The sequence below is a fragment of the Pinus tabuliformis genome, chromosome 5_1, assembly GCF_031772625.1.
Source record: "Pinus tabuliformis cultivar Carrire ecotype Pingquan chromosome 5_1, CPIR1, whole genome shotgun sequence".
NCBI lineage: Eukaryota > Viridiplantae > Streptophyta > Pinopsida > Pinales > Pinaceae > Pinus > Pinus tabuliformis.
Window position 1 is genome coordinate 89,490,525 of NC_142305.1, and position 72,089 is coordinate 89,562,613.

Sequence of the window (72,089 nt, forward strand, 5' to 3'; positions counted from 1 at the left end):
TCATGCAAGAATAAAGAATAACAAGAAGCAGGGGGACGACATGCCATCACCTCTTGCACCAAATTGAACATCTGCTCCTTATCAGTTTTCAGTTCTGCCACTTGCTTTTCCAGCTGCTCCATCCTGAGTTGCTGCTTTGCATGCCTTAATCTCATGATATCTATGCGCTCCACATATTCAAAGATGGTTGTGGAGGCTCTTTCCTGAGTTCTCCTGACCTCATTTTTATATTGGGTCACAGTAGATTTCCAAGTCTGCACTTCAGCCGTTAAGGCATACTCACGGTCTTCAAACAATCATTCGACTGGGTCTGTTTGAGTGGCAGCAGAGGTTGTGACTATCTGGTCCACCTGAGTTTCTGCTTCGACCCCTACGGCCTTGGGATTTTTAGCTTGCCGCTTGTATTTATTTATCCATTTCTACATTTTGTGCACTTGCTTCCTTAATTTCCTGACCTCCATCTTAAGCCGCATTGTCTCTTTAAACTGCAGCTGATATTTTTGTTTGAATGGAAGTCTTCACTGTTCACACAGCTCTACCCACTCTTTCTTAACCAGAACTTCCTCTATTTCGGAAGCTGGGGGTAAATCCCCTAGGACAGCTTCTGTTGTGCCGACTGTCGAGTTTTCCTCTACTGGCAATTCTTCTTCGATCATTTCATGCTTCACGACCTTCTCACTTGGTTGTTCCATTGGCTCATTCGTCAGGACTGCTTCGCTTGGTCCCTCCTCTTCACCAATGGCTATTTCTTCTTCATGCGCACTCACCGCGACCAGTGATGCCCTTGTGAGATGCTCTCCTGCTAATGGGCCTGTTGGAATCTTTTCCGGTTCCCCAGCCTCAGGGGCCTCTGTCTCTTCTCTCCTTTCAGGCTCCGAAGTGCCTGTTGCCTGAGTAGCATCCACCCCACACAGTTGTGGCCTCTGTGATAAATTCAAAGCTATAGGAATGGCACGATATTCTTCTTCTTTTTGGCAAGGGGAACGAGTTACCCTTGCTCCTCTTGGAATAGAGGAGAAGAAGGAGAACTGGAACGAGTCTTCAACGTTTGGTCCCAAAGTCGACGCTGGTTCTTGTGGGTCAGCACCGACCTCACGCCCTAGTTCTCCCAGCGCTTCCTCCACAGGTCCCATGGTTTCCTCAGCTCCAGGCCCTTCTTGTCCTTGTTCCTCCTCCTCCATGGGTTTTATGGTCAAAGTGGTTACAGCCTCTTCTTCAATCGGATTATCCTCCTCCATCAGCTTCATGGTGGTAGGAGATCCCTGTGGGGTATCGTGGGTCGCAATATCGACCAATTTACCCACTCTTGCCTATTGTGGGTCTGCCTCTGTGGTTACCATACTATCAACTTGCTCTAGTAGTCCCATGGGCAAGGCTGGTTCTTGTGGGACAACCTCGGCCATCGTACTAGTGGGCCTTTTTGTGTCAACCCCCGTATCTTCAATTGACTCCACAGTTTCGGCTTGCTCTTGGGGAGACGCCTCTTCTTCAAGTTCTTCAGTTCTCATCTCCATCTCTTCCAGCTCCTCCTGGTCAACATAATCATTGTCTTCTACATCTTCCTCCATAGCTTCAGGTTCATCTGCCCTGGCGGCCATAGTGGCTGCTATTTCTTCCTCTATGGAATCCTAAAACAGTTCCCACAAGATCGGGATTCATTTAATTACATTCATTACTAATAGTTGAACCAACCCATGGTGAGTGATGACTGCCAATACCTTTCATGACCCCTGCCAAATGTGCCATTAAATGAAGGCTTCTCAATAGGAAATAGGGGCCATTCATTGAAAAAGCTTCTGTCTTTGGAAATCGCAGGTGAGCTAGTATGCAGAGATGGTATTTGGTGGAGTATCTTCCTTCGCAAGTCATGTATTTTATGATGAACTCTGCTACTCCTCCCCATGAATGTGGTAGTGAGTTTCAGTCATATCCCCAATCCTTTTGCGTGATACTTTGTCCCGCCTGTAAAAATGCCTCGGGAAATTCTGGAAGGGCAGTCCTTCTCAAAAACCATCGCTGTCCGTGTTGAGGGAACCCACTAACTTCCGCGATGGTTTCCTTTGTCACAAGGATTTCAATTCCACGGACCCGAGAGCCTCCTTCTCCCAAGTTTAATGCAAATTCCACCATAATTTCTTCATTCAACCCTCTCAACCTGTCGAAATAAACATTCTAGCCTGCGTTCTCAAAAACCTGCCACACCTCCTGATTGCTCCAAACTCTTCTTGTATCCTCAGGTTCATGTCGCATAGATCGGCCACCCATTGCTGTAGAGGCAGAATCAGCGTGATGACTGTAGTTGGTTGGAAGGGGAGAGTGACAGGGCTCCAAACCATTGGAAACTGAAATAACGTCATGGCCGCTTTTGGGGACAATGGATGAAACAATACTGGTACATTTGAAAATGATGATAGATTATGGTGGTACTGTTAGATATTTCAGGAATTTTAATGCAGCATGTTAGGAGGGTGACTGATATGACTCTGCGCATACGAATACGCATTCCAACACATCAAAGGTATGATTATAGAGTACCAAAATCATTAGATTCTGTTAGGTGAGGATCGTGTGTCATGAATGTTTTTTCGAGGTACGCTGTCATTTATTATGAAAATTCCCCCCAACTTTAATGATGGTCGTCCACGACACATTTTAATGTCCTTTTTGGAATATTTAATTAAATCCATAAAATAAATGGAGACATACCTATGGACCTACCTTATGGTGGAGTGGTAGCAAAAATGTCTGACGAAGTAACAACAATAGCGAGTAACAGCACAGGGAGTAACAGCAATAGTGAGTAACAGCGACAACGAGTAACAGCACAACGAGTAACAACACAGGGAGTAACAACAACAATGAATAACGGCAACAACGAGTAATGACATCAGCGGAGTAACGGAAACAACAGAGTAACAACAGTTACAGAGTAATGACATTGGCGGAGTAACGACAATGGCAGAGTAACGGCATCGGCGGAGTAACGGAAATGTCAGAGTAACGACACTGGTGGAGTAACGGCACTGGCGGAGTAACGAAAACGTCGGAGTAACGAAATCGGCGGAGTAACAGTAGTTGCGGAGTAACGGCATCGGTGGAGTAACAGCACCGGTGGAGTAATAGCAGTTGCGGAGTAACAACATCGGTAGTGTAACGGCAGTTGCAGAGTAACAATAGCTACGAAGTAATAGTAGTTACGGAGTAATGGCAGTTATGGAGTAATGGTGGTTATGGAGTAACAACACTTAGTGGATTAACAACATTGGCAGTGTAACGGTAGATGCAGAGTAACAACAGTTACGGAGTAACAACAATTACAGAGTAACGACAGTTACAGAGTAACACCACTTAGTGACACGCACCAGTGAAATAACAACAACATCTTAATGTCAGCACTAGTGGAGTAACAACACCGAGTGTTACATTTCTCCTGGCCATATTTCTTTTTTATTCCTGCAAAATACAAACAAGTAAGTAATAACCATATATATATATATATATATTATCATTATGATTATTATTATTATTATTATTATTATTATTATTATTATTATTATTATTATTATTATTATTAAGGAATTTAGACTTCTGTGATCCATAATATTGTTAGATAATCTTCGGCATAATCACATAACCAATCTTTTGTCGACGCGTTTCGAACCAACCAGTGTGGTTCATCGTCAGGACAAGTTGAAGAACCAATCCGGCTTAGCGTGATTAAATAGCGTGTGCAGAGACTCCAACGGCTATAATGCTAACGGCTAATTTTGACCGAATGATCTTGGTCAAACCACTAAATTAATTAATAATTCACGAAAAGACTAACAAAGGTCAATAAAGGAATTCATATGGTAATTTAAATAAATAGTTATAATTGGATAATAACAATAATATAACTATTTATTTAAATTACCATATGAATTCCTTTATTGACCTTTGTTAGTCTTTTCGTGAATTATTAATTAATTTAGTGGTTTGACCAAGATCATTCGGTCAAAATTAGCCGTTAGCATTATAGCCGTTGGAGTCTCTGCACACACTATTTAATCACGCTAAGCCAGATTGGTTCTTCAACTTGTCCTGACGATGAACCACACTGGTTGGTTCGAAACGCGTCGACAAAAGATTGGTTATGTGATTATGCCGAAGATTATCTAACAATAATTATTATTATTATTATTATTATTATTATTTGAGCAGAGTGAGAGTGTCCTCTCTTCCAATAACCATTAGATCGGATAAATCAGAAAGGTGTTTGACAAAGCCATCTTTAGAGGCTCGACGGTGGTATAGTTTTAGACGGTGCCCATTTACTAAGAATGAGGTATGATTCTCATCTATTGTAATTAGTCTGATCGTTCCATTGTTGAACACTGCGTCTACTTGATATGGTCCCATCCTGTTTTCGGGAAAACTAGTATCTTTTCGATCCGCTAGTCCCATTAGGATTGGTAGCTATCCTAGAAACAAACAATCAAAGAAATTTGTGATTTCCTTTATGTATGATAGATAAGAGAGGAGCAAAGGGACCAACCTGGATCTTTCGCTTGACTCCTTGCTTGATTCCTCTCTCCCTTGATAGAGCTTGCACCTCTTCTCCTACTTATCCCGCTCAATGAATACTTGTAGAGACAAAGTAACAAAACAACATCAAAGCATCTTGATCTATTATATCATAAACAATGTAGAATCAGAAATACATTGATCATACAATGGCATTCACAAATACACGATTGTATGGAGGAAAACTCAAAGAACTTTATTAATAGTAGAAGGGAGAATTACAACCTAGCTATCTGATCCAGCATCATCCTCCCAGCATCAAAGCCCTCTTCACCTCATGAAAAGCAAGCTCACCCAACAATACAATGCTCTTTCTCAAAGACAAACTATCAACACTTCCTTACAAATTACAAAATTCCAGCCTCTAGATCTCTCAAATGAGGGATCAATTTATATATGTCTACAAGGGTGTGAGTCATCTCTGGGTTTCTCATTAGTGTCATTCCACTTGTTGTTCTTGGTTCCACTTGGAGATTTCTTGGATCTCTTACTTATCCTTGGGCAAATTCAGAGAGGCAAGTATCATAGGAGAAGTTTCTGGAAGATTCCATGAGCATCCACTTAGCAAACTGTCTCATACATTTGTCCATCCTCGCTCATCATACCCTATAGAAGGCCTCTTCAGTATGCATCGCACCTGGCTAGTGTAGAAGTCAGTATGCATCGCACCCTGACAGTGGATCAGTCAATATGGTCCAGTTTTGGCCAGTTCTGAGTGGTTTTTCAGGTGGAACTTTTGAGGAATGATGTAATCAGTTGACCATGATCCTTTAGGGTATGAAACAACACTTTTAGGGGTTAAAGAGACCTTGGTTTATCGAAATATAAGATTGGGGTTGCAGTGCCCAAATATGTCTATAACAGTTGCCCCCTAAAGCATGAAGTCATAAATCTTTTGATGTCGGGTGAAATGCTTTATCATGAGGATCTGAGGTATTCAAACTGGAAGGTGACCTGTATAATATACAATACAATACATCATCATCATATTATTTTCATGATATAGTTGAGGCGGGCATTCCCATGCTCAGCTTTATAAATTCATTTTCATGTACATAGGATAGACAATTGTCTGCAGTTGCAGACTAGTGATTCTTCATATGAAGGGTCATCTTCTCTGGCTTAGATGACTATGTGTGTAGCTTTTGTGTACATTTGATGTCTTTATATTCCTGAATATATCGTAGCCCAGATGGATGAAACTAGATCTGGGATCTTCAAAACTCGTCCAATCTTCGCCCGATGTGCAAGTCGATCCATGTGAAAAGATGTTTTGAAGTCGAACATGGAAAGACGTCGCCTGATTACCAACCAATAATGTAAGTTGTTAACAGGCACGAGAGGAATAACCGATAATGATAATGACCCTCAAGGTACTATAGTACAATTCACATGGTGTGAATATATGATCCGATGTCGAACACCATGCAAAATATTTCGGTCGAAGGCCATTGATGTAAACCTGTCGCCGGAAGTGAGAGACTTGCCATTGAGGCATGCAAGCTTCAAAGTAAAGAAAGGGTTGTTTCTAAGTCAAATTCTTGGATAATGAGCTGATGTCGACAAGAAGTGACCCGTCGTAGGAGGGACTTAATGTATCCCACATTTATGACATGAAACGAAGCAAATTATTTTCTGGAGGTGAAAACGTTCTGATGATACAAGGTTCAGGAATGGTGGTCATGAAAAATGGAGGGTGAAGGTATTGTAGTGGATGAGGCATCAACTGGATGGTGAATTCTCTGAATGACCTCTCTTGAACATATCGGCGACACTGAGATGGATTGGTGGTGTTAACCCCAAAAAGATGGATGGTATGGAGGACCAATGGCGATATGATCAGTGAATGGAATGAGCCAACCCGACTCAATCATGGTGATGGAGTGAAAGTGTCATGTTCAAGAGTGACCTGCTACCAATAAAATTCTTTAAGTTTTCTTCCCTTTTTCCCCAATCATTGCTGACCAATACCTCTTTATTTTTGTCAAGCTTGAGGAGGATAACATATGCTTGTTCTATAAATTTCTCTTCGGGAAAACCTGTCACTATGTTTTAGCGAGTTTAGCGATAGTGAAACTCGTTCTTGTTTGGGTGGACAAGTTTGTCGCTATTGTTTTAATGAGTTTAACGACAAAGACAACTCGGTCCTTTTCATGTTTAGAGAGTTTGAAAAGGGATGAAAAGAGAACTCCAGTAGTTATTTTTCGTAGCATAATCCCTTAAGTCTGAAAAATATTAAAATAATACAAAATGGATGACTTTTCGATCACTTTAGCCAGCCGAAAAAGACAAGCGCTCGAACTTTTATGAGATAATCCCTCAGGTTTGAAAAGTTTAAAATACACAGGAGGGATGGCGCTTCCAATCACTTTAGCGAGCTGGAGAGGCCAATTTCTCGACAACCTTTTCATATTTAGTGAGTTTGAAAAGGGTTTAAAGTGGACTCTTTTTTGTTAGGAACGAGTGGTATCTAGGGTAGCAACTGGTTTCGGGTAGTCTTGGAACTTCTCAAAACATGGTGATGTGAAGAGGGTGGCTAACAAGACCACTCATCGCAGCTGTTCCTAAAACTGGTAAACAATCAGGTGGAAGCGTATGATCGGCCAAACGGATGGAGGTGATGGAGGGAACACAACCAAGGTTCAAAAGGTTGATATAATTTGCGATCATAAGGGTTATTTATCGAAGGTGGGTTCATTGTTTTGATGAGCTTGAACTCTAGGGGAACATATGCTCATTGGTAGGTTTATTTTTTAACGAGTTTGAACCATATGATAACATTTCTCATGAGAGTGCGGGTTCATTTTTTCGCGACGAGCTTGAACCTTACGGAAAGTATGCTTGGGAGTGTGGGTTCATTTTTTAGCGACGAGCTCGAACCTTGTGGAAAGTATGCTCGGTTTCCTTTTTACGTAGGCTAGAAACGACCAAACTACAAAGCTAAAAAAACTATTAAAGCTAAGGAGCTACTGAGGTTAGGTAGGATGGTTTCATCAACTTGTTTAGACAAAACTCTTCCTTTGCTTCACCCACAGAATAGGTGAAGGTGAATGGTGTGTCAGACCAATCACTTGACCTCAGGAGTTAAAACTAAACAGCTAAAAAGCTAAAAAATGAAATTGGTTTTTTTTCGCTTGCATAAAATGGTTTGCATGGCCCTAGGCGTTGAGAAAAGGAGAGTCTCCAGTAACCATATGGGAACCACTGTAGTTAAGCAGGATTGTTTTTGTAAACGGTTAGACAAAAACACTTCCTTGGCTTTGTCCACCAATTAGACAAAGGTGAGTGATGTGTTAGACCAATCACTTAACTAACAAGTAAATTCATATGGTAGGATGGCTTCGTCCACAAAATAGACAAAACACTTCCTTGGCTTTGTCCGTAATTTAGACAAAAGTGAATGGTGTTTCGGACCAATCACATAACTTACATGGAAACTTATTTTTTTCAGCTGGGTTCGTTCGCCAAATGGACAAGGGTGCATGCCCCCTAAGCTTCGTTACATTCACCGGACTACTTGCGGTAATTAGGTGGATGGAATGAAGGTTGAAGAGACACTCTTGACTCAAAAAGACCATTTAGGGATGATGATTGACTTGGCACTGTGTTTGAACCAGGAAATGAAAGCTGGTCAATAAGCTGGACAATTTTTCCTTCATGTGGGAAACACATCACTCGAAAGAGTGTGGAAAAAATAGCTTCCATGCTATAAACATAGTCACGTCCAAGGAGTAGATTGTAATCTAACGGCCCTTGGACCACCATCACATTCAAGTGAATGGTTTTCCTTCTCAAAGTTATCGGCAACTTAGGAAGGATCCCTAACGGTCGACTGGTTCCTTTGTTAAAGCCTGATAAATTTTGTTTACCAGGCATAAGCGATGGCGAACCAAGTGCTTTCCAAGAAGTTGAGGAAAGGATACTCACTGAAGCCCCTTCATCTATGATAGTGCCAGACATTATCATTTTGTAAACTTGTACTATGATTCGGAATGGTACATTATAAGGAAGGCGGATCTTGCTAGTCGATTCCAATCAAAGGAAGCAATTAGACTGCTTGGAGGGGGTACCGAATAAATGGGTGAAATAACCCCTTGAGTAGCGGGAACTGGGGGATTCTCTTACTATTGTGAAGGAACGGGTGGATTTCCCCCAAGTTCATTGGACTTTGAATTGACAAAAAGAGTTTGAACAGTATCGTTCTCACTCTTTTTGGGAATGATATCATCTGAAAGTGGATCTTCTGAAAGCAAGACTGGGTCGACTGCCATCTCGACCTATTGAATTTTTTCTGGTGTGGACTTAGAAGATTCACTTTCAGAGATAGCTGCTTCGACCAACGGTTCAGTTAAGTCAGTCGGATTTTCAACTAGTAAAGGACTAGGGGAGAGTTTCTTGTATCCAGGTGGAAGTTGCTGCAGTGAAGCAGGACGGTTATGCAAGACTCTTTTGGCCTCACCCAAAAAAGGTAAATGGGGAAGACGATGGTCCCCTTCACCTATTCCACATGGAGTTTTGACCTTCCCTTTCTGTCTAGGAATTTCATTTTCACTAGTTGATGGTGTGCTGTCAACATGATGACCAGAGGTTGATGACACTGGACGGTGTGAATGGGAAGGCCATTCTCTCAAGATCTATGGAATGCAAGGACAATCTCGATGAAAATGGTTTCCTTCGCAAATTAGACAAGGATATTTGGAGATTTAGTGTGCGGATTTTCACCAGATGATTAATGGTTGCCCCCTTGCTTAACTGACTTCTTTTTCTTCTCCTTTCCTTTCTTCTTCTTCCCAAGCACTTGGTTACTAGCATCACTATTTTCACCAAGCGAAGATGAATAAGGGGAGGGAGAAACAAATGAAGAGGAAGGTGAAGGGTCAACTTCAATATCAACTAGATGCTGATTCGATTGCTGAGGAATCATATTATTTTGAACCACAGAGGTTGAGAATAGCCACACCGGTAGGCCAATAGTCAGACCTGGCAAAGACAATGTGGCCATATGAGGTGCACCAATGTTTCCCCAAGATGTAAAAGGGATAGGAATCACCTCAAGAGGGATTCCATGATTGGTAGACTCCATTAACTCAACCTAAGATCAACGAAGGAATAGGGATTTTATTCCGGATTTAAATAAATTTTAATGACGCTTTGACACAACTTTGCTTTTTCAATTTTTAAGAGTCAAGAAAAAGCTAAAGATGACTCTAGTCCCCTTCGATTTTTAATGAGCCTGAAGTGACAAGTGCTCAGATGGACCTTTTCTTTTAAGGAGTCAAAAAGGAATGAAAGTGACTACTCTGGAGATCTAGACAGAGGGATTACCAAACCAATCGCAAAACTGCAAAATACACCTTGGTGATAAATTAAAGAGAAATTACCAAGGACTTATGTACGGTAGTCAATCTTCCCGAATGCTGTGTTCAGTGCATTGCGATTGATAGGGAAGCAGACACGGCTTCCTATGGATAAAGGATATAAGCCTATTGTGGTTTCACAATATATACTCGATGGTACGGGGAGCACAAGTGCGTGCTATCACTTGTTGTATCAAAGAGGAGGAATCACCCAACCTTTGATGAAAATGATAATTACTAGATTTTACAACGCTAGAACACGTCTCTAGCCTAGACCTCTATATGTGTTGTGTTAGGTTCCAAAGCATTCTTAAGTTCATTGAAATTTATTTTAGAGTTGATCTTGCTTAGAAGTTTTCCTTTCAAGGTTCACTGTGTGATGTATATGTAAAATTCGTAAATATGCAATCTAAAATGATAAACAATCATTTTTTATTTTTTAGCAATGAAAATCCTAGCTACTAAGGCAAGAAAGTTACGATTCTTTCAAACAGAGAGCAAAGAGCACACACTAAATGCACTTTTCCTAAATCAATTTTCGCACACAGTCTAAATGCAAATGAAAATGCATGTATTTGTTTTTCATTCCCTTTAATGTGAAAAATGCCAAAAAAGGAAAACTAAGTATAGATCTGAAATATTTTCTTCAAAGCGACACTTCGACAATTTCTCTTCAAAATGAAAGGAAGACTGAACAACACTTTTTGATTTCGAATAGAGAATGATTTTGACACTTCAAATATCAACAAATCAAATCAAATACATGACAAAAAGTCCAATCAACTATCCAAGGAAGGAAGATTCAATGACACTTCTGTTTTTGATACAAAACGACAGTTACAACACTCTTTTGCATCAAAACGACAGTTCGATTTTATCAACTTTTCGACAACTGATTGCAAATGATGGAAAAATACATAAAAACACTTGCTAATCCTAATCAATGGAGGCTGAACTATGTAAAGTAAGGAGGCTTCAACAATGAGGTACTGTTCATAAGCAGCAAAACAATTGAATAGAGCTGAAAACAAGAACAAAAAACCCAATTTTCAATGAGAGGAATAGGACTACTCAGTCATCGCACATGTGCTTCACAGAAATAGAGATGCATCTCACCTGCTACACTCAGGAAGTGCGATGCAGACTGGCTTCCAGTGACAGACAATGTGATGGGCTAGGGAGCACAACTAAGGTGGGTTTTGGCTCAAATTTGCAGCTGAATTTAGTGAGCTAAGCTGAGCTATTATGAAAAGTAAAGAAAAAAGTACAAGGGTATGATCTTGGAGGGTTATTGAGCTACCAACAGGGCATCTAGAATGCTTGTAAGTCAGATGTTCAAATCATAAACTGAACCGGAGATTGACTGAAGCAACATTCATCTACTTTGCAATTGCAGAGAAAAAGCAGTTCGAAGGCTATATGGCTAACTTTAGGCTCTGTCTATAGTTTATTAAACAAACAATCAACAACAAACAAACAAACTATTTTATCCCCAGTGGAGTCGCTATTTTGTTTATGGGAAAACTAGTGTCTTTTTTATTTGCTAGCCCCACTAGGATTGGCAGCTATCCTAGAAACAAACAATCAAAGCAATTTGTGATTTCCTTTATGTATGGTAGATAAGAGAGGAGAAAAGGGACCAACCTGGATCTTCCGCTTGACTCCTTGCTTGATTCCTCTCTCCCTTGATAGAGCTTGCACCTCTTCTCCTACTTATCCCGCTCAATGAATACCTGTAGAGAAAAAGTAACAAAACACCATCAAAGCATCTCAATCTATTATATCATAAACAATGCAGAATCAAAAATACGTTGATCATACAATGGCATTCACACACAACAACATTCACAAATACACAATTGTATGGAGGAAAACTCAAAGAACTTTATTAATAGTAGAAGGGAGAATTACAACCCAGTTGTCTAATCCAACATCAAAGCCCTCTTCACCTCATGAAAAGCAAGATCACCCAATAATACAATGCTCTTTCTCAAAGACAAACTATCAACACTTCCTTACAAATTACAAAATTCCAGCCTCTGGATCTCTCAGATGAGGGATCCATTTATAGATGTCTGCAAGGGTGTGAGTCATCTCTAGTTTTTTTATTAGTGTCATTCCACTTGTTTTTCTTGGTTCCACTTGGATATTTCTTGGATCTCTTACTCATCCCTGGGCGAATTCAAAGAGGCAAGTGTCATAGGAGAAGTTTCTGAAAGATTCCATGAGCATCCACTTAGTAAACTATCTCGGACATTTTTCCATCCTCGCTCATCGCACCCTACAGAAGGCCTCTTCAGTATGCATCGCACCTGGCTAGTGTAGAAGTCAGTATGCATCGCACCCTGACAGTGGAGCAGTCAGTATGGTCCAGTTTTGGCCAATTCTTAGTGGTTTTTTAGGTGAAACTTTTGGGGAATTATGTAATCAGTTGACCATGATCCTTTAGGGTATGAAACAACATTTTTAGGGGTTAAAGAGCCCTTGGTTTATCGACATATAAGATTGGGGTTGCAGTGCCCAAATATGTCTATAACACATCCAATGAGTGTGAAGCTTGCCTTTGAAATCCTTAAATCGGGAGTCATACAGTAATACCCAATCCCCCACATGAAACACCTTGGTTTTGATAAATTTATCATGCCATTTCATTCTCTGCTGTTGAACAATAGTAGTCTTCTGGACAGCTACTAATCGAATCTCGTCTAACTCATTCAGCTGTCCCAGTCGATGTTTTTGTGCTTCTGATAGATCTAGGCCTACTTCTAGAGCTTTTTTGAGTGTATTGATCTAAAATTCCATCGGAAACAAGGGGGATTTCCCATAGAATAATTTGAATGGAGAAAACCCAGTTGTGTTCTGCCATGTCGTTCTGTATGCCCATAAAGCTTCTGGAAGTTTATGTGCCTAGTCCCGATGATGACTTGCTACTTTCTTTGTCAAGATATTTTCCAATACCTTGTTTGTGCTTTCTACTTGCCCATTCGCCTGGGGGTGATAGGGGGTTGTCACTCTATGTTTGACCCATATTTCTGCATCAACTTTCCTATCCTATGAGATGTGAACTATGATCCTCCATCTGATACACTTGGAGTACCGTATCGAGCAAAGATTTCTTCAAAAATAAAGTCTGCCACTACTTTCTATGTTTCTCTCGTGACGCTCTGGCTTCCACCCATTTAGTTACATAATCAGTGCAGACTAGGATGTAATCTTTCTGATGAGAAGGTGGGTTGAAGGGTCCAACAAAATCGATGGCCCATTTTTCATACGGTTCAAGGACTATCTGGGGCTGAAGAGGCAATTCATCTACTTTCCCAGGTTGTCCCATCTGTTGACAGCTATCACACCTTCGAACATAATCCTGAGCATCACTAAAGATGGAGGGCCAGTAATATCCCATTTGCAGCACTTTGTGACCTGTTCTTTTATCTGCAAAATGTCCTCCACAGGGTCCATCATGTGCAACCTTTAATATATCATAAATATCATCTTGTTCCACACAATGCCAAATCTGTTGGTCAACCCCTGTATGGACGAGATATCCTGCCATCCATGAATATCGGGTACTCTGGTGAATGATCTTCCTTTGCTCCTCATATGACAGATGATGAGGCACATTTCCTGTAGCAATATAATTAGCAATATTTGCATACCACGTTGTGTTAGCAGAAACTGCAAAAAGATGCTCATTTGGAAAATTATCTTCAATTGGTGTATTCTTACCATCATGTTCTATCCTAGATAAGAAATCTGAAACCACATTGTCCTTCCCTGGTTCGTCTACTATAGTAATATCAAATTCCTGTAGTAGCAATAGCCACCTTGTAATGTGACCAGGGGTAACAAGTTTATTCATTAAATACCTGATAGCTTCATGATTAGTATGCACAAAAGTAGGATACTCAGTAATGTAGTGCTGGAAATTTTTGATGGCATAAATGAGAGCGAGGAACTTTTTCTCAATCACTGTGTAGTTTAATTCCACAGGAGCCAAATTCTTACTAACATAGTAGACTGCATAAGGTACTTTATCCTCTTGCTGTCCCAGCTGCACCAATTACCGTTTGAAAAGCATCCATATGAATATGGAAAGGTAATGCCTAGTCTGGTCCTCTAAGGATCGAAGCACTGCAAACCAATTCTTTAATTCTTGTAAAGGCTGCATCACAGTCACCTGACCACACAAATTCTGAATCTTTTGTTAGTAATTGAAACAGTGGGTGTGCTACTTTCGCAAAATTTTCTATGAAACACCTGTAATAACCAGCACAACCAATAAAATTGCGTACCTGTGTGGGCGTTTTGGGTGTTGGGAAGTGCAGAATTACCTTTATTTTCATTGGGTCCATCCTGATTCCTTAAGTTGAGAGCAAATTTCCCAGAACGATTCCCTCTTCCATCATCATATGGCATTTTACTGTGCTCAGAGAAACATGTGCTTGTATACACCTTTCAAGAACTTTTTCTAAAATTTTCAGCCCTTCTAAAAATGAGTCCCCATATGGAGTAAAGTCATCCATATAAATTTCAACACTGTCATCTACCAAATCAGAGGAGATCCCTAGAATTAACCTCTGGAATGTTGCAGGAGCATTACACAGGCCAAAAGGAAGGACCCGGTATGCAAATGTTCCCCAGGGGAATGTGAAAGTGGTTTTGTCCTGATCCTCAAGAGCTATCTGGATCTGGCTATATCCACTAAACCCGTCTAGAAAAGAGAAAAACTTCTTGCTAGCCAATACGTCCAAAACTTGATCAATAAATGGCAAAGGAAAATGATCTTTTTGCGTTGCCTTATTTAACTCTCGGTAATCCACGCAGATCCGCCATTTACCATTTTTCTTGGGGACCATTACTAATGGTGAGACCCATTGGCTATCTAAGATAGGGTAGATAAAACCTACGTCCAGTAATTTCTGAAGCTCTTCTTTCACAACATTTTTCAACGCAGGGTTCATTCTTCTCTAAGGTTGTCTTACAGGATGACAATCTTCCTTAATATATATGTGATGGGTACATAAGTTGGCAGGAATCCCCTTCATATCTGAATAATCCTAGGCAAAGGCTTCTTTATGTTTTCGAAGGACGTCTACAAGTTGCTTCTTCTAGGATTCTGACAGGTTTGGATTAATATTCAAGGTTTTTCCTGGTTCTAATTCCACTTGAACACTTTCATGAGGTGCATCAACAGGTGGCTCCTCTAATCCTTCTATTGTTTCAATAGTTTCCTGAGTCTCACAGCTTAGGATAGATTCTAGGATTTGCTGGTTTGGCTCTAAAACGGAGCAAGGATCATCCATAAAGGAAGTGATTACATCATCTTCCGATTCCATTTTCAATTGAAGAGCTTTTCCAATAGTGAGAATTGGTCTCGATCCTCATTTTCCGTTCGGGCTCTTCCCTGGATAAAGTTTTCTTGCCACCTGCTGGTTTTATAGATGGATTTGGTTCTGCAGGTGGATATAACACTAAATTATTAGTGTTATGCCCATTAGAAATAACCATGTTCCCTGAATGACACCCAATGTAAGCATCTACAGTAGCCAGCCATGGTCTACCCAAAATCAAAGGATGGCCACCCACTGAAGATTGCGTATGTAATACTAGGAAATCTATGGGATAGTGCCATGAATCCACTGAAATTGTTACATCTTCCAACTTCCCTACAGGTTTGACTGTAGATCAGTCTGCCAATTCCAATACTATAGGTGTATGTTTCAAATTGTGAAGACCTAACGCATGCATGGTTTCAGTGGTGATGACGTTGATGGTAGCACCCAGGTCTACCAACACATTTGGAATCTCTACCCCATTAATCTGTACTGTCAAAATTGGGTTCCTTGGATCTCCATATTTTACCAGCATTGATTTTCCCATCATGAAGTCTGATAATTTTCCCATAACATGAATAGTGAGGGGGTCTTTGGATTTCTTTGTAGGTTTCTTTGAACAATATTCCCTAAGAGTCTTTGCATATATTGGCACATCCTTCATAGCTTGTAACAAGGGAATTTTAACAAATAAGTTCTACAATTCTCCTAACAAATCAAATTTAGCTTGAGGGCTTGGTTTACTCATAATTAGTCTCTTTGGGTAAGGTGGTTTAGATTGATGTTGTTTTACAGGAGGCGCCTGGTTTCTATCAGTTTTCTTTGGCTCTTTATTAATTGGTTTTGGTTCCTTACCTTCACTCTCAAGTTGTTCAATGATAACTGGAGGAGGTTGAACGTTGACTGTTCGCTCTAATTGCAAATTCATTTCATACAACTCTGTAGTGGAGATGCTATATGAACGTAGGTTAGGAACATCAACTTGATGAGCTCACTTATTATTAGGATTAGGGTTAGGTTGCATTGGAAGCTGAGGACGAGCAGGTTGATTACCAAGAGGCACATTAGAGGGCAGTTGGAGTTGCTGTTGTGGCATCTGCTGAGGAAACTGCCCAGGAGAGGATCCTCGCCAAGTTGGAGCCCATGGAGAGCTCGTACTGGCTTGAGGGTTCCACTATTGCCACGGTGGAAACTGGTATTGTGGCCACATGGGAGGATAAGGCATGGTCTAAGGATTCATATTAAAATTATTGAAATAATGAGATGGATCTGGGTACATACCTTGATTTTCCATCGGTGGTCGAGGCTGCCATGGCTTCCTAAACCCCATGAGGTATAGTTGCTCCGTGTCTTCCCCCATCCCTTGAAATACTACCTTCAAGCCTGGCAAGCAGGGGCATGAGATTGTTGTATGGTTTAGCTCGCAGATTACAAATTCCTTTATGGAGTTTAGTGGACATTCCCTTTCCAGGTGCTTCTTTCTACACTTCGGGAAAAATATCACCATGGTCTTGTCCAATTCTAGCTGCTTTTGTTTTACTTGCAGAGTATCCATCTGTGCCGACAGAGTGCTGAGGATATCTGTCCTCAAGTTGTCTAGCAGGTTTCCAATTTCTGCCTTTGTAACACCCCCACCAGACCCCTTTGCTGAGCGAATCCCTTGTCTGTTTCTTGCAAGCCCCCTCGAGCACTGAATGCATAGTTTGCAAATAGCTTTGAAGCTTTCCTTAGAGATGTCTCCCTTTCCTACAATGTTTAATAGTTCCATCGAGTCCTCACAAAAAGATCGAAGGAGGATAATTTTTAAAATTTCCTTATCCAGGTTAGAGTGACCTGACCTCTGTAAGGTGTACTTGAATCGTTCCACACAATCTTCCAAGCTCTCATCTTCTTTTTATGTGAACCTGAAAAGCTCCTCCTTGATATTTAGGGATTTACAGTAAATCCTGGTATTTTTCCAGAAAAGCTGTTTGCATATCATCCCATGTGGAAATAGACTTTCCTCCAAGGCCCATGAACCATCGCAGAGTCGTTCCTTTTAATGTAGAAGGGAAATTTTTTAACTTCTGGGCATCCGTTGTGTAGTCATACCCCGGCACACTATGTCAAACTCAAATAGAAATGTGTCGGGGTCTTCTGAAACAAGCCCATGAAAGTTTGGTAAGGATTCTAATGGAATAGGCTTTGTGGGTGCACTAGCTCCCAGATCCCCGATCGGAAAATCGATGGTGGAGGTTGTGGGAGCCATAAATATCTTCCAATAACCGTTGGGAATTTCAACAGGTTCTATGGAAGATGGCTGAGGATTCCTTACCACTCGGATTCGAGTTGCTTTAGCAGCACTTCCCCAGTCCCTTGGTGATGTGAGTAGCTCCTCATTTCCTTCTCCTATGTCCTGATGGCTTGATCCCTCAGCTACAACCTCCTTTCCCTTATTGGAGCAGTCTGACCCTGTTGATGTTCTGCTTGCGACCTCTTCCTCTGCTATTACCAGCGTAAGATTCTCATGGTCAGGCCTACTGCTGGATGTTTCTTCCACTGCTATAGGGACTTGTTGTGTTGAATCACCAAAGAATTTTGTAGACAACACTGGTTGATCTATTGATTTTCCCTCAGACTTCACTCTCCGCACCCCTGGTCTCATAGCTGCGTGAGAGGATGTTTCTGATTCAGCCTTTGCTATGATTTGCTGGACATAGGTTTTTCTTCCCATATCTGGTCCTCCCCTCTTTGTGGCTCTCCCTCTGCCCCTCATATTTGGTTCTTTGTTCATACAAAAGTTGGTATTATGGAAGGTCTCATTATGAATCTACAATGCTTCAATATTGAAGTAAGGTGTCAAAGGACCATTCCTTCCCCAAGATGAAAGAACTTACAAAAAGAAAGGCAGCTAAAAAAACAAAAATCTAAGGTTCTAGGCCTGGAGGAGGGCATCAAAGGACTCCTCCCTCCCCAAGACAAGAACCAGAAAAAAACACAAACCTAGAGAAGACCTAATACTTCCAGATCTGAAGCAGGGCGTCAAAAGACTCCTCCCTCCCCAAGGTAAAAGCTAGGGTTTCCCAAAAATCACACAAAAGGGTTAAAAGAAATAAATCTAACTCAGGGCCTAGAGCAGGGCGTCAAAAGACTCCTCCCTCCCTAGGACAAGAGAGTGGCCCAAAATCAAACAGAAAAGAAAAAATAAACAAGCGGAAAGAACACCTACACTCAGGACCTGAAGCAGAGTGAGAAAACTTGTTCTCTCCCCAGGACGAGAGATTGACCCTTTGGTTGGTCCGGATTGTTGTTTTGCACCTTGTTAGCCTTCGCGGCAATGGTGCCAAAATGTTGGGGTCCAGGCATGAACAATTTATTCACCCTATTCCGACATTAATTTATCAATCCGGGTGCATATCCTTTCAAGGAAACGTTCAGGGTATATGCAGGGGAAAAAGCGCAATCCGTTACGACCAAGGGTTTGTGGTTAAGATTCAAAACATTGCTGCAAGATTAAAATAAATACAGAACTCTAGAAACAATTACAAGAAGTAAAGAACTGTAACAGCAAGCATAAACTAATAAGTAATACACACAAAAATACGCAACACCTGATTAGAAGAGCGGGCCCAGCTCTCTGATTAGGGCTGCGTTAGTCACAGCGAAGATTAGAACAACAAAACAGGTGATAATTTATTAATTTGTAACAGTGATTACAATATCGCTGGGGGAATCCCCATTTACAGGAACAATCTGTCTTTTATACACAGCACAGGAGAACAACATATCTCCCCAAAACATGGTAACTGCATATTCAGAAATATACATTAGTTGGAACGACACCAACGCCAGATAACCAAGATCAACAAGAGGCCCAAGAATAGTTCAGGGAGCTGTGACTCTAGCTGCGCGACATCCTTATGGCTAGTCGTTACTAGATCTGTTGCGAGATGCTGAAGAAAGGGTTCATGTTCTCCAAGCTGCGGTCAAACATACATTTTAGTGCTATGAATAGATAAGACTCCATGACTTAATTAATTAAAATATTCCAATCAGACAAGTCAGGGCTATTTACCTTGTAAGTTTAGCATAGAAACATGGGTAAATAAGTACAAAAAGGTCAAAAAGGATGATAGAAATGCGACAGAAAGATAGCCAGATTTGGTGCCCAACAAGTCATTTTCCTCATAGACCGAGAAAATCCCTATAAGATTCAATGGACATTCATTTCTAGGGTGCTTTCTGGTGCATTTTTGGCTTATATGGGCCTGACCTAGGTTCAAAAGAATTATTTAGCCAAGCAAATCTCACAGCTACCAGCCCTTTCGGCAATAGCTCGCAGAACACGGATTGAGGTCTCACCCGAGGTAGTTGCGGAGGGTGCTGGAACTAGGTTTCCTCACCTTGGGATGTCTATATGTGGTTTGGAGGCTTTGCGCACCATTCTGCAGCTTCGCTCCGCTCTGCTTCCGCACAGATCCGTAACAGGGATGCTTCTCAAGATTAATTACTTAATGATATATTATGAATCAGATCTATTTAGAAGGGTCTTTAAGCAAACATTTATCAAAATTAACTAGTTCGCACACTTGGAATAGACACAGATTCACATATATTCATAACATAAGCATATGCACATAGATTCAAACAGTTATATTTAATCATGCAATAGCTAGATCCACGATAATACAGATTTAACACAAAATTTCAGAATCAACTTATCTTTATTCACTTTCTTCACCACTACATCTAGATCCGCCCTGCACACCCAGCTGCAGGGGTCTACGCACATAGCTGCAGACTCTTCCAGGCCTCTACACACACAACTATAGAGCCTCTATCTACTACCCAATCCTTGGACTCGGACTTACAGATGCTTAATACTTTGCTTCAACAACCCATTACAATTCAGATCATTCTTCATAAAAAACTAGCTATCTCTACCCATAGAGCCTCGCTCTATTTATACCTTTCCATGGACCGCGATCCATCAGCGGGCCAACTCACTTACATTTCTTTACATTATTTTTGGGCGGACTACCCTTTGACTCAATCTTATTACAAATTGTGCTCCGCGCATCCCACGGAGTCTTTACCCTTTCTTTACCCAAAATTTTGGGCTTTGTGCCACGTAACCATTACATGAGGCTTTTGCTACCCAATAGTCCCCCAACACAATCATCGTGACTCATCTCAAGTCACTACTTGGTGCAGCGAGACGCGTTGGCTTGGCTTTGCAATTCACCTCCCCTTCGAGTGGCGTGCTTCGTCCTGCTGCTCCTTTTTTATCTCTTGCAACGCTCCGTCCGACTCCTGCTTGGTTGTTATTACCAATTCTTACAATTGATAATGCTCATTTTGCTCTACTCGGTTAACACAGAACACCCCTTCATAGGATTTCAGCTCTAGCAGGGGAGCGGCATATGGGACCTCCTTGTACCACCATAGCCACTTTCTTCCTTCATATCTTCTCTTCGCACTATCTGCTGCAACTTGTGTTGCAATTTTGCAAGACCCTTGCTACTGTCCATGAGATCCAAATCTTCAAGGTACATCAAGGATGAGTTATTAACTGCATTTCTACCAGTGGTCTCTATCTTTCCAATCTTTCGCTTTTCTGTTATAGTTCGTGGGCCTTCCCCCCGGTAAGGCGGCGGCATCTAGACCAATTCTGGTCCATCCCCTCTTGTTGATGCTGAACTCTACGTGGCACCTTCAGCTGTCAACACCATGTTCCTCAGAGAGCCCTGCCTTTCCATCGGCTAGATCACCACCCCCGGGCTTACTCCTTGTGGAGAGAAAATGAAAAGTTCCATATCGGTAGCCAGCTTGCATTTTTCAGAAGTGCAATTTGCCTAATGGAATCCCCCCTGCGATTTATAAGCATTTCGAGTTTAGAATTCACTGTCTCCCACCTGTTCTGGCACCCTCGTGTTAAACCTGTGGCAGATCAGTCCATAGCTGGCTTGTACTCCTTCTCTTAATTGCCCACTGCCTGCTCCCTTTTGCCATAATGCAGACATCTTGTCATGAATATTGATAGCAATGGTCACTTCTCCTCTTAGCAATGAAACAACGCAATCCTTTCCACGCAACCGTGACCCTTGTAATTGACCAAATCTACGCGCACCCTCGCAATCGCACATCCTTCCCCCAGACTGCTTTATCATCCCGCGCTCTCTTTCAACTAGCTGGAATGGTGAGACTGTCCTTCGGATGGTTAGTCAGACGGGCGGCCCACCCATGTAGAGCTTCAGGGGACTGCCATTCACTCTTCCCAGGAAGGCGTCTCCGTTGAGTTTGGCAAGCTGAACCGTGCCCCCATCGGTAACTTCTTTGACGACATAGGGTCCCAACCAATGCATTTGGAGTTTGCCAGGGAATTTCTCGAACTTGCTGTCATATAATAATACTATATCATTCTCCTTGAAAGTGCGCACCTTGATATGGCAATCATGCCATGCTTTCTCTCGCTGTTTCTGTACTTGCTAATGGAATCCAACTAAAAACCTTTCCTCCTCAAGCTCTTCTAGCTGCGCTAGCCGTTCCTCCAAAGCCCCACGGTCTGCCATACTTGTTATTGCTATGATCCATAGACTAGGTACAATGTATTCCATAGGCATAACAGCTTCCTTGCCATAGACTAACCGAAAAGGTGTCTGGCCCGTCAATTTCTTGCATGTGGTTCGGTATGCCCATAGTACAACAAGGATGCATAAGTCCCAGTAGTTTCACTGCGCATTACAAATATTTGTCAACGCAGTCTCTAGAATTTTGTTGAATGCTTCAACGGTCCCATTCACTTGCGGGTGGTAAGGCGTACTTTGTTGATGATATATCTGGAATTCCTCAGTGAGTGTGCTAATCGTTTCATTCAGAAAGTGCGCTCCCCTATTGCTTATGAGAATTTTGGGACATCCAAAACTTGTCAGCACGTTCTTAAACAAAAAAGTCACAGCTGTCACAGTCGTGCAGTCCTTGACCGGCTGCGCCTCTACCCATCGAGTCAAATATTTTGTCGTGGTGATGATATAGCGCGTGCCCGTCTTGCCCCGCAGCGTGATAGGTACTACAAATTCGATCCCCCACTTCTCAAATGGCTGTAGCGTCATCTGTGGCTGGAGTGGCATTTCATCCCTCCATGTTGGTTTCCCCATCCATTGACATACGTCGTAGGCTCAGCAGTATGCTTTCAAATCTTGATGTAGAGTGGGCCACCATAATCTTGTACGAAGAATCTTCCGGGCTGTGGCGCGACCTGCATAATGTCTGCCAGCAACCCCCCCATGTGCTTCGGCCAGGATCTGTCCTTGCTCGAACTCTGGGACATACCTGCGTAATATTTCATGGTTGCCCATTTTGTAGAGGTGCCCTGCGATCACGGTAAAGTCTGCTGCGCGTACCACTAGTTCCTTCTTCTACTGAACAGAATATCCCTGCGGCGCGGTTCCTGTAGTTAAGAAATGGATTATATCCTCAAAGTGGCCATCTGCTATGCGCATTGCATACAACTGTGCATCTAGGAGTCCATCCTCTAAACTTGTGGGCTCTTCGCTGGTCTCAATTCGGGACAGGTGATCCGGGCCTGTGTTTAGACATCTCGGCTTTACGATGACCTCAAAGTCATATTCTTGGAATAACAGTAACCACCTACAAATGCGCGCCCCCAACATAGGCTTATTCACTAGGTACTTTAGCGCCGAGTGATCAGTATACATCTTAAAGTGGCCTCCGAGCAGATAGTGGCGGTATTTTTGAAGTGCGTATACCATCGCTAATCCCTCTCGCTCAGTAGTGGAGTAATTCTTCTCCACTTTTGACAATCGGCGACTTGCGAATGCAATCGGGTGGTCAATTCCCTCCGCTCCTGGTTGAGTAAGTACTACCCCCAACGTGATACATGATGTGTCGACATGCACATGAAATTTGACGTCCCATTTTGGAAAGATCAATATAGGGGCGGATGCTATCTTTTCCTTCAACGTTTCCAGACTTTTGTTTCACTCCTCATTCCAGCAATAAGTAGCATCCTTCTTCAGCAACTGTTCCATTGGAGCCATGATCTGGACATAGCTTTTTATGAACTTTCGATAGTAGCCCATGTGTCCCAATGTGGCGCGGAGTTGTTTGACACTCCGTGGCACTTGCAGATTGAGTATGACAGTGATCTTTGCTGGATCCACCATCAGTCGTTTCTTACAAACCACATGGCCAAGCAGGTTCCCAAAGGGGACGAGGAAAGTACACTTCTTTAAGTTTAGTGCAATCTGGTGTCGTCGGCAAGTATCTAGCATTAACTGTAAGCTCGTTGTATGTTTCTTTACTAGTCCGAATACGGTACAGTCATCAAGGTAGACCTCTAAGAACTTGTGTATAAATTCCTTGAATGAAGCTACCACAATGCAGGAAAATATCGCTAGTGCATTCTTCAGTCCAAAGGGCGTCACCGTATACTGAAAACAACCCCATTCAGTGGTGAATATTATTTTACTCCTATCCTCTAGCGCGATCTTGATCTGGTGGTACTTGAAGAACCCGTCCGTGAAGGAGTAGGCTTCCTGCCCCCCCACATTTTCCAGTACTTCATCTGTAAACGGTGTCAGGAATGGGTCATTAACACAGGCATCATTGAGCTTTCTAAGATCCACGAAGATGTGAATCTCACCCTTCTGTTTCTTCTCCTGTACCACAATAGGACGCACCTAGTCAGACTCCTCGACTGGTTCAATGATTCCTACTACCAGCATCTTGTCCAATTCTTCGCGGACCTTTGCTTTGTATTTTGGATTCAATCGTTAAGGCCGCTACTTAACCATCTTCGCGTCCAGTTTCAATGTTATCTTCATCACTCCCAGGTCTCCTAGGATCCCTTTTAGCTCCGTGATTTTTGTTGGGAATAAATCTCAATATTCCTGAAGCAACTCGATGACCTTTTCCACCTTGGCGCCATCCCAACAGTCCCCAAGCATTGCATACTTTGGCTCTTCTTCTGTTTCGATATTCACTTGTTTCGTTTTCAACGGCGCTGTGATATATGGATCTTCAATTTCAGGTCTGTGCACCTCACGACTTCCCTCGGATTCTGAAATATTGATGTTTCATGGGTCATCCTCATCATCTTCTATCTGTACATTGTAACATTCCAGGGTCTGGCTCAGCTGTCGCAACCAGTCTAGCTGCACAATTTCTTCCGATTCCTGTGGTGTTTTGAAAATGGTGGCCTTCACCAGCTATAACGCGTCGTCCGCGGTATCCATCCATTGGTCTTCAAAGGGGAATGTCGACAGAAACCCTTCGCGCAAGATATCCCACTCGCCGGTGCCATGTTGAAGGTCTGTTTCAGTATACCAGTTCCTTGGGATGACATCTAGGGTATGATAAAATAAGTGCACCCACTCTAGTTGAGGGTCATGTCCGTAGTTTTTGATCCATCTGGTAAGGTGCATGCGTGGGTCATCACGTCCATTGTATTTCTCTGTTATTTGTAGTTTTGGTTTCCCAAATCTGATCTGCATCATGCACCTACAACCACGCCAATCTTCGAAAGTCCCTTCATGTGTGCCCCACCATCATGCAGGTGTCGCACACAACGCCCATCTCAATGCATCAAACCATTGGTGCTTTGGTATCGCGATTTCAAATTTGGTCAGAAATTCATCTATTATTGTCAACCCATCATACATCGGCAGTTCACAGTCCTGGGCCCTCACGCAGTATAGAGATTTAGTCACCATATTGCAGTGTAGCGTGGTTACTCCGTTCAACTCGTTATGCCCTCGTGCGTCTTCTTCGTCTGAATCGGTAGTGCAGGACTCTACATAACCCCATGATATTATTCTATCTTTCGTTGACTTGACCCATTCTTGCCTTAGTGCAGAAATATTGTAGATACAGTCTAATTCGTCGTTACCTTCTTCGTTACGCACGGGTTCCATGTAGCGCGATCCCTCGGCTGGATCTAGCGAAACGACTATGCGGAGCGACTTTGTTTCAAATATCATTGTCTGATTCTTTAAGTTAATGACCCCATTCATGTTAGTGGCCCAGTCTATTCCTAACAACGCAGGATAAGGCGTACTTTCATCCATGATTTCAATTACTTCAAAGTCTGTTCTAGTGCTTGCACCTTCTATATCTACCATAATTCCTTGTAGCCTTCCCATGGGAAAAATTTTATGTTGGTTTGTGAACCGCAATTGAATAGGAGACCATTGTAGTGTAGGCCTACCCACGTGCTCCCAAGTTTGTTTAGGCAATACATTTTCATTCGAGCCCAAAGCCAAACTGATGAGATCCATCTCATAGTCACCAATTTGTGTTGTTAATCGCATCTCTCACCTCGTCCGTGTTGCGTGTTTTCCTAGTTTGCGGACCACGCTAGGTTCTCGCGTCCCTGCACACCTATTTATTAATTCTTGCAAGCCTCTAACCACCCTATTATCATGTAACAATTTGATGCATGTCTCTTAAAAGGTAGCTATCATTGAGGGATCCCTGTCCTGCTCAAGTTGATCCCTGCCACCTGGGGTAGAGACCTCAACAAAGCTCTCCCTAGCTTCTAGATACGTCTCCTTGCCAATGCTTGCATATTCCTTCCTTAAGTCCCTTTTATCTTCTCCTATGGCCATGCCACTTCTTAGTACCATATTTACATAGGGGTCGTGGGGTTTGGACCTCATCATCTACATGTTCTGGGTCATCGTAGGTTGCTTTGCCCTTTTTTCATGAATTTGTGCTATCAGTGTGGGGCAATCTATCAGCTCATGATCGAATTGCTCATAGTAAGTGCATGATATTCTAGTTGGGTTGGTACAATCCCACGCGTAATGTCCTGGTCCTCCACAGTTGTAACAGATTAGCTGTCCGTGACCCCTTCCTGGCCCCATTCCACCCTATCCTCGTCCACGTCCCTGGAACCCACCATGCATGAGCACCGCGGCTGGATCCTGACCTCGCACCTCAATCTGCATTCTGTAGGTTGGTGACTGGTCCATCAATAATTGATAACTACGGCAGTCTCATTCGTCGTGGCCCAACAATCTGCAAAAGTTGCAAAATACCCGTTGGGGGGGGGGGGGGGGGGGGGGGGGGTTATCTCATATTCTGTAGTAGATGGCAGTTGTCCGTGGCATGCTTTCCTCCCTCCTGAAATATTGCACACCAGAGGGTGGGTGCCGCATTTGGCCCTGCCGGTACCTCTGGCTGCAATGGCATTGGTCCCCCCTGTCACATAGTTCGCAAAGACTGGACAATGATCTTTATTGTGACCTTGGCTTCTACACTTTATACACCATACTTCTTCCCAGGCTTCTGGGCGAGGTGCCTGTTCCTGTTTTAACTTCTTCATTTCTAAACACAGGGTTTGTATATGCGCTTGGATTTGCTGAACTCCAAACCTTAGGTCTTGTAACGGAGTTTCGTGGAACCTCATCGCTGTCTCCAATGCTTCAGCTTGGGTTGAGATATTTTGTTGTGATAAAGCCGTCCTCAGATGCGGTGTCAATGACGCTAAAAACCAAGCGTAGTGTTGTGCATTTGAAAGTGTCATGTTTGCTTCGTGGATGGTACTTTTCAGCCTTTGATCCAGATCCCATAGGGTTTCACTAGGTATCATCACGATCTCCTTGAACCCTATGATCGACTGTGTTTCTGACTTTGGCCGGCTAAACTTTTTCTTCAATTTGGTCTGAATCTCTGCTATCCCCACATTCGGGTGATCGCTTAAGTACTTTATATACAATGTCAGCGCTTGGTCCTACAGAGAACTAACTAAAATAGCCTTTCTGATAATATCGTCCGTAATTCTGTGTGCATCCCATACCGATGTTACCACGAACCAATATTGTTTTGGATCCTCGCTTCCTGCTCCTTTGGATACCGGTAGCTGAATCACACTTGTCATTTTTAACATCTGGCTTGCGCGTCGGTGTATTCTGGACTACTATTGTTCCTGATCCCTTCAACCTTTAAATTCTTTCTCTACAGAGTTCCCGCGCTCCTACATCAGACACCCCTTAGGCAGATCCTGTGTCCCGGCAACAGACCATTTGTTAGCTTATATGGGCCTGACCTAGGTTCGTAAGAATTATTTATCCAAACAAATCCCGCAGCTACCGGCCCTTTTGGCAACAGTCCGCAGAATGTGGACTGAGGTCTCACCCAAGGTAGCAGGGGAGCTGGAACTAGGTTTCTACACCCTTGGGATGTCTAGATGTGGTCTGGAGGCTTTGCACATCGTTTTGCAGCTTCGCACCACTCTACTTCTGCACAGATCCGTAACAGGGCTACTTCTCAAGATTAATTACTTAATGATGTATTATGAATCAGATCTACTTAGAAGGGTCTTTAAGCAAACATTTATCAAAATTAACCAGTTCGCGCATTTGGAATAGACAAAGATTCACATATATTCATAACATAAGCATATGCACATAGATTCAAACAGTTATATTAACCATACAATAGCCAGATCCACGATAATACAGATTTAACACAGAATTTCAGAATCAACTTATCTTTATTCACTTTCTTCACCACTACATCCAGATCTGCCTTGCGCACTCAGCTGCAGGGGTCTGCGCACACAGCTGCGGACTCTTCTAGGCCTCTGCGCACACAGCTGTAGAGCCTCTATCTACTACCCAATCCCTAGACTCGAACTTACAGACGCTTAAGACTTTCCTTCAACAACCCATTACAATTCAGATAATTCTTCATCAAAAACTAGCTATCTCTACCCACAAAGCCTCGCTTTATTTATACCTTTCCATGGACTGCGATCAATAGGCAGGCCGACTCACTTACATTTCTTTACATTATTTTTGGGCGGACTACCCTTTGACTCAATGTTATTACAAATTGCACTCCGTGCGTCCCGCAGAGTCTTTACCCTTTCTTTACCCAAAATTTTGGGCTTTGTGTCTTGTAACCGTTACGTGGGGCTTCTGTTACCCAACATGCATCTAGGGAAAAAGATAGCTAAGGATCCTTCTACTTCCTCCTGCTTCCTCTTGATCTGCATGGTGTCCATTTATAGAGCAAGGGTATGAAACATTTCACTCTTGAAGTCTTCCAACATGTTCCTGATTTCACTTTTGATGGATGTGTTGGAGGAGGATGAACTGACCAAAGATTGACTAGCTCCGCCCTTCTTTTTGGCTACCCTAGAATGATTTTTGAAAATTGTCTTGATATCATCATAGGGTAACTGATAGATGTCCCCTCCTAACAGCATGTTTAGGGTTTCTAGGAGATCTTCCCTGATCCCTCTAAGAAGGACTAGCTTAAGTGATTTTGGATTGAGGGTGCATTTGGCCCTTTTGTAGCTGAGTTGGAACCTTTCCTCTTAATCTTCCAAATACTCATCATGTCCCAAGGTCATTATAAATATTTCCTCTTTGGTATCTTTGGACCTGCAATAATCCATGTAATTATTGTTGAAGGCTTGTTGCATTTGAGCCCAAGTGGTGATGTTGTCCCCAGGTAAACCCATGAACCAGCGCAAGGCTGCATCTTTGAGGGTGGATGGGAACAATTTCAACTTCTAGTCGTTAGAGGTATAATCATAAGTTCTGCATATGACAACAAACTAAAACAAAAAGGTATCCAGTTCCTCCGAGGTTAAGCCATAGAAGTGAGGAAGGGAAGAGGGGCTTATGTTTTTTTATCCTAGCATCTCCATTAGTTTCCCTTATGGGAAAAGCACCCTCATCTCTATTTTCAACTACTTCTATGTTTTCAATCCCATTTCTATTTTCAGCCATGGTGTAGGTTGGTGGAATGGTCTGTTCTTCTTCTTCCCCAATAGGATCTTCAAAGACTCTGGTTGTTCGCCTAATGGGTCCTCTAGCTAACATCCATTGAAGAAGAGGGAAGGTTGGTTATTGGATGTGGTGGGGGTATTTGGATTTTTTCCCTAAGTTTTCTCTACTCCTCTGAGGCATGAAAGGAATTCTTTTTGTTTTATTTTCAGGATTTTTTCAGAATTACTTGCAGGATGGAAAGAAAGTAGGATTTGCAACTATTTTCTAGATGAAACTACTAGTAGAATGGAAAGAAAGAAAATATTTAAACTATCTATTGAATGCAAAACAAAAAGCAAATAATAAATCACATCTACTTAAAAACCTCCCTGAAAACGATGCCAAAAAGTGATGAGCTCCAGTATTGCAGCAAGGATGCTGCAACTCCTAGGGATACCAACTTTACTTCATCAACTAGGGTTTCGTACAAACTTGGAGGTGATAGTGTTGTATACATCGTATATGCAATGGTCTACTCTTGGCACTTTTCAACTGGGACGTTATACCACTAGGGTTTTTTAAACCAATCTTCTATTGACTAGAAGGAGTCCGACTACCAAATAGAAAGGCGAAAACTATTCTTAATGTAGATTGGAAATGTTGCCTGTTGTAAGAAATGAAAGTGTTGAATTGGAAAATGCTAGAAAGTGACATGAAATCATCTAGCTAAGTATCTACATATGTTTCTTGCAAAGGAGACCTAACTTAACCTTGCATCTAACATCTAGTTATCTGGACTAAATAAGCATGGAAATTATCCTAAAACTACTGTGACTACTGCATGCATGTACTAACTAGAAATTGTAGAAAAGCCTTTTTAATTTTCAATTTTATGAATGTAAATGCTAATTTAACCAATTTGATCCTTAGAGGGGGAGACAAGTATGGGAAAACATGCCTAGAATGGTGTTGAGGGTATGGAAGCCAATTGGAGGCCTAACCTAAACTCAGATGACCATTTTTGCTCAATTCGGGCTTAAAACAAGCTGCTATAGGGTTTCTTGTAGTACTACAGGATGTCCTAGTTCTTTTACAGGATGCCTTGTTTTACTACAGGAAACAGGCCGAAAGATTATAAAGAGGTAGGAAAGGTAGAATGAAGTGTGGGAAAGGTGTCCGATGGGGGAATAAGGCACAGAGGAGGTGCACACTACCCAAGGCTCAGCCCAAGTCTTCAATATGGTTGGACTTGCTCAAGGAAAATGTCCATTTTGCTACAAAATATAAATTCAGATTAGGGTTTGGTGGAATTTGGTAGTGTAGGTGGAGAAGACTTAGATGAGGCTAGTGAGATGAGGTCTTCCCACACATTAGAAACTCCTACAAAAACATACATTCTTTTCATCATTTATGCACAGCTTCATTTATATATGGAAAAGATGAGTTGAATTTAGGAAAAACAGAGTTATTAATAACTAATGGCTAGGTCTATGAATGGAAGTTCTTCTAAACCATAAAAAACTCAAGAAACCAAAATGAAAATTGCAGGTACTTCTAAGGAATTGAGAAACAATGATCTATGCAACAAGAAATCCTAAGTTATGTAGTGATCAAACAATAAATATGTTTTTGGACAGTGAGAATGGAACCCTCAAACCATGATCCCATAAGGGAGAGGAGGTAGAGGCCACTACCACAAGCGTTTTTGAAGTATTTACTTTCACTATTATACCACTAATCTATCTGTCCACAAATGGAAGCAAACTAAGTAATCATCCAAATACTTGCTGATTAAACAAAACAAAATTCACTTTAGTAGCTAACTATGAATGTAATCTAAGCATACATATACAAAAAAAGGAACCTCTGCTACTAAGGTTGGGCCCTAACCGAAGAGTTTCAGCCCTCTGAGTCAACTCAATGTTGGATCAAGGGAATGCTTCTTATTCTCATCAAAATGTCAAAAATACGTAAGAGTAATCAATCACAAAGTCTTAGCTCGACGATGCCTCTTAGCTACAAAAAAAAAAGTTGAATCCTAATGAGGACATAAGCCTTCTTATTTATACAACTGAAGCTACCAACAACTTCCTTAAAATTAGGGAGGCTTGGCTCTGAAACTCAAGATTAACTTGTCTTCAACTATCATTGGCTTCGCTGCCAATGTCCTCAGTGGGATTGGCTACTTGTAACTCCGAGCTTATGAGATCTGGTGGAGGAATCTTCGAGTGATTGAGGAGTTAAGGAGGGAGATCCAATCTCCTAAAATCCCTCTTGCTTGTCTAGTTCGAGTTCCTGCACTTAAATTAGCCAAAATTGGGCAAAATCCTACAATTAATGCACATTAGGCCACATGACATAACATCTTATCTTTACCCTTCTCACTAAGAAAAATATAATAAAATATGTAAAGAAATGTGAGAAAAGTTGATTTTAATAAGTTGGAGAGTGGAATTAAGGTCCATATAATTTACCTATTGATGAGACTCATCAAGAGCCAACCAACATGACTAGGAACTCCTATAATGTGGTGCTGAAGTCACATCAAAATCTGATCAATCACAGTCTTATCTATCCTGTGTGCTAACCCCTCCATGTGGCACTCCACCTTGTTAGGTTCCCATATTGTCTATTTTTGACCGTATATTTTGCCATTATATTACCCTCTTCAACCCTTAGTTGAAAGCCTTTGCTAGTGTTTTGGCTTAATCACTCCAAAAGGTATAGAGTAACTCTCTTCATTTCTATATGTTTAATTATTCAACACGTAATCATGCTATCTTTATAATTGTTCCCTAAAGTTGATTAAAGTGCTGACCAATTGCTGAAACTGCCTAACTGGTAGGATCACATTTTTCCGTTGCTGAAATAGTGGAAACAGCGCAAACCGTGAAGCTGAAACAGCAAGAACAACATGAACCTCGAAGCTGAAACAGCACGAACAGCATGCGCACTTTGAGGAACAGTTGAGATTTGCGTAACAAATCTGCATCGGCAAAGGAGTCTGACCGATTACTATATTGGTCGTAATGATCATGATCCTCATGACTGTAACAATATTTTGTTATCAAGAACTGACTTTCCTATTTTTGGTACAAAAGGGTTGAATCAGAATGTATGAAAATCTTTTGTAATAGATGTCTCCTCTATAAAGAGGAGACATCTACATTAGAGAGGGGACAGAAAGGAGGGGAACAAGCTGTAACACAGAAACTGTAGTGAAGGGATGAGACTGAATCTCTTTTTGTAATATGGTTTATTGGCAGATGAATACAATTTTGTTCTGAGTATTTTATCTTAATTCCTACATTCTGGGGAATCTTGTGAGAAGGACAGGGCCCACCTTCATCACAAGATTCACCCATCTTCTTTCTGTTGTGTGGTGTGTGTGTGATTTCTGTTTATATCACAAGTACTGCTTCTAATGATATTTACTTTTGCTGAAACTCTGTTTTCCTTTTTAACTGATTGATGTTGTATATGAGTGCCTCACCGGTGATTAGGATTTACAGAGTGTATTGGTGAACTGGACAACAGAGGCAGGTGCTGAAAGTCCTTACTCTGAGGATAGGGTCCTGATCCTTTGTTGCAGGACAGCGACCACTTCCTTTTGCAGATTTGTTTCCTTTAAGTTATTTGTTCTTACTTCATTTTCTGTAATAGGCTGTAACTACTGTAACTACTGTAACATAGAGTAGGGATTTAATAGAAAGTAGACTGTTTATACTACAGCTTTTAATACCATTAAGATTGAGTACATATAGTATGTAGTCACCTTTGGAATAATCAGACTTTCCTGGGTTGATAATTTATGTGGCACTCGACTGTTTTATTAATAGACAATTAAAGTGACCAACATTTTGGCGCCGTTGCCGGGGAAGGCGACTGAAGATTTTAAGGGTATTAACAATTTTTCTTTAGAAATGCAGGATGCATGAGAGGACGCAAGAAGGTTAACCATTCAGGCGGCAAAGGCAAAGGAGGAGGAAGAAAAACTTTTATTGATGATATTATTTCAAAAGCTGAGACATCCCAGAGGTTAAGCTCTCGAAGGCCACAAACCCAACACTCTTCCCAGACAGACTATCAGACAGAGGAAGTAGTGGGACCAGAGAGGGTTATAGAACCATCAGAATATACTGAGGAACCGGTGGAAGAAGACGAACGACTAGTAGAAGAACCAATAGAGGAAATTAAGGTGGAGGAACCAGTGCAGGACATTGAAATTCCAACAGAAAACTCTAAAGACCAGGCAAGCGCATCAAGAAAACAACCAATGGAGGATAACAATGAAGGACTTTTCGGTGGAGGTTGCAGAATAGAGGGAAGGGGAGAAAATTCTCTCTCCACCCTGGAATTCCCTATTGGAGATCTCCCCAGAGGAGCAACTCCTATGAAGAATATCCCACTTTCAGCATTACCCAATTTCCATGGGTTATCCAGAGAAGATCCTGATGAATTTCTTTTTGAATTTGATATATTGTGTAGAAGCTATGACTATGTTAATGCTACTCAGAAATTGAAGTTGTTTCCAGCTATATTAAAAGGGAACGCATTAAGATGGTTCATGATCTTAGGAGCTCATGTGATTACAACATGGGACTAGATGAAGGAGAAATTTTTGGCTTAAATACCAAGATTATTGTCGAACAAGAGAAAGGAAGGAGGAATTATTCAAGATGACTCAGAAGGAGGACGAAAGTCTGGAGGACTTTGTGGAAAGGCTACAGTATAACTTACAGTGATCTGATCATCCTGATATGAGTAAGGATATTCTCAAGTCAATATTGCTAAAAGGGGTACGAGATGATTGTTTAGATATGTTGAATATGCTTGGACAAGGAAACATATCTAAGGAATCCTATGATGAGATTATCAATCTCTGTAAAAGATGTTCGAGAGGAGCAGCAAGCAGACCAAAAAGCAAAGATAGTACATACTCAAGAGTCCAGAAATCAGCAAGTGGAGGAGCAACACGGGCTGAAATAGGTAACTTACTTGACGAATTTAAAACTGAAATGTTAAGCTCTTTTGCTTCACAAATTGATACCTTGCAGGTTAAAAAGAAGTAGGCAGAAGCAGAAGCTGCTCTGACGATTTTCTGCTCTAAATGCAGGGAAAAACACCCACTAAGGGAATGCCCCCTGGACAAGTTACCAATCTGCACTATCTGTGAAAAGGACCATGAGACTCAACAATGCCCTTCTTTGCCCGGAATAAAAGCAGCACTGCAGCCAACTGAAGAAGAAGCTGAAGCAGTGTATCTCCTCACACAGAGAAGGCAATGGCAACCATGAGGACAAGGTACAAATTCTAACATGTCATTTAATCATTGGAATAATCATCCTCCTTTTCAAACAAATTACCCACCCTTCAATCAAATGCAGTACCCACACTTTAATCAAATGAATTTCCCACCCGTGCAACAATTGAACCCTCCTTTTGTTGATCCTACGATGTGGAATCCCTGGGCTCTACAGCAAACCTATTTTAACCAATGGAACCCAAATTGGATAGCTCTATGGATCCCATTTCCAAACCAATTACCTCAGTATCAGCAATCTCTCTCCTTACCATCAAATGCCCCACCAAGTAATTAGACAATGAGACCCCAGCTGCCTGTACAACCTAACCCCAACCCGAATAATAATAAAGCTCTGCAGGTAATTGATGTTCAAAACCAACTGGTTTCCCCTATCCAATGTAATGACATTCATTTATGCTCTGGAAGAATAGTTGAACCCATTATTGATGACATTACTTCCGATTCTGATAAAGAAGAAATCGGAAAAGAAAAGTCATCTAATGCTGAAACAGTTGGATCATCCTCTAATAACAATGCTGAAACAGTTGAAACATCCTCTAAAAAGACTGCTGAAGCAGTAGAACCACCATTCCGTGAACATTTGGCTCTTACCAAAACACTTGAGCCACCTGCTTTTAATCTATTAGGAGAGCTGCAGAATTTATATGTTAAAATTCCACTCTTACAAGCACTGAGAGATGTACCGATTTATGCTAGAACTATTAGAGATATTTGCATTAAGAAACCTGGAAGAAAAGCTAAGGACCCCCTCACAGTTCATGTGATGGGTGATCTAGTTGCTCTAATGTCAGAAAAAAACCCCCCTGTGAAATATGGTGACCCTGGTCACCCTACAGTCACAGTTCAGGTTGGTAGAACCTTTGTTTCTAGAGTTCTAGTAGATCTGGGTGCTGCAATAAACATCATGACACTTGAAACAACACAATTACTGCAGTTAAAAAATTTAATTAGGGAAACCCCAACCATTCTAGAGTTGGCTGACCGCTCCACAATCAAACCTGAAGGAGTCATTGAAGACTTGATAATTTCAGTCGAATCTTGGAACTACCCAGCTGATTTTGTGGTATTATAGACCAAAACAAAGTTGGGGGGTCATCCATTGATTTTAGGGAGACCTTGGCTAGCTACAGCATATGCCTTCATCAGCTGTAGGTCAGGTTCAATGACAATTTCTAATGGATGTGAAACCAAACAGCTTACTCTGTACCCTCATGCTACACCTATGATTAATAATGATAACTCTGTGTGGTTATATTATGAGGATGATGAGACTCAACCCATCTTGATTGTCGGACAAGCCCTAACTTTTAAAGATTCAACCAAAGATGAATTAATTAGTAGCTTTATTTCTGAACCTTCTTCGGTTAACTCTGAAATACATGATCACTTGACTACAATCTTGGAATCTGAATCACAGCAAAATCTTAGAACTGAAGACTTATCTCAGACATCAGCTGACACCTCCTCCAAAAGTATAACAGTTGAAATCGAGCCTGGCAAAACATTAAATATAAACCCTAACCTAACAGATGCTGAAACACAACAGTTAATGAAGTTACTCCACGAGAATAAACAAGCATTCGCATGGGATTACACAGATATGAAGGGAATTTCTTCTGAATTATGTACTCACCGTATTTATATTAAAGAAGGATCCCGCCCAGTCTGTCAACCCCAACGACGAATGAATCCCAATTTAAGGGAAATTGTGAAGGAAGAACTTCAAAAATTGTTGAATGCAGGATTTATATATCCTATATATGATAGTGAATGGGTTTCACCATTAGTAATAGTACCTAAGAAAAATGGGAAATGGAGAGTGTGTGTGGATTACAGAGCTCTAAATAAGGCTACTCAGAAAGATCATTTTCCCCTACCATTTATTGATCAGGTACTAGATAATTTGGCAAGTAAGAGATTCTTTTCCTTTTTGGATGGATTTAGTGGATATAACCAGATCAAGATTGCACCCCAAGATCAGGACAAGACCACTTTTACTAGTCCATGGAGGATTTTTGCCTATAGAGTTTTTCCATTTGGACTATGTAATGCCCTAGCAACATTTCAAAGAGCGGTGATAGGAATTTTTTCTGATAAGCTTAATGATTCCTTAGAAATATTTATGGATGACTTTACTCCTTATGGTGTGACTTTTGAAGATGCTTTACAGAACCTTGAAAAAGTACTTAAACGGTGTATAGAAGCACATCTTTCCTTAAGTACTGAAAAATGTCATATGATGATGAATCAAGGTATTGTTTTGGGACACTTCATCTCATTCCTAGGAATTCAAGTTGATCCAGCTAAAGTACAAGTAATTCAGACTCTGCCTATCCCTAAAACACAAACTAATGTAAGAAGTTTTTTAGGACATGTTGGATATTATAGAAGATTTATCAAGGATTTTTCTAAAATAGCTTCTCCTTTGTTTGTGTTACTTATGAAAAATGCTGAATTTAAGTGGATTGATGGTTGTCAAAAAGCATTTAATGAACTTAAACATCAATTGTCTACAGCTCCCATTTTAAGAGGACCTGACTGGGCACTTCCCTTTCATATATCCTCTGATGCTTCAGATACTGCAATTGGAGCTATCTTGGGTCAAGAAGAAAACAATCTTCCCTATGCTATCTATTTTATTAGTAAAAATATGACCCCTGCTGAACTTAATTATATAGTCACCGAGAAAGAATTCTTAGCAGTTATTTATGCTATTAATAAGTTTCGACATTATATTACTGGTTACACTACTTTTGTGCATACTGATCACTCGGCCATTAAATATTTAATGAACAAATCAGTTACAAATGCTCGAGTTACCATATGGTTATTATTATTACAAGAATTTGATATCACAATTGTAGATCGACCAGGTAAAGAAAATGTAGTTGCTGATTTTCTTTCTCGGTTAAAAACTGATGAAAATATTCCAGTGGATGATTCTTTTCCTGATGAATATTTATTTGCAGTATCTGCTCACTCACCTTGGTATGCAGACATTGCCAATTACTTAGTTGCAGGGAAACTACCATCACACCTATCGCACAGAGAGAAAAGAAAGATCATTCAACAAAGTGCTAGGTACAGCTAGATAAGTGGGTGTCTCTTTCACACAGGACTCGATCAGGAAATTCGAAGATGCATCAGAGAAGATGAAGTTTATGATATATTGAAGGCTTGCCACGATGGCCCTTGTGGAGGGCATTTTGCGGACAAAAGAACAGCACACAAAGTTCTCAGAATGGGTTACTATTGGCCCTCACTTTTCAAGGACGCAAAGAAATATGTTAGGGCCTGCGATAGCTGTCAGAGAATGGGCCAGCCTAATCACAGGGATGAAATGCCACTTAACCCCCAGGTAATACTTGACCATTTTGAAAGATGGGCACTAGATTTTATAAGTCCCATCAATCCTCCATCCAATCAAAGAGTTTATATACTCGTTTGCACAGATTATATGACTAAGTGGGTAGAAGCTAAGGCACTCATCAAAGCTAATGAAGAATCAGTGTTGACTTTTCTATTTGAAGAAATCTTTGTTAGGTTTGGTTTGCCTAGAGAGCTAGTTACAGATGGAGGACCTCCTTTTAATTCTCATGGCTTCAAAGATACACTCTAGAAATATCACATTAACCATAAAATGACTACACCTTATCACCCCCAGGCAAATGGGCAAGTGGAAAGTACAAATAAAGTCATAGAAGCCATTTTAACAAAGACAGTCAAGGAGAATAGAAGGAACTGGTTTCAAAGGTTGCCTGAAGCATTATGGGCTTACAGAACTACTTGGAGGAACACTACGGGTTTTTCACCTTATGAATTAGTTTATGGTAAAAGTGTTGTTTTTCCTGTGGAATTTGAAATCAAAACCTTAAGGACTGCTTTAGCTGTTAACCTTGATTTGACTGATGCACAGATAGCTAGGTTGCAGCAGCTTCAGGAATTGGATGAAAAGAGGTTGGATGCCATCCATCAAACAACCATGATACAACAGCAAAGAACCAGGTGGCATGACAAAACTATTAAGCACAAGCAGTTCCAAAAAGGTAATTGGGCCTTACTGTATGACTCCCGTTTTGAAAATTTTCAGGGTAAATTAAGAACAAGGTGGCTAGGACCTTATGAAGTAGATACTGTTTTTCCAAATGGAACAGTCAAACTCCTAACGATTGATGATTCTAGAACACCATTATTAGTAAATGGGTATCGACTTCGTTTATATAAACAACCTATTTCTAAAGAGGATTTCAAAGCTACTTGCATGACAGACATACACTATGCATTTTTGGGGGAATCGGCTATCCCTCAATGCACTTAATTTCCTGTTTATGTATTTATTTTTAGATTAGATTTCTTAACTAATAATCCCTGTCAAGGGTTGCCATGTTACAATTAATTATTTTGCAGATCTTAGCTTTGGATGGTGGCTGAAAAGAAAAATTCCAATATAGGAAGAATTAATCTGCAGATTGGAAAAGCATTGCCATGTCATTCCAGATCATAATTCATTCCCTCCACCATTTCCCATTGCTGAAACACCATTTCCCATTGCTGAAACACCATTTCCCGATACACCATTTCCCATTGCTGAAACACCATTTCCCATTGCTGAAACACCATTTCCTGTTGCCGATACACCATTTCCCGTTGCCGATACACCATTTCCCATTGCTGAAACACCATTTCCCGTTGCCGATACACCATTTTCCATTGCCGATACACCATTTACCGTTACCGATACACCATTTCCCATTGCTGAAACACCACTTTCCAGCGTCGAAACACCAAATTCCACTACTTGAACACCAATCTTTTCCATTTTCCTAAATGTCCCCATTTTTACTCCCGAGAATGAACTATTACTTCAATAGAAACATATCATTCTTTATTCAAAGGAATCATCAATTTATCCTGTTAATAATATCTCTTCATTACTGCCTCTCGGAATAATAAAAACCTCGTGTATAAAAACCCTCACACCTTACAAACCCTTTCTATAATGATCATTGACCTATTAAGGACGAGATAACACTTTTCGGCGCAACAACCAAAGGTAATTGTAAAGGTATGCATGTTATGTGTGAATATTAAATTGTAGTTAATGAGGAGATAGTTGACATGACCGCTAAAAGCGTCGTACTGCCAACCATATCATTCAGCCGCAGTTGGGGGGGGATTACCGAAATATTGTAATCATTACATAACACGCCGATCACCGCCATCCCTATTCCTCGCGGTTGTGTCTAATCCACCTCGTTTATACCTTACCACGTCATAATTTCATTTTGCAATGTTCTGCTCTGTTTCGACCTCGGCAACTTGGCTCTGCACTTTGTATTCTGCCTAAAACAGTAACCATGGGAGGAGATGCTGTTAGACATGAACTGGGCTCGACGGCATTACTGGAACTTTACCCAGACGCATACCAAATCTTCCTACAAGCAGGATGGGTGGACTATTTCAGAAGACTTCCAGATTTTGATTTGCAGCAGGTTCTGGAATTTGCATGCAATTTGAGGGAGGGGTACTCTACTGTCCAAGGGGTGAGAATCCCAGTAACAGAAGAAGACATAGCGCAAGTTTCGGGGCTCTCAACCAACGGTATTCGCTAGTTCAGCAGGAAGCATCTTATCTTCAATGCACAACAAGATTTCCTGTTACCTGGGGAGCAGGTGGAAGCCAAAGGTAGGGGTGTTGCGCTTCAATCACTACCACCACCTTGGCCAAAGGTTGCAGAATTCGTCAAGCATTACTTCACTTGCGAGGGCCGTTATCAGGTAGTCTACCAACATGACTTTGTTTTATTAAATCATTTTCGGCATGGTCATCTAGTAAATATGCCCTATTATCTCCTTGGATGTCTAAAAAATATGGCACACTATACTGTGAACGCAAGGCACCAACTCCTCTACCTCATGCACCATCATTTGGTCCAACTCCTGATAAATAGAGGCTTCGCCTTGCATAATCCACCTCCCCTCATTAACCCTCCCCAGCAAGCTGAGGAAAATCCTCAGCAAAATGAAGAAAATTCCCAGCAAGATGCTGAAACTCAGCAACCAGCAACAGGAACACCCCAATTGAGCACTGAAAATCTGCAGCAGTCCTCACCCCATGATGAAGCCGAACCGTTCACTCCCATAGTTCATGTCCCTACCAATGATTCAGACGAGGATACCCTCATCACTTTCCTTAAGAGGAAAAAGCAACAGAAAACTGCAACCCCGCTAAAAACAAGAACCAGGGCCTCAGCTAAGGCAGCTACTATTTCTGATGATTCCCTTACCCTGAGTAAAAGTCCTCGCAAGAGGAAAACTACTGTCTCTCCCAGTTCCCTACCTCAGCAACGAACAAGGTTGTTTGCAGCAACCGAGGCCGTTATTCCAATTGTCCCTCCTATCATTTTAAATCCTCGTATCCCGCATAGCCCTGAACCTTCACCTCCTTCACCCTCAGATGCCGAAATACAAAGTGTTCACGATTTTGTGACATCATTTTTCTCAACAGAGGCAGCTGCTCCACAAGAACTAGCTGCTGACAAATTCAAACTAGACATCCAAGATGATATAGGACATGTGGCTGTTACACAAGAACCAACCACTTACCCAATAGGTGCCACACAAGAACCACCTGTTGGGGAGCAAAAAGAAGACGACCTGCATGTGGCCGTTACACAAGAACCAGCCACTGACCCAATAGGTGCCACACAAGAACCACCTGTTGGGGAGCAAAACGAAGACGACCTGCAACTAGCCACTGACCCAATAGGTGCCACACAAGAACCACCTGTTGGGGAGCAAGAAGAAGATGCCCTAGGTGAAACTGATACACAAACTGACCCAATAGGTGAAACACAAGAACCACCTGTTGGGGACACATATGATGAAGTTAATGCTGAACAAAAATTCTCTTCTCCGTTGGAATCTGTAACTATAGAAGCCTCGGTTACTCTAGCCTCCCTACAAGAAGAAAATGAGTTCTTAAAATCAGAAATTAAGGCCTATCAGAAAGAGTTAGCAATGGCTAGGGAAGCCTATAAAAAAGAACTCAATCTGTACATGTTAGCTCAGGTAGCATCTCAAGCTGAAAAGAGTGTAGAGAAAGAGCAATATAGTGAATACATGTGCAGTGAATGTGGGGATATCTATACTCAAGCAGGATATAAGATAATTGCAGTCCCATTGACTGGAGCCAGCCCTGTTATATTCAAAAAGGAACACCCTGCTGTTACACAAGAACCAGCAGGGTCTTCAAGGATTTCAGAAGAAGAAACATAACCACCCCGACCTACCCAAGTTATTGATGAGCAGAAATCAGAATCAAAATCTTTTACAACTGTGCATATACAAACTGAACCTCCCTGTGTTAGCAATGCTCATGCACAGACTTCTAGTTTTCAAGAATTAAGCAACACATGGAAAGCAGAATACGAGCTCTCCCAAGGAAAGGCATTTAAACAACAGAAGTCATTATGGCTTAACTTTGCCTATAGGAATTGGGAAGCAATGGAACAGTGTCGTGCATAGTACAAGGAAAATAAGCAATTAAAAGCCAGACTATCCCTTATCTTCGATTTGGTCCAGCGCTTACTGGCTACAAGAAAGCCTTCTTTTAATTATTTTGTATTCTTGAGAGAACGCTTAGCGTTCCTCCAATTAAAAGCAATTAAGGATGGAAGACCGCATCAGGTCTCTACACCACATCAATTCATTGAGACTTTTGCAGAAGCACCAAACAATGACCAGAACTTGCTGTGTGAACTCTATCTTCACAATGAGGCTATGCCTGAAGATAGAAAGATTAATTTACTTCCTATTTGTGGTGATATTCAAATAAGAGCTTTTATTTCTTTTTTGGCCAACCAGATTACTTGGCAGAATGCTTTCATGTCTGCAAAACACAATGAGGAGAATTCTCTGGATTTGTCCGGAACCGCAGAATGCAGCCATCTTCCTTATGGAACATCAACAGAATCTACGAGAACCAGGGATGGACGATCATATTAGGAATCTGCAAGCAGTAGTCTTGGAAGACTTCCAACATTATGTCAAAACTAAAGGACCTCTGGCCATAAAAGCAAATGAATTATTCTGGGAACACTGTCCCAAAGAAATACGGGAATACCATCCCTACAATCCCCTCAATCTTCAAGCGGCAATCTCATGGATACCTGATTATGTAAAATGCATGAGACAATGTGCTGAATGGTGGATTGGTTACCGTTTTCATTTCCCTCTCTTATGGCTTCCTGGAGAACAATACAAGGCTCAATTTACATTAACTAAAAAGGAAGAACTGGCAGCATGGAAAAGACGTCAGAATGTCCAAGGATTCAGAGACATGGTTGACAACACCTTCTACACTTACTACATAAGCAATCTACACTGTTCAGCCCAGTATTCTGATTCCGATTCAAAGTAGACGTTGCATGCAGACATGCAACATTTTCAGTTGGGGGGGATGTTAGGTTCCCATATTGTCTATTTTTGACCGTATATTTTGCCATTATATTACCCTCTTCAACCCTTAGTTGAAAGCCTTTGCTAGTGTTTTGGCTTAATCACTCCAAAAGGTATAGAGTAACTCTCCTCATTGCTATATGTTTAATTATTCAACACGTAATCATGCTATCTTTATAATTGTTCCCTGAAGTTGATTAAAGTGCTAACCAATTGCTGAAACTGCCTAACTGGCAGGATCACATTTTGTCGTTGCTGAAACAGCGGAAACAGCGCAAACCGTGAAGCTGAAACAACAAGAATAGCATGAACCTCGAAGCTGAAATAGCACGAATAGCATGCGCACTTTGAGGAACAGTTGAGATTTGCGTAACAAATATGCATCGGCAAAGGAGTCTGACCGATTACTATATTGGTCGTAATGATCATGATCCTCATGATTGTAACAATATTTTATTATCAAGATCTGACTTTCCTATTTTTGGTACAAAAGGGTTGGATCAGAATGTATGAAAATCTTTTGTAATAGATGTCTCCTCTATAAAGAGGAGACATCTACATTAGAGAGGGGGACAGAAAGGAGGGGAACAAGCTGTAACACAGAAACTTTAGTGAAGGGATGATACTGAATCTCTTTTTGTAATATGGTTTATTGGCAGATGAATACAATTCTGTTCTGAGTATTTTATCTTAATTCCTGCATTTTGGGGAATCTTGTGAGAAGGACGGGGCCCACCTTCATCACAAGATTCACCCATCTTCTTTCTGTTGTGTGATGTGTGTGTGATTTCTGTTTATATCACAAGTACTGCTTCTAATGATATTTACTTTTGCTAAAACTCTGTTTTCCTTTTTAACTGATTGATGTTGTATATGAGTGCCTCACCAGTGATTAGGATTTATAGAGTGTATTGGTGAACTGGACAACAGAGGCAGGTGCTGAAAGTCCTTACTCTGGGGATAGGGTCCTGATCCTTTGTTGCAGGACAGCCATCACTTCCTTTTGCAGATTTGTTTCCTTTAAGTTATTTGTTCTTACTTCATTTTCTGCAATAGGCTGTAACACAGGGTAGGGATTTAATAGAAAGTAGATTGTTTATACTACAACTTTTAATACCATTAAGATTGAGTACATATAGTACGTAGTCACCTTTGGAATAATCAGACTTTCCCGGGTTGATAATTTATGTGGCACTCGATTGTTTTATTAATAGACAATTAAAGTGACCAACACACCTCCATTAGGATCTTAGCTACATTAAGATCCCGTAGTGCATCCCATCCTACTGCAACACCCTGTACTAGTACTACCTCTTGTGGCTGTTCTCCTGCACGACAAAGATATGAAGCACCTATAGGACGAACATGCCTAATATCTACATGAACAAATCAATAGTTTAGTCTCAGAAACATTAAAAAACACAAAACAATTGTAAAACTTTAAAAATTCAAATGGTTGAAATATTTTACCTGTAACACCCCATCGCTCAACCTTGGGAAGCTCAAGTTTAGGGCCGTCATGAAAATCCATCCCTGCATATGGATAATCATCGATAATAATGAACTGCCTATAGAGCCATCCAAAGAAGGTCGGTGAGAAACTGATCGACAATAGACTTGCATATCGAGACATATGATCTATCCACCTCCTCTTCCGTGGAACCCTTGGATCAATGGGCTTGAGTGTAATATGCTAAGTTTGCAGTAATATATCCCGCTCTAGAGCAGAAGATACCAAGATGGAACTATAGCCGATTTTTTTTAACTTTCCCTCTCTTTCTTTAGTTATTTCTTCCTTCATAAAGAGCAGCACTCCCTCATGTTAGCTCCAAACATTCCACACCATACTGCATGTATGATCTGCTAGCTACATGAAGTGTTGAGCTACCCGCCAATCTGGCAATGATGAATAAGAACATTCTTAAAGGAAAATGGGTTACATCTTTTATGCTACTTTTTTTATCCTTAGTTGGCTTGGCTCGAGATCTGCAATAATTGGAAATATAATCTTTAACCATTTCCCCACCCATTACCCCACCTAGGAGAGAGATGGGGCCACCTCTCATGGATAAACCTGTAAGAAAATATATGTCCTTTATCATTATCTCGAGCAAATTTTCCCCAAATATGAATGCTTGTGCTTGAACATCCCATGAATGACAAAGATACTCTAATAATTCCATCTGCTCCCTCATACCAGGAAGCCAGAATAATTTCAACAATCCATAGTTTTTCAATGCCTGGATAGTAGCAAGATCATTGGCTACATTCAAATCATGTTCTTCATGTTCTCTTTCTCTCCAAATAAAGGCCATTTTATGCTAATGAAGGCCTAAAACATCAAAAAGAGACTCATTAGGGTCCATTCCATGCAAGATTTTTTTTTTTTTTTGAAGGGAAATTGGTAAGCAAACTTTGGATTTGTGCCCAATGAATCCATATAAGGAGAGATAGTTCATTGGACCCCTCCTTGCAGTATATGTTCACTTAGGTTCAACACACCTTTCGACTATATGGGGCTGTGTTGGTCCTAGGGTGAGTTATTTAAACCCCAGGGCCCTCAAAAACACCAAAAACTTGCATGAAAACACAAAATGAAACCATGAATTGAAAGAGAAATGTCTTAGCTCTTACTTGGAAGTGACGGTGCTTGAAACGATCCACCAAATTGAGTGCAATCAACTGCAGAAGATCAAGGGAAAAACTACTCATAATTTTCAATGTTGAAAGTAAATGTGAAATGGTAAAGATGAATAATCATTTTGAATATTTATGGTTGTTTCTTCCATTATTTTATTCATATTTAATGTTTTGACCTAGTTACAACCCATTTTTACCATGAAACAAGTATTTTTAATCACTTTTGTGATGTTTTGAGCAGGTCAACAGTTGTTTGACAGATTTTGTCATGTTTTGAACAAATTATTTTGACCGAGGAGCATACTTTTATCACTTTTTCGGGCTCTGTAAACTCACAAAAAAGGAACCCCTTGGAGTCCTCTTTCAACTCTTTTCAGACTCCCAAAATATGAAAATATTGTTGAGCACTTATCTTTTTTAACTCGTTAAAGTAAATGGAAAGACGTCTACTCAATATAAATTTAACCCTTTTTCAGACTAAGATAGATTACTTATGAAAAATGAATACCTTAGTCGAACATGGATAAGAGGTTATCTTGGGTTATTTTTTGCCTTTTCAGACCTAAGGGACTATACATGAAAAGGAACATTTGGAGTTTTCTTTTTCACCTCTTTTTCAAACTCTCTAAACATGAAAAAGATGTCGAGTTTTCACCTTTACTCGACTCGTAAAAATATCAAACAATAATGGAATCATCATTCATGATGGGACCAAACCACTCCTTCTCTGGGTTTGTTAAATATTCTCAGAGGGATTCATCCAAAGGATGAACTTACATATCAAGCATATGTTATCCTCCTCAAGCTTGTTAAAAAATAAAGAGGTACTGACTAGTATGGTTGGGGAAATTGGGAAAACAGGGTACTCCATTTTATTAATGGCAGTGAGTCGCTCTTGAACATGACACTCTTCCACTTCATCTCTGTGGTTGTTGGGTTGGGAAATATTCCTTTCTTTGGTTTATCATACATTTTCAAAACCTCCACTTTCAGTTTTGGGTCAATGCTGCCAACTCCATTCAATGTTGTTGTATGTTCAAGAGAATTAATTCAGCCAATATATGCTACAATACTCTTAAGCCTTCATTCCATGTCTTCCTTTCCTTATCTAGTTTGTATTAGCATCATTTTGATCATTCTGTCTCAATCGTGATACCCATTTCGTGTCATTGATGGGGGATACATAAAAACCCTCTTGCGACGGGCCACTTCCTATCGACATTAGCTCATTATCCAAGAAGTTGACTTAGAAACACCCCTTCGATACCTTGGTACTTGCATACATCAATAGAAATTTTCCTCACTCTTGGCGATAAGTTTACATCATTGGCCTACGACCGTAAGATTTTGTGTGGTATTTGACATCAATATATTTATTCACACCATTTGAATTGTATTGCAGTACCTTGAGAGCCATTAACATCATCAATGGTTTCTTTCACGTTTGTTAACGAATTACATAATTGGCCGGTCTACTGTGTTCGACCTCAACTCATTGATTCACATGGTTAGACTCATACATTGGTTAGTCATGTGAATGAGATAGAATACCTTGGATCTAGTTTCGTCCATCTGGGATACAATTCCAGGAGTAATACAAGATCACAATGTATGATGACTATGATCGTACAAACAATAATCTAGTTATGGGTTCACCATTTTTCATTTGTGGATGTTTCTTTTGATCATTGTACATGTAATTTGTTAGTGTCAGTCTTTGAAACCTTCCTCCAGTGATCAAACATGCTCTTACAAAGTGATTTTAAGGTGTCAAGGTCAAATTTTGTCATTTCAGTGAGTCTTCAAGCAAAATTTGGTCACTAGGTATTAGGTCTAGGGTTTGTTTTCACTCCTTTCAAAGTTGTCCAAATGTCAGTCCATGTCACCATTCAGCTGAGTGTACCATCATTTATAGGGTTGTCATCATCATGTCAGGTTCCAATGGGTCATTTTACACCTTGTTCATGCTTCAGTTGTGCTTAGGTAAGGTTCATTTATCTCTCCTAGGGTTCTGAAGGTAATTTCTCTTGGATGGTCAAATCATCCACAAAAATTGTGTCCTAATGTTCATACACCTTCCCCTATCCTTAATGTACCTTATTAAACACATCCCATCACTAATATCCCTCAAATTCCTCATTTTCACACAAACCCTAGTTTCTTGCTACAATTTGATAATTTTCTAGGCTAGGTCTGTGTTTTTCCCTTTTTGACCCCTTCCCCTCACTCAATCTTTGAAATTCCACTTTTCCCTGCTTCCTAACATCCCTCCCTACTTCCCAAAATTTTCTCAAGAATTTAGAAGCCCTTTATCCCCTTCATTTCACTTCATTTCGACAAATCCCTTGTTCCACACATCGGGATAGGTTTTACTCCAATGATGTTTCTGAGCAAGAAAAGATGAATTTGGGAAAACTAAGAGATATTTTTGTCCAAAATAGGCCAAGGAATAAAAACCTCCTTAACTTTTTACATGGGTGTCATGGTTTTAGAGAGATGTCAAAAATACAGTTGCCTCAGGAGAACTGATGCACCTCTGAAGTGACCTTGGGAAAATCAAGATTTCTCCTAGCTTGGTTGGCCAAATGACTTGGTTGATGAGTAAAATGATAACTAGACACAAATATATTTCCAATTAGCTATCATGAGCTCAATTTGGGGTTGATGAAGACCTTCAAAAGTTGATTGCAACAGCACTCTGCCTTTAGGCAGCCTCATTTTTCACATTTTGAATAGTCTTGGGTGATTTGGCTTTTGACAGGGCAAATGAACTCCAAATTGAAAACTTCAAGTTGTGTTGGAAAGTAGACTCAATAATATTTCTAACGAGCTATCACACGCCCAATTTGGACACCTGAAATGCCTCTAAAAGTGTCCTGCAAAAAGCATTATGCACCTGTCAGCTGGTGCTACGCACCTGGTGCAGGTTTTACACCGCAATTTGAATGGGCGCGACGCACCTATTGAGCGTGGTGCACCTATGTCTTGGCATGGTGCACCTGCCCTCCAAGCCCAAATTTTTTCCAATCAATCTTGCCAAGCTCCAAAACTTTGCCAATACCATTCTACAAGTAAGTAAAACATCCCTAAGTGTTATTGCAAGAGATTTGATCATCATTGATGGTGTTTTAATAGGTGCAAGATAAAACCCTCATTTGCTGCACAGTCATATTGAAAAATTGTTTAGAGTTTGAAAAGTTGTCATTCTTGCTGTTACTCCCCTGCAATCATTTTCACATTCCTCACACTACATTTCACTCATTCTATTTCCCTTTCCTTCTCTCATACACACTTATCCTACTCACTCCCTAAACCCTACTCACACCCCTAAACCCTGTTCACACATACATTTCTACACTCCCTTCCCCATACACTCTGCCCATTCCATTCCTCCATCCTATTCCATACTATTATCCACAAACCATTCATATATAATCACATTTTTCAAAACCAAGGGAAAACAATGGAAAGAGACAGTGAATATGACTATGATAAGCAGCAAAGAAAAGGCAAAGAGAAGATGCACGAGGATAATATAGATGATGAACAAAAAAGAGAATGAACAGTTGGAGGATAAGCAAAGCTTAATGGAGCTAGAAATGTTGAAACTGAAGAAGCAAAATGACGAAGAGGACCATGTCATTTTGACTTCCACTGAACAAGAGATAGAGAATGACAAGGAGTCTTGGTTGGAGAACATGAACATGCACTTGGTGAGGCTGCTGGACAAGGATAACAAGGAGAATGACATGTTGTGGCACATGGCTTTTCATTATTTGGCAAGAAACAAGATTTTCAAAGCGAGAATAAGGAGCCTAAAAGCCAAGTTGAGGAAGACTTTGAAGAGCAAGAAAGAGTAAGATAAGGTCAAGATCTTGGCTGAAGCTTCCTTGGCCCAACATAGCACTTAATTCAGGTCACTCAGCCCAAATTTCAAGAAATTTGGCACACTTTTTGTCAATTTTGAATTTTTGGAGTGAAACACAGATTTTTCTACCTGGTGCGTCGTGCCACCTGGCGCGCGCTTTTGCTAGGGAGCTCCTTTGGAGGAAAACTCAACATTTTTGGATTCCTTAGGAAAAAATATGAATTCTCACAAATGGCCAAGAAATTTTGTTAAGCTTTGAGCTTCCAAAAGGGTCAAAAACACCTCAAAAATGCCCTTTCTGCCCATTTTTGGCCACATAAGAAGCAGCGTTGGGAGAACTCATTTTTGGAGGGGCAAATGGACACCAAATTAAAACATTCCACCTGTTCTAGAAAGTAGACAGATAGACCTTTCCAACAAGCCCCCTTGGAGCAAATTTGGTGCACGAGAAGGCCTCAAAAAGTAGCTGAAAAAGGCATAGCGCAAGGGACAGAGGCGCAGTGCACAGGATGGAAAATTGAATTTTTTGCCCAAAAACTCTGTTTTTTCGCCTAGTTTTTTCTCAGTTTGACTTTTCTCTTTCTCATGGTCAAAATCATGATGTAATTTGATGTAAATATGCTAAAATTGTAGTCGTGGAGGTAGATACATCATGAAAAGGTAGTTTGAAACTGAATGAATCAGTTTCCTAGGTTTTAGAGGCAAGCTGTTCCACTGCCTACTTTTCAGTTCTTAATTTAGATCTTGTTGAAACAGCTCCTAAGCTCATGAATTCGACCCCTAAAGCCTAGCATGAGTTGTTTGTTTCTTATATCTAGTATTTTTTTAGTCATTGGTAAAGTTTGGACTCTTGTGAATGCTTTGAGCATTATTGTACACTCATCTCTGCACTTTGGCAAAGGAATAGACCAGGGTTTGTAGCATTTTGTGGGATTCTTGTGGCAACTTTATTTGGTATTGTTTTTCCTTCTGTAATGCAAGTTTAAATGTGTTTATGTATGCCATCATCTCTTTCTGTTTAGCTTAACTAAATGAATCAAGGATAAAGGTAGAATTCATTGATGTTGTAGTGCTCTACCTAGGGTTTGTTTAGTTTTCTATGTTTTCAACAGTTTGAAGAGGATCCCTGAGACTTTCATGCCCTCTCCAACTCCTCACCAGTATTAAGACTCTCCATCTCACTTATTTCAAAGTACTAAACCATTTTCCTACCTCGCCCCACAGAAACCTCTGCAAGACTGAGTCCATTCCTCGGACCCAAATCTGCCTTTCACATTTGAGCCAGCAAACCAACATTAAATTCAATCAAACTCCTCTGAGCATATACCTAGCCTAAAATTAGTCTTTATATCAGTCATCTCAAGCTTTATTGGCCATATTTTCCTAATATTGACAAGGAGAGAGCCCTCTCCTGACCTGGTAGGGCTAGCTACCAAGTTAAGCGTGGTTTGATGTTACCTTAGATCCTGCCTTTCTCAGCCTGAGGTAGATTTAGGCCCTAAAATAATGTTAGCTTATGTGCTGAGTATGGGTATGCCTTCCTCAACAACTATGTCATGATGTATATGTATTGTAATAGATGATGATATAGCCCATTTTTCTTGATCCTGACTTGTCACAAGGTAAAGCACTTCAGTTACAAGCCCTCATTTCTGACTTTACGTTTTAGGGGGGAATTGTTTATAGACCATTTTGTAACATTTGGTCAATAGGCATTCAAATAGGATGATTCACATCATTTGAACACTTTGTCATCCTATCTGCACAAAGCCCTAAGTATGCCTCTCTCATATCCTTGACTTTCTTCTTGAAAATTGATTTATTTCAGTCATTTTTAGGACCAACGCACCCTGGACCCTCATTGGCCAGAATTGACTACCAGGTTGTCCTACTCTAGACCGACGTTGATCACCTACAAGTTGCTCAGTCTTAGGGGTGCACTGATTCTAGAAATTCAGGAAAGAAAAAAAGAATCTCGAAGCTTCCTCTTCTAGAAGCTTTAGGATATATTGTAACTATTTACCTTAGATAAAAGTCTCAAATCGTATCATATCCTACCTTCAAATTTTCGTCCCTTATCCCTTGATCTCATCCACCCATCAACAGTGGATCTCAAGCCCAGATTGGTAAAAGGAGAAGAATTCATGAATTACCCCCCTCATATATATATATACAACCATCCATAGGCTAGGGGTTGGCTTTTGGAGATTGATTCTACCCTTATGTTGTTGATGTGAGAGATATTATTCCATGCATTAGGGTGACTAGAGGTGCACTTTGTGGCAAGGAAAGGACAAGTCAACTTGGAGGAGCTCTTCTACAAGATCAACACCTATTTTTGGTTGTAACTCACTCCATTTCTATTAATGCAAAGAGTTATTTGTTTTCCTATATATGATGTTATGATTTCATGTATTTCAATACCATGTTGATCTATTGAATAAAGTGATTAGATGATTCTACATAGATCCTGCAGATCATTGGCTTGTTTTGGCTAATTGTGTAGATTATAATTATAGTGATAAGAGCTAGGATTGGAGCATATAAGCCAAGGAAGGAGCGAATCATACGACAAATTCCAGGTAGGCTTCATCTCGTTATCTATTTACTTTAAGGAAAACATCAACTTCTTTGTCTTTCTGTTGTTCTAGGTCAGTCCACCAGGCATAGGGAAGATACTTTTGTCTGTAGTCGTAGATTCCGTATAACATGGTGAATCAATAATTGTGAGGCTCTTTAAATTTTTTAGTATAAGCCTTTGATTATTTTCACTACGGTCAGTTACTTGTGAGATATTTCATACACAATACAAATCAACAAAAAGATAAGACATTCACATGTACATACAATCCATCACATGAGTAACACACACATTTTGACACAGGTATTTTTACATGGAAACCCAAAGGGAAAAAACCACCAACCTGTTTGTTGTTATGATGTAAATTAAGCACCTACTTAATTACATCAATTTTTTTGTGAGAACCCACTCACAGGAGGCACCAACCCCCTTAAGATAGCAAGCCACTACTTGCCAAGAGTCACCCACCTCTTAAGAATGCATACCACTACCTTCTCTAGCCACTGTTCTACTTTTCATACAATTTTCAACCTAAAAATAGAGGCGAATGCATATACATAGAAAAAAAAAAACTGATCTGTTCCAGTATCATTTCCCTTCCTTCAGCTCCCCAGTTCTCCTTCAAACTATGCTCTCTATTGCTTACCCAGCTTAGGTCTCAACCTTGTGAAACACCTTTACTCAATGACACTTAGCTCAGTCACACACCCAAAACACTGCTCTTTTTCTCACTCAACAATTCTGCATTCCCCACTTTGCATAACTGCTCTCCACGGTTTTTTCTTCTCCTGCACTATGATCGATGTTGTCTCAACAATGAAGTGCCTAGATTTGTACTTCTACATCACTCTCGATGTTGTTGTTCCATCATAGTGAAAGACCACTACAATTACATTAATCACTTTGAATGGGATCCAATTGTAGTTGCATTACAATTAATGCAAAGAATGAACCCAAAACAACAAGGCTCTTTCATGCTGTTGTAGCTTGTGTTCTCAGTCACTCAAATGATTTGACGCAAAGGATGGGCATCTGAAGTCAATTATGCAAGTAGGATTAGTTCACTCAATCTCTGTGGTCCTTCAGCAAGGCTTTCTCTATGCTTCACTCTGCGCAAGTGCATACTCCTGAAAATCTCTCCATTCTCTTGTTACATCCCAGCACTTGACCAATATAACTGTATTAAATTTGAGAATGGGATCTAGCGATTTTGCCAAGCTGAGAATTAATTCTAAGTCCACCTGCATACTCAAATATCTTCTCCATTTAAAATTTTCCTGTACAAACAACATTGATTTCTTAAGCTCAGTCTAATCTCCATTTCTCTCATTTATCTCTTTGTGGTGTGAAGAGAACTTCTGGTTTGACTATGCTAGACGACATTAATATGTGACAGGTTGAGGTCCCCATTTTCTTATATCTCAGTTTTCCTAGAGACATCATTTCATTAACTGTAAAATCATTTAGGTATTTAACACACAAAAGCACTACATACCTATGTCTTGGGCACAACTTCCAATGTAGGTCAGGAGGTTGGTAGTCAGCCCCACTTTGTTTTCTTATGTGCTTGCATTTTCCTTTACCCCTAACTTTCTTATAGGCCCGACTTAAAGCCTTTTCCATTTCTCTGGGCCCATTTTATCAATTTCAATGCTGAATGCCAAATACATGAGTAAATATTCACAAAACCTACCCTTGGTGCAAACTTCAAGGTTGTGCCACATCACCATCTTAAGTCATGATGACATCATCTATCCCATGTGGCACCTTCTATATGGTGACAGGTGTCACCTAGATTTGGCTCATTAGGCTACCCAAGAATTTTGAATCTTCCTACCACGTGTCCTACATACTATCACGTCACATTGAAATCACCTACAATGATTCATATACAAGGTCCCACATAGGTTGAGGGTCAGGAGAAAGGGTGTTCTCCTTCTAATTCTTCTGTGTGACCTGACCTTCGACTAGGCCCGACTTATGACTTAGAGATGGTCCCACACAGGTCGGGGGTCGGGGGGTCGAGATTTTGTCCTGCCAGCTCTACTACCCAGCCCTGACCTCCTACTTGGCCCGACTTCTGACTAGGCCCGACCTGATTCAAAATTTGCCTAAGTCTTGAGGAATGAACTTTTCTATCTGCAAACTTCAACTCCCTATAACTCCTAATCTAGATGGCATTTTCAAGACTTCAACATGGCATTGGAAATCTATTCCAGAACACTATCCAATGAATTCATTTCCAGATACGTCTGAGTTTTTCTCCTTTGACATAATATCCTCCAAACTCCGGGACTTCCAACCATCATAATCATATTTTTATAGCTTCTCCACTATGCATGCTACTATGATGATTCTCTATGGAATACTACAACAACCATGGGACTCCCTCGGAATAATAATGCTTATATCAATGCTAACATTTGTTGCTTCTGACCTTAATGCTAGTCCAATTGACATCGATGCCAACATACCAAGTGCCACTAACCAATCAGACAATGCCAATTTTCCAACACTTGCAATCATTCCATAAGTTAATTTCTTTTTTATTGAGAGTTAATTGTGTATAATATATTGTGCAAGTGTAATTCACAAGTATATGAACCTGGATTTAAATTTAATGCAACTAATTTAACTCACAATTAAATTACCCAGCAATGGCCCTATGCATTTATGGAGGACTTTGGACTTTATGGTTGGCTCTATGCTCCTATTGATTTCCTGGATACTGATTTTGATGGGTGAGGTTTTGATTGTTTGTTTGGTTTCTTTTCTATAGCTATGGTGTGTATGACTCCACATACTCTCTATTTTTGTCGATATATTTATATGTCACATGGGATAAATGTGGATATGTTTGGTGATTGGTATCTTATAAGTCTCAAAGCGCCTGGTTCGGTTTGTTACTTGTCTGCAATTATGTTTTAGGTAGTGTTGATTAAAGAACAAGTATGCTGGTTGGACGAGTTCATTATTGATATGTTTTCATTGTTTTGAAGTTATGTAAAATATATCTTGTGGAGATGGTGTAAGCATCCCGCTTTGTGACTTGGTTGTAATTGGGCTTATGAGTTATTCCAAAATGTAGATATATAAACGTTTCAATTTAATTTCTTTTCCTTTTATGTTTTTATTATATCGTATCACAATTTATCCTTAATTTGTGATACAATAATAATTTTAATATTATTCATGTTTAAACTATAGTTTTTAAAAATAAATTTTCAATTACATTGTTTATTATATAAAACTGTTTAATTGCTAGTTAGATTCTTATAAATAACTTTATTGATTACTTTTTTATAAAATAGTTTAATAAATGGTATAATAAAAGGCTTATGTTTTTGAAAAAGTGATCATAAGAAAGATTGATATAAATAGATATAATTTTGGTGGGTAGTAATAGGTTTTAGGTTGAAGATAGTTTTAGAAGGATTAGTTTTAATTAAACTTTTAGATATTTAGAGTAAAATTTATTATTGTAATTAAGAGATTATATTAGTGGAATATTGGATTAAGTGGATTATTAGAAAATATAGAGGCTATTAAAGGTGTTTGGATGGTTTGTTAAAGAAAAAGTGTGTTAGTATGACTAATTGAGTGTTTGAGTTTTGAGTTTTATGTAAGGATTTTGGGGTTGATCCCTTGCGCTGATTTCATTTTTTTGTCACTTTATGTCTTTCTTGGGTCAAGTGTCGTAATTAGTGCTAACGGGTTTACATTGGGTACCATATGAAAAATGTGGGGAGGTACTTGATCAATGGGTTTACACTAGGTACCATTTATAGTATACGAAGAAGTTCTTAAGGTTCATGAAGTTGGGACTACGGAAACATGTTTACATTCAGTAACATTCACAAAATGTAGATTAGTTCTTGGGGGTTTGAAATGTAGGGAAGTGAGTTACAAGTTTATATTGGTACCATCTGTGAAAGGTAGAGAAGTGTTTGTGGGTTTAAAATACAAAGGAGAACTCAATTTTTTTATTATTTATTATTTTTTAATTTTTATTTAAAGGAATAAGAAACTAATCCGATCTCATACTCACATGATACCTGGTGACTTCAACCATTACTAGTATATCCCCTGCGCGAATCGTGTTCCCCCCCAGCACATGGCCATGGGTAATCCATTGAGGATTTGAACACGAGACCTTGTACTTGATCCAAAATGATCAAGGAGTGACCCAGAGGATCTAGAATATGCTCAAAGTTTCAGAAAATGATCGAAAATCAAAGTTGTTAAATGATTTTTAAACCAACTCCATTGCATATATTTCGTCATTTTGAATCCAACACAACTTGAACAAGCGAAATGGGATATAGTATGACGAAGTTACAACTAGTCAAAGTTCAGGTCCAAGCAGGGAAAAAAGTCAAAGGTCAACAAGTCAAAGTCAATGGTAAACGATCAAGTCATGGTTCCATATCGAGGTTCCAGTCTCATGGTTCCAGCAAACAAAGTGGCAGATTCTAGTTGGTTGAATTCAGTCCATTACTTAAGCGACATGTGGCCCACTTAGGAAAGGCCACATGGTCTTGTCGCATTGGCCCAAACTTGTTATGGATCAAATAGCAAACCCGACAAGATTCAAAGCAACAACTTACTCTCAAAAAATCTCACACCTTACCACTACACCACTAGTATTACTTTTTAAGTGTAGCGGAGATATTATATTTAAAATATATGGGTGCCATATATGGGGGAATCGATATGGCGGGAGCTCACCATATCTGGCGGATCTGCCATATCCACGTTATTGGTTATCCAAGGCAACATTAGCAACGACATAGTATGAGAATATACGTATTATTTTAATAGCCTAGTGCCATAAACTTTAATGTTATTTGTTGTATTATGGTAGGTTGGGGTGGCGGGTCCATTGACCCCGCCACCATATCCTTTTAAATTTTTTAATATTTGCTATATATTTAATACAACTAACCTCCGACATATCAAAAAAAATTGTGCTCGGTATGGATTGAGCCCCCGACCTAGGGATTTATAAGCGAGGACTCAACCATTGAGTCATATGTTCATTTGTTGAATATTTTACAGTGTCAATTTCTTTTGAGTTGCAACAAAGAGTGTTTTTGGCTTATTATGGCCATTTGGAGACCCTTTTGAGTGCGGGAAGAGTCTAAATAGGGGTTTTGAGGCCTTCTGAATGCACCGGTAGAATTATTTTGACGATATGGAGCTTAGATTTTGATGTACAAGAATTTTGATCATTTTTAATAAAGATGCTTCCCTACTAGAGACCGAGCCCGAAGACGTAGTCTTAAAGATAGCCAAACTCAGTTATCAATGTGTGACTATCATTTTCTCTTGTGTGGTTTGTTGTTAATGTTTATTTGCTGCAATTTCCTTTTAATTTTCCTATGTCTTTCAAATTGATCTCTTTCTAATGGTGATTTTAAATACATGCAAACACTTTTAAAAAATTAATGAACTAGTATCAATTTCGATCGGGATTTAAGATCAATTGGTATATGAGCGGTTATTGATAGTTTGTTTTAAGTGTGCATGATCACCAGAAGAAAATATGAGACGTGGTGAAGGAGAACTTGTTGAAGGAGATACAGAAGTTGGCTCGAGAAGAAGGATAACTCGAGGGGAAGAGATGACTGAAGAAGGAAGAGGTGATCATCCTTTCATATCTATGTAGGCTTTGTGGATGTTTTCATCACCTTGTGATCCATGGTTGAGGAGATGTACCATGAGTTCAAAAAGGTGAAAGAGGAAGATAAGCCCAAAGAGGAGGAAGCCGAGGAATCACATTCTAAAAAGAACAAAGATGAAGAACCATCTAATTTAGGTAAAAAGATAGAAACTAGTGATGATAAAAAATATCCTTTCTATTCTCTTTTTGGTGGTCAACCTCAACCATCTTCTCCAAAACCTTTGCGTAGATTGGATGTAAAATTCAACTTACCCATGTATAATGGTGAAATCAATGCTGAGAAACTTGATAACAAGATTAGACAGATAAAGGTGCATCGTAGTGTGCAACATATTTCTGACAGTGTGATCACGATTCGATTGGATTCACTTCTTATAGAAGGCACAGCGCTCATTTGTTGACAAAAGTAATTTACAACATGGGACTTAGCAAATTGGTAAGACTTCTTCATCATGGATATATATATATATATATATATATATATATATATATATATATATATATATATATATATATATATATATATATATATATCTATATATATATATATATATAGATATATATATAGATATATATATATATATATTTATTTATTTATTTATTTATTTATTTTTATTTATTTTTTTTTTTTTTTCACTCAATATCTGTGGTTCTTCAGCAAGGATTTCTTTGTTCTTCACTCTGCGCAAGTGCATACTCCTAAAAGTCTCTCCATTTTCCTATTAAATCCCACCACCTGACCATTGTAACTGTATTAAATTTGAGAATGGGCTCTAGCGATTTTGTCAAGCTGAGAGTTAATTCTCAGTCCACCTGCATACTCAAAGATCTCCTCCATTTAAAGTTTTCTTATACAAACAACATTGATTTCTTAAGCTCAGTCTAATCTCCATTTCTCTCATTTATCTCTTTGTGGTGTGAAGATAAATTCTGGTTTGACTATGCTAGACGACATTAATACGTGATAGGTCGAGGTCCTCATTTTCTTGTATCTCAGTTTTCCTATAGACATCATTTCGTTCAGTGTAAAATCATTTAGGTATTTAACACACAGAAACACTACATAACCATGTCCTCGACACGACTTCCAATGAAGGTCGGGAGGTCAGTAGTTGGCCCCACTTTGTTTGCTTATGCACTTGCATTTTCCTTGACCCCTGACTTTCTTATAGGCCTGAATTAAAGCCTTTTTCGTTTCTCTGGGCCCATTTTATCGATTTCAATGGCAAAGGCCAAATACATGAGTAAATATTCACAAAACCTACCCTTGGTGTAAACTTCAAGGTTGTGCCATATCACCATCTTACGTCATGATGACATCATCTAGGCCATGTGGCACCTTCTGTATGATGACAGGTGTCACCTAGATTTGGCCCATTAGGCTACCCAAGAATGATGAATCTTCCTACCATGTGTCCTCCATACTGTCACGTCACATTGACATCATCTACAATGATTCATGTACCGGGTCCCACATAGGTCGAGGGTTGGGAGAAAGGGTGTTCTCCTTCCAATTCTTTTGTGCAACCCTGACCTTCGACTAGGCCCGACTTATGACTTAGAGTTGGTCCAACATAGGTCGGGGGTCGATATTTTATCTTAATAGCTCTACTACATGGCCCCAACCTCCAACTTGGCCCAAATTTCGACTAGGCCTGACCTGCTTCAAAATCTGCCTAAGTTCTGAGGAATGAACTTTTCTATCTGCAAACGTCAACTGCTTGTAACTCCTAATCTAGAAGGCATTTTCCAGACTTCAACATACCATTGGAAAGCTATTCCAGAACACTATTCGATGAATTCATTTCCAGATACATCTAAGTTGGTATCCTTAGACATAATATCCTCCAAACTCTGGGACTTCCAACCATCATAATCATATTTTTATAGCTTCTCCACTATGCCTCCTACTAAGATGATTCTCTATAGAATACTACAACAACCATGGGACTCCCTCAAAATAATCATGCTCACATCAATGCTAACATTTGCTGCTTCTGACCTCAATGTTAGTCCAGTTGACATCAATGCCAACATACCAAGTGCCACTAACCAATCAGACAATGCCAATTTTCCAACACTTGCAATCATTTACATAAGTTATTTTTCTTTTTGATTGAGAGTTAATTGTGTAGCATATATTGTGCAAGTGTAGTTCACAAGTATATGAACCTAGATTTAAATTTAATGAAACTAATTTAACTCACAATTAAATTACCCAACAATGGCCCTATGCGTTTTATGGAGGACTTTGGACTTTATGGTTGGCTCTATGCTCCTATTGATTTCCTGGATACTGATTTTGATGGGTGAGGTTTTGGTTGTTTGTTTGGTTTCTTTGCTATAGATATGGTGTGTATGACTCCACATACTCTCTATTTCTATTGATATATTTATATGCCACATGGGATAAATTTGGATATGTTTTTTCATTGGTATCTTATAAGTCTCAGTGTGTCTAGTTCAGTTTGTTGCTTGTCTGGAATTATGTTTTAGGTAGTGTTGGGTGCTGATTAAAGAACAAGTATGCTAGTTGGCTGAGTTCATTATTGATCTCTTTTCATTGTTTTGAAGTTATGTAAAATATGTCTTGCGAAGATGGTGTAAGCATCCCGCTTTGTGACTTGGTTGTAATTGGGCTTATGGGTTATTCTGAAATGCAGATATATAAACATTTGAATTTTTATTTTTATTTTTTTTTCTTTTATGTTTTTATCATTATTATATCATATCACAATTTATCCTTAATTTGTGATATAATAATAATTTTAATATTATTCATGTTTAAACTTTAATCTTTATAGTTTTTAAAAATAAAATTTCAATTACATTGTTTATTATATAAAACTGTTTAATTACTAGCTAGATTCTTATAAATAACTTTATTGATTACTTTTTTATAAAATAGTTTAATAAATGGTATAATAAAAGGCTTGTGTTTTTGAAAAAGTGGGCATCAGAAAGATTGATATGAATAGATACAAGTTTGGTGGGTAGTAATAGGTTTTAGGTTGAAGATAGTTTTAGAAGGATTAGTTTTCATTAAAGTTTTAGATATTTAGAGTAAAATTTGGTATTGTAATTAAGAGATTATATTAGTGGAATATTGGATTAAGTGGATTTTTGGAAAATGTAGAGGCTATTTTAGGTGTTTGGATGGTTTGTTAATGAAAACTTGTGTTAATATGACTAATTGAGTGTTTTGAGTTTTATGTAAGGATTTTGGGGTTGATCCCTTGCACTAGTTTTTTTTTGGGTGCCACTTTATGTCTTTCTTGGGTCAAGTGTCGTAATTAGTGCTAACGGGTTTATATTGGGTACCATTTGCAAAATGTGGGGAGGTACTTAAGCAATGGGTTTACACTAGGTACCATTTATAGCAAGCAAAGAAGTTTTCAAGGGTTCATGAAGTCAGGACTAGGGAAACATGTTTACATTTGGTACCATTCACAAAATGTAGATTAGTTCTTGGGGGTTCGAAATGTAAGGAAGTGAGTTACAAGTTTATATTGGTACCATTTGTGAAAGGTAGAGAAATGCTTGTCGGTTTAAAATACAAAGAGGAACTCAATTTTTTTATTATTTATTATTTTTTAATTTTTATTTAAAGGAATTGGAAACTAATCTGATCTCATACTCACATGATACCTGGTGATTTCAACCACTACTTGTATATCCCCTATGCGAACCGTGCTTGCCCCCCATCACATGGCCATGGGTAAGCCATTGAGGATTTGAACACAGGACCCTGTACTTGGTCCGAAAGGATCAAGGAGTGACCCAGAGGATCCAAAAGATGCTCAAAGTTTCGGAAAATGCTCAAAAATCGAAGTTGTCAAATGATTTTTAAACCAAATCCATTGCATATATTTCATCGTTTTGAATCCAACACAACTTGAATGAGCGAAAGAGGATATAGTATGATGAAGTTGCAACTAGTCAAAGTTCAGGTCCAAGCAGGGAAAAAATTCAAAGTCAATGGTCAACGATCAAGTCAAGGTTCCAGTCTCATGGTTCTAGCAACCAAGTGGAAAATTCTGGTTGGTTGATTTCGGGCCAATTTGTAGGCAACATGGGGCCCACTTAGGAAAGTCCACATGGTCTTGTCACATTGGCCAAAATTTGTTATGGATCGACTAATAAACCCGACAAGATTCAAACCAACAACTTGCTCGCAAACAATCTCACGCCTTACCACTACACCACCAGTATTACTTGTTAATTGTAGCAGAGATATTATATTTAAAGTATATGGGCGTCATATGTAGGGGAATGGATATGGCGAGAGCCCACCATATTTGGTGGCTCTGCCATATCCACATTATTGGTTATCGAAGCCAACATTAGCAACGACATAGTATGAGCAGATACGTATGGTTTTAACAACCTAGTGCCATAAACTTTAATGTTATTTGTTGTATTATGGTATGGTGGGGTGGCAGGTCCGTTGACCCCGCCACCATATCCTTTTGAAAATTTTAATATTTGCCATATGTAATACAACCAACCTCAGACATATAATTTTTTTTTTGCTCATTGTGGATTGAACCCCCAACCTAGGGCTTCATAACCGGGCACTCAACCATTGAGTCACATGTTCATTTTTGAATATTTTATGGTGTCAAGTCCTTTTGTGTTGCAACAAAGAGTGTTTTTGGCTTATTGTGGCCATTTGGAGACCTTTTTGAGTGCGGGAAGAGCCTAAACATGGGTTTTGAGGCCTTCTAAATGCACTGGTAGAATTATTTTGATGATTTGGAGCTTATATTTTGATGTACAAGAATTTTGAGCATTTTTAATAAAGATGCCTCCCCACTGAAGATTGAGCCCAGAGACGTAGGCTTGAAGATAACCAAACTCTGTTATCAACATGCTACTATCATTTTCTCTTGTGTAGTTTGTTGTTAATGTTTATTTGTTGCAATTTCCTTTCAATTTTCCTATGTCTTTTAAATTGATCTCTTTTTAATGGTGATTTTAAATACATGCAAACACTTTTAAAAATTAATGAACTAGTATCAATTTCGATCGGGATTTCAGATCAATTTGTATCTGAGTGGTTATTGATAGTTTGGTTTAAGTGTGCATGATCACTAGAAGAAAATATGGGACGTGGTGAAGGATGACTTGTTGAAGAAGATACAGAAGTTGGCTCGAGAAGAAGGACAACTTGAGGGGAAGAGATGGCTGAAGAAGGAAGAGGTGATCATCCTTTCAGATCTGATGCAGGCTTTGTGGATGCTTTCATGACCTTGTGATCCATGGTTGAGGAGATGTACCATGAGTTCAAAAAGGCGAAAGAGGAAGATAATCCCAAGAGGAATCACATTCTAAAAAGACTAAAGATGAAGGACCATCTGATTTAGGTAAAAAGATAGAAACTAATGATGATAAAAAATATCCTTTCTCTTCTCTTTTTGGTGGTCAACCTGAACCATCTTCTCCAAAACCTTTGGTTAAATTGGATGTGAAATTCGACTTACCCATGTATAATGGTGAAATCAATGTTGGGAAACTTGATAACTGGATTAGACAGATGGAGGTGCATTGTAGTGTGCAACATATTTCCGACAATGTGATCAAGATTTGATTGGATCCTCTTCTTCTGGAAGGCATAACACTCATATGTTGACAGAGTAATTTACAGCATGGGGCTCAACAGATTGGTAAGATTTTTTCACCATGGAATGATTTTTTTTTTTTTTATTTATTTAAATTTTTTTTTTTTGCGCTTAGAATGAAATTCTACCCATTGGGATATAAGGAGAAAGCCTTAATAGAATGGAAAAGTCTTAAAGTTAAGAAAGGACAATTAGTGCAGGAATACACAGATGAATTTCGTAAGAAGGAATTAATGCTTGATATTCCCTTACATACACAAGAAACTCTAATGAAATATATTAGAGGATTACCTGAATATATTCATATTCATGTGTAGTCCTACTAACTTGGATGAAGTGGTTGTTCAAGAAACTTACATTGAAGCAGGAAAATCTAGAGTTGGTGTATCATCGGAATCAATGTCCATAAAAGAGGGCAAAGGAAAGGGAAAATCCAAGAGGACAAATTCCATTAAGATGGAAGATGAGAAGCTCTCTTGCAAGCATTGCAAGAAGGAAGGGCATGATGAAGAGAATTGCTGGAAACTACACCATGATAAGTGACCAAAGTGGCCTAAAGGAAATAAGGTTAAGAAAAAAGTTACCACAGCAATAGTGCCAACAAATTTGGGTTCAGAATTAGGTGATGAGGCTCAAATTGCAATAGGTTTAGTAGGTAAATCTGATGATGGTATTGCTTTTGATAATTCTTGTGATAAGAAGAGATGCAAGTTATTTAACATAAGGGTCATTATGAAGAAAACTAAGATCGACACTTTAATTGATAATGGATCTCAAGTTAACTTAATTTCTGAGGAAATTGTTAAGCAGTTGGGGTTAAAAACTAAAATGCATCATAAACCTTATACGTTGAATTGGATGAGTAAAGTCATAAATTACAAGCAACTAAGAAGTGTGTGTTACAATTTGCAATTACATCTCAATTTGTGGATAAGGTAACATGTGATGTAGTACCACTAGATTCATGTGGAATGGTATTAGGTAGTCCATATTTATGTGATTAGAAAGAAATATTCTATAGGAAAAAAAATTAGTATCACTTATTTAAAAGGGGGACTGAGTATATTGTGAATTCTCATCCTATAAAGGCAAACAAATATTTTCAAACAGTGGAACAATTAAAGAGGAAACTTATACAAGTAAAACTATTTGTACCATCAATGAGACTTAAGCATAAAATAATTAAAACAAATAAAAAAGATGTGCTTAAGAAATATGAAATTGTACAACAAGTATCATTGTGTGATAAGTTGATTTGTGTTCCAGTTATGAAGAGTTAGCAGGGTACAATTTCATTTATGTCAGTATGTTCAGTGTTGTTATTCAACTTGTTTATATTCAACAGTATGTGGTTGATAAAAAAAACCATGGATGTAGATATCGATGGAAAATGTAACAGTGTGCTTTGAAATTTTTATGTTGTACTGTTGATTGTGTGGATGAGTAACATGTACAAATTCATAACAAGTTGGCCTAAATATATCAGGCAGGTGGAGAGACATTGTCTTCACCTTCAAACAATGTATAAATCCTTTTGATGGTACAAAAGGTCTTAGTGGGGAGGAATTATCTGAAATGATCTAGGAGCGACCTAGAGGATCCACAAGATGCTCAAAGTTCTGGAAAATGCTCGAAAATAAAATTTGTCAAATGATTTTCAAACTAGCTCCATTGCATAGATTTCATCGTTCTAGATCCAACGCAACTTGAACGGGTGAAAAAGGATATCGTATGACGAAGTTATAGCCAACCAAAGTTCAAGTCCAAGCAGGGCAAAATGTCAAAGGTTGTCAAGCCAAAGTCAATGATCAATGCTCAAGGTTCAACAGGTCAATGGTCAGGTCAAGGTTCCAGATCGAGGTTCGAGGCTCATGGTTCCAACAACCAAGTGGCAGATTCTGGTTGGTTGAATTTGGGCCAATCCTTAGGCAACACGTGGCCCACTCAGGAAAGGCCATGTGACCTTGTCACACTGGCCATAATTTGTTATGGATTGACCAGTGAACATGATGAGATTTGAGCCAACTACCTTCTTGCAAATAATCTTGCACATTACCACTACACCACCAGTGTTACTTGTTAAGTGTAGTGGAGATATTATATTTAAATTATATCGACGCCATATATGGGGGGAATGGATATTGAAAGAGCCCGCCATATCTGGCGGCTCTACCATATCCATGTTATTGGTTAACAAAGCCAACATTAGTGACGACATAGTATGAGTGGATATGTAAGGTGGTAATAACCTAGGGCCATAAACTTTAATGTTATTTGTTGTATTATGGTATGATGGAGTGGCAGGCTCTTTGACCCCACCACCATATCCTTTTAAATTTTTTAATATTTGCCATATATGTAATACAACCAACCTATGATATATCAAGACAAATAAATCTCATTTTGGATTGAACCCGAGACCTAGGGCTTTATAACTTAGGAGCTCAACCATTGAGCCACAGGTTCATTTGTCGAATATTTTACAGTGCCAAGTCCTTTTGAGTTGCAACAGAGAAAGTTTTTGGCTTATTGTGGCCATTTGGTGACCTTTTTGAGCACGGGAAGAACCTAAGCAAGGGTTTTGAGGCATTCTAAATGAACTGGTGGCATTATTTTGATGAGTTAGAGCTTATATTTTGATGTACAAGCATTTTTGAGCATTTTTATTAAAGATGCATCCTCACTGAAGATCGGGCCCGAAGATGTAGGCTTGAAGATAGACGAAATCCGTTATCAACATGCTAGTGTCATTTTCTCTTATGTGGTTTGTTGTTAATGTTTATTTTCTGTAGTTTCCTTTCAAGTTGCCTATGTCTTTTAAATTGAGTTATTTTTAAGAGTGATTATAAATACATGCAAACACTTTTAAAAAGTTAATCAGGATTTCAGATAAGTTCTCATATTTACTTCTTTTTTTCACAAGATTGCCAAGTGAGCTCCCCGGTGTGTGTGTGTGGGGGGGGGGGGGGGGGTGGCACGGGGGGGAGGGAGAAGGTACTGGGGAGTATTCAAATTTCCTTTGCAAGATTTTTCTTATATATATATATATATATATATATATAATTCACTATTGAATATTTTTAGTTATTTGGTAATGTTCATGATAAATATGACTATGAAATATTCAACTTTAAAACTTTTTTCTTGGCAATTCTAAAATTTTCTAGTTAAATCCCAATAATATTTTTTTAACAATAAATGGTAAATAATTGTATAAGTAAAAACCTTTGCAAAGAGCACACATCAAGTGGTATTACAAAAATTACTATCCTTGTGCTTCAAGAAAAATTGCGAGTTCCTTATTTGCTAAGTGACTTAAAATACTCATGACCATAAAAAACTCATCCCTATATTTCTTACATGAGTAAATTTTGACAAATTGTTGACGCAATAAATAACAAAAAACTACATGAATAGGTTGGATTATGGGCCCAATTTTTTGTCACCATTGATTGTGCCATTGAGGGATATTTTTTCTTCCTTATGAAAGCTGTCCAAATTTCCCTTGTCTTTGATAAGATTCTTGCTATTCACGCCTTTCCCAAATTGTCTAGATTCAGGGATTATAATTGCTAGTGTATCTCATCTTCTTTAGCCCAACCTTCATAAATTTCCTTAAGAGGTTTTACATTCTAAGATTCCATTGAACCTCATTGTGTCAATTCTTGTTGAGATGAAGGGTTTTCATTTGAGGAAATATCCTTTGAATGCTCGATCTCTAATGAGCTATTGCTAATTTCATCTAAATCCAATTTTATTTCTTCTATAAGAAGGCTTGGAATAGGTGGATCATCCTTGGAAATTAATTTATGTTCTTCCTTGGGTCCAACCTACTAGGTTTCCTTGTCCAACCTTCTAGGTTTCCTTTCGTTGTTGCTTCTTAGCTATCCTTGGCCCTTTTGTGCAATTTGTTGCTAACTTCCCTGTTTCAAAGCATACAATGAAAAGAAACATGTCCATATTTTAGTTTTTTGTTCTAAGAGTAGTTTCACCTTGAAAAATTACTTATACTAGTAAACCTTTGCTAAAGTCCATATCAACACATATGTGAGCATATGTAGTGGTTCTCTATCTCTTTGTTTTGGTACTTTTATACTAATATCTTCCAAGATATTTTCCAATCACTCGAAGAGAGGAAAAACCCCATAAATACAATGGTAGATTTGGAAGCATGACATGCAAAGGAGCCAAGGAGAGAGAATTAGTTAGAATATCGAAGGAAGGAGTCCAAGGTTTCATGCATAAACCAAAGTTTCCCTAAAATCAAGGACCAAACTTTAAAATCAAATCCTTGTATTCAACAAGCTCAAACTCAACAATGAAGCAACCCTTTGCATAGGGTAAATAAAGAGTCTTCTTTTAACTGAGGCTTCTAAGAGACCGAAATGCATTTGTGTAAATCAACTAAGTGAGACCAAGGCTGTTGAAATGACATGAAAACCCATTTGAATGGTAGAAGGAATCCTGAAAAGCAACATCTTCCACTATGGGAATAGTGATTACGAGCTTCCCGATGAGGAGATGGGGAGAATGAGGAATTCTCTTCAAAATATCCTTAAAAGAAGCTTCATTCATATTACCAATTGGAGGAAGAGAACTAAATATATAATCGTTGGCCATATTGGTAATCAAAGAACAAGACCTATGTAAATTTTCTCCCCTAGACTTCCTATAGTCACTAAGATGGGTGTCCATTGGGCAAACCAGAGGAGTGGGATACCTATGGAATTGGAGCTAGTTGTTTCCAAGCTTGGAACAAAATCACCAGGGAGGAATTGAAGTCCTAAAAGAAAAAGTAAGAGAAAATGACCTTAGAGAAAAGAGAGAGGCTATACAAAACTGGATTAGAGTGGAGGAAATATTGCCTTCTAAGCTAAAGAAAAACCTAAGCCATTGTAACAGACAAAACCCTATACCTTAAACTTAGTTTCCAATACCTTTAATTTAATTAACCTACATGTAATGCAATTAGTTATTAAAATTCAATTATTTTTATTTTCCAATATTCATTAGTTATTAAAATTCAACAAAAAATTATTATTATCAATAGATTGTGAAAATAACAAGTGTGGCTTTCTTCCTCTTCAATATAAGATTGAACAACACGGAGTTCAATCATTTAGGCTTTATGTATAAAGTTAAAGGCCACGTACTTTTGAATACCACATGATTCTTCTCCCATAATTATGATTTCATTATCAAATGGAATAATGGTTAGCTAAACTTACATTGTAATTTTGAAAAAATAAGTTAAAAATGTTTGAAAATTATTTTAAATAATTAAATTTTATTTGAACATGATGATGATATTACAAATCAAATCCGATTATCATAAAGTAAACAAATAGCCTTAAATAAATAAATAATTGTCATGACACATTCATTTATGTTTGTTTAGCACATTCCTTGTTTTAAATTCTATGTCGGAGAAGCATCTTGTCCATGAGAACGACTCTTTGTTTGGTAAGGCATTGATCTTAGAGAGCAAGCAAGCCTTCATTTCCCTCTGTCTCCATCACAATTAAAGAGTGAGAGCATCCCTTCGTCTCCATCAACCACGAAAGAATGCAGAGACCAATCCCCGGTCTCCATCAACAACTAAAGAATGTAGAGACCAAACCTTTGTTCCCATCCACAGTTGAATTCTGATGTGCAGTGAAAAGGGAATTCGAATTCTGATGTGCAGTGAGAAAGTGAAAAGGGAATTCGAATTCTGATGGACGACTAAAGAAAAGGCAAAGAGAAAATGGTATGGAATAAAGAGGAATGGATAATGAACTTTAAAAGATACGTATATCTTTTGTCCATATCACAGGTTTGGAGATGTATTATTATTCTTTTTATATCATTACTTTTGAAAGTTAGAACCAAAAAACTTCAAATCACCAAGTTTCTTTGTTAGGAGAGAAACCTTGGTATCCAATTTCTTCATGGGAAACTCCACCTAAATAGCATTAGGGTCAATCATGTCCTTAGAATCAAAGAACTTCAAATCACCAAGTTTCTTTGCTAGGGGAGAAACCTTGGTATCCAATTTCTTCAGTTGGAATTGTACTTCATCAATGCCGAGAATAATTTATCACTGAGCTTTGGATCATTCCACGAAAACTTTGTCATAATCATTTTGAATTGCCAATACAAGTCTATAGTTTGGAAGTATATGGTTTTCCTAGTATAAACATTCCCTATGTCGAGGATCCAATATCCCACATTTTCCTCCACCTCTGCATTAGAAATAAAACATTATTCCACGTAAGCCTCATGCTATACATTGTTGATTTTCCTACAAAATGCATACGAAGTATTATTACAATAGGCAATTGCAGACCTCTTAACTCCTAGTTTGCCCTTGGAAGAGGTTGTTACCTTTGGTCACGATAACTTCAATGCCCTGAAGAAGAACTAGATCTTGATGTGAGTAGCAAACTGCCGAAAACTAGAAAACATGAAATTAGAGAGATAAGGACATGAGTTGGGATGATGAGGAATGGGATAATCCATTCTTCATGAGAAAGTAGTGAATTTGAAAAAATTAGCAACACCAATAAAGAATTGAAAAAATAAATTAAAAACAAAAACAAAAACAAAAATCTCTAGTAAAGAAAAATTAAAAAAATAACTCCAATAGAGAAAAACCAAAATAAAAATTAAATTATAAAACATAATAGAGAATCACTAATTGTAAAACTACCCAACTCATCAACTCAAATTGCCAAAGCAGTTGTGGAGAAAACTTTATAAGATTATAAATTATACTCAAACGTCGTTAAAATACCAAATGTAAAACTCATTTGAATAAGAAGGTTGATGAACAATGTACAAGGGTTGGGTTGTCATTCAAAAGCACCCTCATGGAGAAACAAACTTTTTAAAATTAAATAATTGATATAACCAAACCCAAAAATATTTTTTTCCAATAAAATAAAACGAAAATATTAGAAAAAACCAAATCAAAATTCTCTTTACTAAGGAGGATCAACCATGTGACCTGGAGGATGAACCATGTGACCTGAGTCTAACCATGTGACCCGAGTCTAAGGGGAGTTTCATTATCCAGTGTAGTTTGCAACGTTCACTTCTAAATATTTTAAAAAATTAATTTTTAAGTTAATTTATTAAAAAATTAAAATCTCACATCTCATTGTCATGAAAAAAACTAAATACAAAATTCATATAACTAGACCCTCTTAATTATTTTTAGCGTCTTAAACATTAAAATTCCTCCCTCTTCTTCAAAGGCATAAACACTCATTATCGTCCATAATTTGCATCCGTAATCCACAGTTTCTCATGGAGGTGACCTTTGTTTTATTGATGGTCCATCTATTTTTCTAATAATAGCGTATACCTTTTTGGTGTGTTGTGATACTTCCACGTGGTAATATTTAATTTTTATTTTTAATAATAGAGTTTTTGAAATGAAATAATTTTAAATGTTTTATATTAATTATTGGAATTCAGTTATGTAATTATGGATGATATGATAAATTTTTATTATTTAAATCAGTATAGATTTATCTTAATTATGAAGTTAGTAAAAGTTGAAAGATTTTAAGGTGAAATTTATTTTAGAGTGTTTAAGGTGAAAACTTATTTTAGAGTGTAAAATTTAACACAAAAAATGAGATTATTGATGTTTTATTATACTTTTAATTAAACAAACCAAATATGTGTATTAATTTCTTTTTATTATATCTCATAGATAAATATTTTATTTATGGTTGAGAGTGAGTGAAATATTTTTATCCCTTCTCCTTAGTATGGCCAAAGATTATTTATGTTTTATAATATTTTTAATTAAACAAATCAGACACGTCGATATATTTTTGTTTTTTATTATATCTAATGTTTTTTTGTTCTTGTTTTTTTAAAGGGACACGTGTCAACTCCAAGTTAAACACGAACATGCTTACACATCTTAGTTTCATAATCTTTGTTGCAATACTGACCTTCCTAGCCTTTTACGATGTCAAAATTATAGTGAGCTCGGGAGGCTTCTCTCCAAGGTCTTTGAGCATAGGAATAAGATTTTAAATCAAACTAAATAATTGTTTCTTTAGGTCCGATAGACCAAAGTTTGGTCTCAGTGGACATTAACCACCACCATCATCAAGAGCCAAGAGGCAGTATAGATCCATCAAGATGATCAAATCTCTTGAGGTGAAAACTTCTTTTATAGTGCAAAGTTTAACACCAAGAGTAAGATTATTGATGTTTTATTGTACTTTTAATTAAACAAACCAAACATGTATATTCATTTTTTAAATATATAAACCAGTTTAGATTTATCTTAAATTAACTAAGCCCCGAGAGGAATCAAGTCTAGAGTTAGATGGATCTACGCTGTTACTCTTACATTCCATAATAGATTTTAGAGGGATTGAAGTTGGTACTCTTTCATTCCATAATATATTTTAGATGGATATAAGTTGGTATTCTTGCATTCCACAATAGATTTTAGAGGGATCGAAGTTGGTACTCTTGCATTCCATAATAGATTTTAGATGGATCTAAGTTGGTACTCCTGCATTCCATAATAGATTTTCGTAGGCCTTTAAATAGGCTTCATCACAATAAATACCATGGACAAAACCATGGGTTGTAAGAACCTGGAGTCTATTAATTTTATTTTATTTCTATTTGATCGAACCAAAAAGTTTACATAACATAATAGGAAATTACAACATCTCTTCCATATTAAGTTGGACAATGCCTCTTGGCCCAATTAATTCAATGTTTTTTTTTTTTTTTTTTAAATACTTCTAAAATATTTGGATTTACAATCTCAATAATTAAAATATGCAATTCTAACAATTTTTGTAAATTTTAACGGATTTACGGTAATTTTTTTAAAATACTTCTAAAAGATTTGGATTTACAATCTCAATAGTTAAAATATGCAATTCTAATAATTTGTTAATTAAAAACATAGAAGTT